The following is a 72089-nucleotide window of genomic DNA, read 5'->3' on the forward strand; positions in this document are numbered from 1 at the left end:
CAATATCATACCCCTCTTGCTCAGCTTCTTCTGTAGCTTTTTCTACTTCTGCTAGCTTTCTCTTTAGAGTCCCTATCTACTCTCTGGATATAGAAAGCTGGTCTTCAGTTTGGTGCAGCTGTTGGCACTGGGTCTCTGCCTATCTCTTAGCACCCTCCAAGACCGCCTCGGCACTCTTTTTCTCTCTAATAGCCTCGGTTAGCTTGGCATTAAGATCCTTAGCCCTCTACTCGCCCAGGGTAAAGGCCTCCGTGGCAGCTATGCGTCGTCCTTCCTCCTCCTTCATTTGTCGGTGAGAATTTTTTGTCAGTTCCTTGGCCATATGCAGCTTGAATTGCCTTTGTAAAAAATAAAAATGATAAATATAAAAAAAAAATAAAAAAAAAAAAAGAGAGAAAAGGAGAAAAAAGGAAAAACTTACCAACGCAAGATCCCTATTCAGAGTTAGAAAAGGAGAAAAAAGGAAAAACTTACCAACGCAAGATCCCTATTCAGAGTTAGAAACACTTCGTGTTCTTCATGGTTCTCAAGTTGGCCATGTCATCAAGTAGCAATAGTGGCTGCTTTAGGGCATTGGCCACATACCCTACCTTCCCCTTCTGGAAATCCTTGATAAAGGAATCCAGGGGAAGGGGAGATTCGTTCAGTGCCAAGGGAGGGTTCCGAGTTTGGACCCTAGGGCAACAATCAAGCCCCCTCTCTAGAATGGCCCCTTCACTCAAGGACCTCGTCTAGGCTACCCTTGCTATTTTAGCCCCTTTCTGGGGCTCTGGATCTTTTGAGGGGATGACCTCTCCCTCTTTGGCTACGTCTTTGCCTTTTCAGTCCCTCTTCCTCTTCTTATCCACAAGATCAGGTTGGGAGGTTTAGGCAAGAAGGGGAGTAGGAGGCTTGGTTTGGATGGCCACCTCAGGCATAGTGCCTCCTACGTGAGACTCAAGAAGCTCAAGAAGGCTTGTCTTGGCCTTGTGCTGTAGCACCATTGCGTCAGGAATACTGGGGGCCTCTTGGACATTACTTACCTATGTGAAGGGAAGGTGGCTGTCGTCAACGTCTAAAGGCTCTGGAGACTGAAGCTGGTTGAAAATTTCAAATTCTTCTTCGAAGTCTAAAACTTTAACTACTTTTGCTATTTCTTCAGGAGTTGGTTGGGAAGGGGTTGCTTCTTCCTCAGCAGTGCACTAAAAGGGCAGTTCCACCAGTTGTGTGCCTTCTAGAGCAGGACCAGTGAAAAAGCTTGGTACTGTGATGTTGATCTGGTTTAAGCGAGGGTCTTTCGCTTTTATAACATACTTAGGGGCTTAAAAGCTGGAGGAGATGGGATCGTAGCCGAAGATGATGTGGGCTACTTTCAACTGTCCATCAGTGTGGACAAAAATCTTGGCCTTCAGTATCCTTATCAGGTCGGGCTCGTTGACAAGACTGAAGTTGGGAATTGTAGAGTACTTATCTATAAATTCACCAAGAGTAAAAACATTGTTAGACTACAACACAGGTAAAATAAGAACCAATTTATTAATGAAAACATAAGAAGTAAGCACAAAAAATGCTAGTGAGAAAAGAGGTATTGTTAAAATAGTAAACCTAAACCTAAACACCCCACCTGGTGTCCCATCTCGTGTTGGGCAATGAAGTCCATCATGCCACTCCCCTAACACAATTAGAAAATCCTTATCCATACCCTTGTTAGTATTAGGGAGACACGATATCAGCCTGACTGAAAGGACCCTGGTTTTCAGATAATATCCCTGTCCTTTGAGGTGCTGATGATTGTATATCCAGTTAACGTCATGATGGGTGAGGTTCACACCCATCTTTTTGTTAAGGGCGTCTACGCTACCTAAAATTCTAAACACATTAGGGGTGCACTGGGTAGGAGAAAGTCTATGGGCAATAAGGTAGTCCCTAGTCACTCTACCCATGGGGATTCTTATCCCTCCCTCTATAAAGGCAATCATAGGGATTACTACTTCTCCTTCTTGCCTCAGGGTGTGTCACTCCCCTCAGTGACAATACCTAACGGAAAACCTAGGTGGAATACGATAACAGGCTTTAAAGCTTTTTATACCCTCTGGGGTGTCTACTAAACTATCGAATCTACCCATTTGAAAAATAATTGAAGGTATTAGGGTGATGAGGTGAAATTAGAGAGGCCGAAGAAGAAAAGATTCTAAATTTAAGAAGAGACACTAAAGGTAACTTACGAAAGTATAGAAGGGCTCCTTGGACTGGTTCTTGAGAGTTGAAGATGCAAAAAGTGGAACAGCCAGAATCTTCAAGCGATATATATAAGGAGGGGAAAAGTAAGTGGGAGATTTCCCACCCAAATCCCCATAAAATTTCTCCACCGCAAGATTTCCATCACACCACAAGACGTGGGGGTCAGAGCGCTGAATGAAATAATTGTTGGAGCATCCCAGATGCCGAAGAGTCAAGAGTGTGCCTCTCTACAGTTGAAAAGACACATGCATAGAAAGAAATGACATAAGAGTAAGGGGGCAATTGCCAGGAAATCGAAATCCCACTTTTTCCCAATGAGCAAAAGAGTGGAATTTCAAGGGGCTATTGTAGGGATGAAAGGCCCAAGTATGGGTATTGGGCCGTGTCCATGGACATCAAATAGTTCAAGGATAGGTAAATTCTATTGCAAGCCTACAAATTAAGGGTTTGTGGAAGAAGTCTGATCGTGAGGAACTGGAAGTGTTGTTTGAGGAAAAGCACCTCCTTGGCTAAGCAGAGTAGAGGTCATAGGTCCGACCTTACGTCAAGAACCAGGCAACAGGCAATCATGCTGGCAAGGGTAAACGTCAGATAAGGATAAGACAAAAGAGAGTTGGGAAATGTCTGAGAAGAAAGCTGCTACCACTGCATTGAATGCTCTGCAGATAACCCCCTGGCCGCATTAATGTGGAGGTGATACATGAACAGTAATCTTCAGCCTTACAGTTACCCACAAAGACTTCAAGAATGTGCTGATGGGACAAGTATCAAAACCAACAATTTGATCTACACGTAGAGGGCTGAGATGAAGTAAGGAAGGGGAATATAAAGAACAAAAACCCCATTACAATGGGATCATCAGAGAATCTGTAGAAAAATCACTGTATACTCAAGAACTGTAATTGTGGTTAAACCAAGAGAAATACATAAGAACAACCTTCCTCGGACTTTGCCGAGGAGGATTTTCATTGCCTAAAAACTATTTGTTTGTGCTTTCTAGTAACAATTAGCCTATTGTGATCATTGTCCACTTAACTCATTGAAAGTTCAATTTCAAGCCCACTCTCTACAAATTCATTGTTTTAGGCTCTTTGGGCCATTGACCATTTCATTTGGCCTTTGGGAGTGAAACGTGCCCTTACATACATACATATATATATATATATATATATATATAAATATATACACACACACTAGTCGCTAATCCGTGCTATGCACGGGAACCTACCTATTTGTGCGATGGACTAAAATAATTTTATAAAATCTTAAATTGATTAAGAAACTACACCATTACATGATTTGCTCTTGTATGACTTCAATTTGTGTTACAATTTGATAAAGAAACCATTGCTTGAACAAGAAATGGCTTACAAAAAATAACTCAAAAATTCAGATATTAAAACTTCTAAAAGACCAAAAATATCAAAGAATCAGATGATTTACTGTTTAGAAATTATTTTTTTTAAAACAAAATATATATGACTAAACAATTGAGAAATATAAGAAAAAGGTGGGTTACATTTAAAAGAATAATTTCAATTATTGCAAGCTTTTTTATCTTGTAAAAAACGGCTAAAGAGAGTTTGGTGGTTCATGTACGAAAATTACTTTTCAAAAAAATACATGAAAAACCATAAAATAAAATTTTTTTTTTTTAATCAAAGTAGAGGAGATGAAAATAACATAAGAAGAGCTCATACCTCTACTTTGCTTTAAAAAAAATATCGAGGTTTGCATTACTTTTATAGTGTTCATGATTAACCTCGCAAGTTTAGAGATAAATTATTAACGTTTGAGTTTGAGTTTAAGTTGAACTTGTTAGAGAGATAGAGTTTAACTCCTTGTTAAGTTTGGATTAAACAAAAATAATTTTTTTTTAAAAATGACAATGATGAGTTTGAGTTTAAGTTGAACTTGTTAAAAAGATAGAGTTTCAATCCTTGTTAACTTTAGACTAAACAAAAATAATTTTATTTAAATATTATGCTGAAGTGGAAAATCGTGAGAGTTTCAGATGCTTCGGTTATATATAAATAAATATATATATATTGAATTTTAATATATAATAACACTAACACTCACCATGACTGTTTTGTTGCAAGTGTTTTTGCATCTTTAGGTTGTTCAGAGACTATTAGATGGTCTTTTGGGTTATTACTTATTAGAGACTTTTTGTATCTTGTTATTTAAAATTTTTAAAATAGATAAATAAAGATAACAGTGAGGTGTAAAATTGTTGAGTTTTCGAAATTTATGTGGCTTATGAAGTCAATAATATATATATATATATATATATATATATATTATAGATATGATTTATATTACACCTGGCAACTCCAAAAACATAGGATTATCCACAATCCACTAAGTCCAGGTAACTATAAGTCAAGAGTCAACCTTATCTTAAAATGAATGTCAATAATTTTGTTTAAAAAAAATTGATAATGATGAGTTTGAGTTTAAGTTGGACTTATTAGAAAGATAGAAATAGAGTTTCACTCCTTGTTAAGTTTAGACTAAACAAAAATAATTTTATTTAAATAAAATGACAATTTTATTTAAATATTGTGCTGACGTGAAAAATTGTGAGAGCTTTAAAAGTTTCGGTTTTATATATTTCTCTATAGTTATAGATTAACACCATGACTTTAAGATGAGTGCTTTTTACAAAGTGTTTAGCTAGAACCAGCTCTAAAAACAGAAATATAAATTGCATAGCTATTTCATTTAAAAATGCAAGGTTTACATCACAAAGCAATAAGACAAGTTCATGAAGTAGAAACCTCTCAAAAGACAATAAACTTACATTTAAATCTGATATGAGGTTAAAAATCCTAAGAACTGTCGTCTTCTATTTTCAATCAATCTTAAATTTCTTAGACTAACACTTCTTTGATATAAACATTTTCGCCTAAGAAAGTTGGAACGGAACATAAACATCTTTAAGAAAATAACTATTCAAGCATATACCAGAAAACCCATTTGCCATTTAAACCAAAACCCCATAATAAAAATAAAAATAAATAAATAAATAACCCAAATGCAAAATCCTAAGAACCCCTACTATTTTATCAAAAAGCGAAAAATCTTAAGAACCATCATCTTCTATTTTCAATCTTAGATTTCGTTGACTAACACTTCTTTGATATAAACAGTTCAACCTAAGAAAATTGGAACATAAACAGTTTTTAAAAAATGATTATTCAAGCATATCCCAAAAAACCCATTTGCCATTTAAACCCAAACTCCATTATCAATCCTAAAGAGAGGACACCAACCTAGGATATGAAATACACAAAATCAACAAAACCCAAAAATATCACAAAATGATAAATGAGCAGACAGAGAATGAAGTGAAGGACCTTACAGCTAAGAGAGATAGAGTACACTAGCTTGTTCGACCAATGACAGAACCTTCCCAAAACATCAAACCCAGATACCCATAACACGAAACCAATAGAGCAGAAGTGGTGGTGACGATGAGAAGAGGCGAAGACTAGAGAGCTCTGAGAGAGAGAGAGAGTGAGTGAGTGACGGTGAGGCAAAGAGAAAGTGTGACGATGAGGACTGCCTATTAAGGAGAGGTAGAGAAAGAGAGTGTGAGTGACGTGAAAGATTTAGGGTTTTTTTTTTTATACGAGTCGGGTTTGGATAATATTCATACTCTACCCAAGCAATTCGGGTAATATCCATACCCTACCCGATTAGGCTCTACCCATGAAGAACCGGGTATTACCCAAAACAATTGTTCAGGGTAGGGTAGGATATCCATTACTCAATGGGTATGGCCATCCCTAGTTAAAACCATGCCTAAGATGAAAATGGTGCACCACATTAATCAAACATGGAATTCAATGCTCAGGCCTCACTATGCGTTTGTGCCTCTCCGGGATCCCCATTCAACATCACCCCTTTGCAGAGGAACATGTTTTAAGTCCTAATGGCCCAAAACTATATGACAAAAGGTACGTATCTCACCCACATAACCATACCTTGATTGATTTTGATATTTGAAGCACATCATGTAATCCCAAATAAAGGAACTCATCCTCATTAATAAAACCCAACCCATTCATAAAATACTCGTGCCCGTAACGCACAATGAGAACAACCAGCCTTTTGGATCTACTTTAAAGTCCAAAGCATTAAGGGTCCATTTGGTTGGAGCGTGGAGGGGTGGAAAAGTGGAAGGATAGAAAAATGGTAGGAGGATAGAAAAGATTTTAATTTCTCTCATTTCTATTTGGTTGGGAGTGAAAAAGTGGAGTAATGGAAAAAGTGAGTTTATATAAATTTACTCATATAACCTTATTAAAAATGATGCCCAATTAAAAAAAAAATGACAAACAACCAAGAAAAATACAATCACACAAATTTATTAAAAAAATAAAAATCATGTCCAAAAAAAAAAAATTCACATCTAAACCCAAAAAAAAAAAAAAAGGAAGAAGAAGAAGAAGATGCAACCTGCATCGTCCAGTGGAAAGCAAAAGAAAAAAAAATGAGAACAAAAAGTTTTCACTTGTTATAATTGGAGTTGAAAAAAAAAAAGCAACGTAGAAGCCCATATGGGCATTTTTTTTCATTCAACCCCTAGATTTTCTCTCCATTTTAGGGAGAAAATTTTTTGGTGGGCCTGTGGAGAAAACACCCTCATTTTTCCCTCTCCCCCTTCCAACCAAACACCCCCCAAAAAGTTTTCCCACCTCATTTTCTCTCCTCTTTTTTTTCCCATCATTCCTAAAATCCACTCTACCAAACGCACCCTAAAACTCCTAAAACTATGCAAAACTCCTACTTAAAAAAAAATAATAAAAAAATAAAAAAGAACTACAACCTCCAAGTAGAAAAAATAAAAGCTAGCAGATAGACTTAAGAGTCCAACTTTGAACTCCCAACAATATGCAACTAGGGGTGTCAAAACTGGTTTGGGTTGGGTATAAAATCATATGTTGAAGTGATCTATTAAATACCTACAAAAATTAAAGTTTGTGATAGGCCAAGAATGTATTGACTTCTTATGATGAATTAATCAATTAATTAGCCAAGTTGATTAATTAATCAGATTAACATACAATATGCATGGTAGCACAAATAAATCACCAACTAAGTAAAGATGCAGCAGAAAATAAATTGACACAGTGATTTGTTTACGAATAAGGAAAACCTACATGGCAAAAACCCCACCGGGTGATTTTAAGGCCACCACTCCCGAGAATTCACTATTATCACAATAAGCGGTTACAAGTAAAGGAATCTCAGTACCTTATACCAACCTACAGTTGAACCCTTACCCCAACACCCAATTGGACTTGTTTGTAGTGACAATCTCTCCTTTTAATGCACGGCTCCCAGTATGTGACTAACGAATTTGATGTGCGGATCCCAATACGCGACTTACTCACCAATTTGAGAAAGATGTTGGCTGCAAAATTCTTTAGTTCATCAACACAATGAAAATCATGAAACTCTTTGGTTACAAAACCCTACGGTGTACAAACACAATAACTTCTTCAAGAGAAAGATGAACTACGGCAAATTTTGTCTCTGGTCACAATTTGCATGAACAAAACTTTGCTTCACACTCGAGCAATTGTGCAACCTTTGATGGCCCTTAAAATAATTCTTATATATGTTCAGAGTTGTGAGAAAAGAAAGACTAAACACATACTCACAGATTGGAATGAAATCAGATCTGAAAAATTGATTTTCATAAATCTCAACAGATACTCTATCTATCGAGCAGCTGTCGAGCATCAGGCTAGAACAGTTTTTTAAGCCTCGATAGATACTAGCTGTCGAGCTAGCTGTCGAGTTTTAAAATCCAGCACTTCTTCACTTGATTCTTGGACAGATTTGCATGATTTTAACACTTGAACTTGAAACCTTGTTTCTTGAAGTATTAAACACATCCTAAATCTACCCAATTACAAGTGTGGGAACCAAGAATGAGGCTCTTGGGCCTTAACTCTCTTGGGCTCACAATTTATTTGTAGCCAAGGTTAGTGGTGAGATTACGATTTCAGCCTCTGTTAGTGCTATTGAAGGTCCAGTATTATCTGATTTAAGTGGATTTTTAGGTGAGAGTGGGGTGCAACAATTATGGCCTTGGAACTTGGTTCCAGCTTAGTTGATAGTGCTCGGTAATGCAGTTTACCGAGCATATCATGATTTACCTGGACACGGTTAATACGCTTGTTCGGGAAAGCTTATGCCGAGCACACATCAGATTTCAAGGCCCAAAATTGGTTTTTGCGCTAAGGAAGATCCAAGAAGGGCTTAGGGCAATGGGGCTGTTCCCGTTGGGCCTGGGCCCAAGGGCCTATATGGGTCTTGGGATCTCGGTGCCGTACATTAGTCCCCCCTTGATTCATACCCGGTTGCCAGGAAGAATCAAGGAGTTGGCCGAGCCTTTGGACCTCGGAGACTTTTATGGCCTGGGAATCGTGGTTATGGTTCCTAATTAATGCTCATCTCAAAAGACGTGCCGTTTCGCGGCGCCAGGTACAGTTGTCATTATTGTCTGACGCTTCGTGAACCGGAGCGGCGCGCGTACTGGTTACGTTTGGTATCCGCAGGGTCATTCATAAATCGTGCCCATTTACTGCTTGATTAAACGCTTCTTTGCCCCCCCCCCTTTCTGACTCTATAAATAGTCCCCCATAGAACATTCTCTCATTTTTCCTCCACCTCTGATATTTCGCGCTTACTCTCTGCCAACCAACTCTCTATGTGCTTACTCTCCTGCCCAGTGTTCTCTTCCTCCTTAGAACCCAAAGTAAGTTTTTCTTCCTTTTTCTATTCCTTCAGCTTATTTCTTTAAGTTCCCTTTCATAGCATTAGGTGTTATAGATGGGTTACTCTTACCTTCTAGATTCCTCGGATGCCTTGGCCACCTTTAGGAGCACATTTAGTATTCCCGATGACGTGGATGTGGCTTACTGCCACGAGAGTGATATTGCTCTCCACCGAGGATTTGGTACAGCCTTTTTTCCTCTGATGGTAATCTTAGAAAGCGGGGTTAGGTTCCCCGTGGATCCCCTTTTGACCGATACACTTAGGTACTACGGGCTGTGTCCCGATCAGCTGCCCCCCAACTTTTACCGGGTAGTTAGCTACGTCAGTAGGTTGAACCATACCTTCAATTTACAGTTAAATTACCATGACATTAACCATATGTATAGACTCTGTGGGAACAAAGCTACCAACTATTACCTAAAGGCACAAGATAATCGGGTACGGCTGATATCATGCCTGCCTGATTCGAACAGGAACTCTGTCAGGGAGTTCGTTCGGGTGCGCGGCAATTGGTTTGCCGGGGACGTCCCTTGCCCCCTTTCACGGCGTGAAGTGGGTTTGTATCAATCCCTTGATCTAACTGTTTTCCTCCACTTTTCCTTTTCTTTTAATGGAATAAATCTTTATAATCAGATACTGATATGACACATGTTCTTTTGCAAACGGCAAAGTGTTTGTTCTGGACATTAGAACTGTCCACGCCAAGGATTTGAACTTCATCCTTCGCTCTGAGATATACGTGCATTGGGACGGACAACTCCGAGCTTCGCACCTGATCCTCGGGATAGAGCCAGTTTACTCCACATGGCAGAATTTTAAGCAGGCACTTCTGGTTGACAATCCCCTGCTGTCATACAGAGACGTCTGGTACGCGAATTTCCTGCCGCCGAATCTTACAACCGGGGAGGCAAGAGATTTTGGACGGCGCTTCACCTGCTCGGTCGAGCTAGCCCCATTGCGAGACGAGTCCGCGGAACGGGTGTCTCGGCGCCTTAGGGAGTTAGCCCACGAAGCTGTCCAACAAGAGGGCCTTGTTCAAGAGCAGCTGCAGCCCGAAAATCCCCCGGCCGAGACTCAGCAACCAATGGTTGAAGCAGCTGCCCTGTCGGTTGAAGCTATCCATCCCGGCAGAAGGATGGTGTCAAGGAAGGTGATGACCATTAACCGTTTCGTGCCCGGTGCACGGCAACCCAACCAGCCCCCAGCTTCCCAGGGCCGGGGTCAGGGGCCTCAGCCTCCACCCTCTTCTTAGGCTGGACGGGCCCGTAAGAAACAGAAGGTAACCGATCAACCTTCCACGGGCCCGGGGGATGCCGCCGTCCAGACTCCTCCCCAACCAACAAGGGGAATCGCTATCCGTGAGCCGCCAACCCAGGCTGGTACGGGGGTTGCGTCCTCCTCCCAAGTGGCTCCAGCGTGGAAGCCCAAGTTCTTATTGGACGGCAAGTCACTGCCTTCAACCGCCTGTGTTCAGATGTGGGAGAAGGGCGAGGGTGGCCGTATTACCCAAACTTTGGCCGAAGGTCTTCTTCTTCCCAAGGATGTGCATGCCTTCGAGGAGGGATCTGAGGAGTATGTGAGGCGCCGGTTAGAGTGGCACGCCATTGCGGTAATTACTTAGTTTATTCGTTTTTTTTTTTTTTTTTTTTTTTTTTTTTTTTTTTTTTTTTTTTTTTTTTTCACTTCTGCTTCTTTATTAACTTTTGTGCTTGCTAGGCTGCCCAACTAGCTCACATAATAGCCAGCCGGACACGGGATCTCACCGAGGAAGTCGAGCGCGAAAAGGGAGCGTGGGAGTCAGCAGCCAAAACGGCGAAGGAAAAGCTCAAGGTAGCTGAGTCCGCTGAGAAGAAGGCTGCTGCCGCGGAGAAGAACAAGGCATTGGCCGAAAAGAGGTGTGCGGAGCTCTTGGCCAAGCAGAATGAGACGGAGGTCAAGTTAGCTGAAGCCATCAGCCTTACTACTGCCAACGCCGAGGAGTTAGCCGACCTTAAGGCAGCCCTGGCGGCCGCGGAGCAAAAATGGTATAACGAAGGCTTCGCTGATGCCGAGAAGTCTGCAGAGCCGGTAGTGGCTCAGGCTCGGAACCTGGGTTTTGAGGCCGGGTGGTTCGCCGCTCTCCAAGCACTGGGTGTTCCCGAGGATTCGCACCTGAGAGACCCCGACCAAATTCCCTTTCCAAGCCCTGTTGCTGCCGTCCAGGACACCCCGGCTGCTATTGACGAGGAAGAAACGGCAAGCATGAGGGAGCTAGTTAAACAAATTGACGCTCATGCCGAGCCAGAGGACATGGAAGCCACCAGCATCCCGACTGTGCAGGAGCTTCTCGGTGAAGACTCGCGTTTCTCCCTGACCGACCAGCCAGAAGCGACGGACCCGGCCCGACCCTCCAGCTGATTTTCTTTTTGCAGTCCCTTTAAGCTTTTCCTTATTTTTATCGCATTTTCAAACTATTGGTTTATTTGCCTATGTCACCGAGATGTGGTGAACGAACAATTACCTTTATTTGTTTGATTGGTAAACTGTTTTAACCTGTTGAATGAATTTCTATCTATCTGTATATTTTGCTTGGATCATGCTAGTGTTTTGGCCATTTAGTGGAATGATACCCCTAAAACCTATTGCGCGGTGCTTTGGAGAATCCGAGAGCGCCAATGGTTTTAGCGTTTGTAAAGGGTTAGGGTTCCCGTATGTTTGGTGATTGTGATTCTATCGAGGGTGATGTTCTGGTTTTCTTATCTTTTTATTCTTTGATGGTGATAAGGCTTTCACCCGCTCGGCGAATTGAGATTAACCGAGTGCCAGGTTTCTGTCCTTGGTGTTTTTAGTGATAAGGTTTCAACCTGCCCGGCGATTTTAGTCGAGCCGAGGGCCAGGTCCCTGTCCTTTAAGAGATTAGTTATAAGGTTTCCACCTGATTGGCGATTTTAATCGAGCCGAGGACCAAGTTTCTGTCCTTAGAGATTTTAGTTATAAGGTTTCCACCTGATCGGCGATTTTGATCGAGCCGAGGACCAGGTTTCTGTCCTTAGAGATATTAGTTATAAGGTTTCCACCTGATCGGCAATTTTGATCGAGCCGGGAACCAGGTTTCTGTCCTTAGAGATATTAGTTATAAGGTTTCCACCTGATCCGTGATTTTGATGGAGCCAAGGACCAGGTTTCTGTCCTTAGAGATTTTAGTTATAAGGTTTCCACCTGATCGGCGATTTTGATCGAGCCGAGGGCCAGATTTCTGTCCTTAGAGATATTAGTTATAAGGTTTCCACCTGATCGACGATTTTGATCGAGCCGAGGACCAGGTTTCTGTCCTTAGAGATTTTAGTTATAAGGTTTCCACCTGATCGGCGATTTTGATCGAGTCGAGGACCAGGTTTCTGTCCTTAGAGATTTTAGTTATAAGGTTTCCACCTGATCGGCGATTTTGATCAAGCCGAGGACCAGGTTTCTGTCCTTAGAGATTTTAGTTATAAGGTTTCCACCTGATCGACGATTTTAGTTGAGCCAAGGACCAGGTTTCTGTCCTTAGAGATTTTAGTTATAAGGTTTCCACCTGATCGGCAATTTTAGTCGAGCCGAGGACCAGGTTTCTGTCCTTTGAAATATTAGTTATAAGGTTTCCACCTGCTCGACGATTTTGATCGAGCCGAGGACCAGGTTTCTGTCCTTAGAGATTTTAGTTATAAGGTTTCCACCTGATCGGTGATTTTGATCGAGCCAAGGACCAGGTTTCTGTCCTTAGAGATTTTAGTTATAAGGTTTCCACCTGATCAGCGATTTTGATCAAGCCGAGGACCAGGTTTCTGTCCTTAAAGATTTTAGTTATAAGGTTTCCACCTGATCGACGATTTTAGTCGAGCCGAGGACCAGGTTTCTGTCCTTAGAGATTTTAGTTATAAGGTTTCCACCTGATCGGCGATTTTAGTCGAGCCGAGGACCAGGTTTCTGTCCTTTGAAATATTAGTTATAAGGTTTCCACCTGCTCGGCAATTTTGATTGAGCCAAGGACCAGGTTTCTGTCCTTACAGATATTATTTGCAATTCTCTTGGTGTGCAGTCACGGAACCAAAAACAACATATACAAATAAGTTCATCATAATCTTGATTTTAGCGAAATACAAGTTTTCGCTTACACGGATGATCATGCGTAGAATTTCTTTAAGTTGTTGGCGTTCCACGGCCGGGGAAGCGGCCTCTCGTCGAGGTCTTCCAAGTAGTAGGCCCCTGCACCCGCGATGGCTGTAACTCTGTATGGTCCCTCCCAGGTTTGAGCAACCTTCCCTGCAGCTATGTCTCGCATGTTTCCCACAACCTTTCTTAGCACTAGTTCTCCGGCACTGAATTCCCTCCCCTTTACATTTCGGTTGTATCTTTGGGCTAGTTTCTGCTGATATTCGGCGAGCCGTATGGTCGCGGCCTCCTTGCATTCTTCTAGCCAATCCAAACGCTCCATCATCAGGTCGGCGTTCTGGACGGGGTCAAACCCTGCGACCCATGCGCTACATAAGCTCACCTCGGTTGGTATCACTGCCTCTGCTCCGTACGTCAAAGAAAACGGGGTCTCCCCTGTGGAACTTCTGGGGGTCGTGCGGTAAGCCCACAATACACTGGGTAGCTCTTCTGCCCATCTTCCTTTCGCCCTGTCCAACCTTCTCTTGAGCCCGTTCAAAATAGTCTTGTTTACTGCCTCAGCTTGGCCGTTGCTTTGTGGGTAAGCCGGGGTTGAATACTTGTTCCTGATGCCGAGTTCGCTGCAGAAGGTCCGAAAAGCTTTGCTGTCGAACTGTAGCCCATTGTCCGTTACTAGCGAATTTAGCACCCCAAACCTTGTGATTATGTTTTTCCATACAAACTTTTTCACGTCAGTATCCCGGATATTGGCCAAGGCCTCAGCTTCCGCCCATTTTGTGAAGTAATCTACAACCACCAACACAAAACGGCGGTTCCCCGTTGCTCGGGGGAATGGTCCGAGGATGTCAAGCCCCCATTGTGCAAACGGCCACGAGCTGATCACGGGATTTAGACGACCCGCAGGCTGATGGATCAAAGGGGCGTGCTTTTGACACTGTTCGCAGCTCCGAACATATTCAGCGGCATCCCTCTGCATCTGCGGCCACCGAAACCCCTGGGTCATTGCTCTGTGTGCTAAAGATCGTCCCCCAACATGGCCGCCACACACCCCCTCATGTAGCTCAGTCAGAAGCTCTCTGACTTTCTTGGGATGTAAGCATAAAAGGTAAGGGTCTGCAAAGGACCTTCGGCACAATTTGTGGTCCGAAGACAGCCAGTACCGGGGAGCTACCCGACAAATCTTATTGGCCTCGTCTTCGTCCTCCGTCACTTTATCCTCGGCGAGGAAATCTATGATCGGGTTCATCCAACACGGATTAGCCACTGCTACCTGCGCTACCTCTACTCTGGCCTGGTCGGGGATACTCTTCACACTGATACTTGGCTCCCTTATAAGTTCTATTGTGACCAGTCGTGGCGTGTCTTCGGTAGCCGATGAGGCTAACGTGGCAAGTGAGTCGGCGTGTTTGTTTTGTGATCGAGCTACCTGGGACACCTTTACCGTTCCAAATTGACCAATAATCTGCTTGGCCGCACTCAGATAAGCTTTCATTCGAGAGTCCCGAGCCTCGAAGTCTCCCGTGATCTGATAAAAAACCAACCGAGAGTTCGAGTAAATCTCAACATCTTTCGCGTCCATATGCAATACGGCCCTCAGACCGGCCAGTAGGGCCTCATACTCGGCTTCATTGTTTGAGACTTTGAATCCCAATTTGAAGGAATGTTCCAGTCGTATGCCCTCAGGGGTGATTATGACAATACCAGCCCCGGCCCCCAGAGCGTTTGAAGCTCCGTCCACAAATACCCTCCACGAGCGAATTTCTACACTACAGATTACCTTGCCGTCGTTCTTGGGTGTGAATTCTACGATGAAATCCGCGAGAACCTGTCCCTTCACCGAGCTTCTAGGTCGGTATCTTATGTCAAACGATCCCAACCGAGTCCCCCATTTGGCAATTCGGCCTGTGAAGTCTGATCTCTTTAACAATGACTGTAATGGATACTCGGTGAGGACGAACACCGTATGTGCCTGGAAGTAATGTGGCAACTTCCTAGTGGCATGTACCAGGGCTAAAACTAACTTCTCCAAAGGCAGGTACCTTGTCTCGGCATCTACCAAGGTTTTGCTTACGTAATACACTGGCATTTGTACTCCTTGGTCCCTTAGTAATACAGCACTTATGGCATGCTCGATGACTGAGAGGTACATAAACAAATCCTCCCTGGGCTCCGGGGCCGTCAACCTTGGCGCCTTTGCCAAGTATTCCTTCAGCTCTCGAAAAGTCTCATCACATCCCTCGTCCCAACGAAACCCCTTCAACTTCTACAGAAGTTGATAAAACGGCCGGCAGCGATCGGCAAACTTGGAGATGAATCGGTTCAAGGCGGCTAACATTCCAGTGAGCACTTGCACCTCCTTAGGATTGCTTGGTGGTTTGAGGCGGTTCACGGCCTCTATTTGGTCGGGGTTAGCCTCTATTCCCCGAGTAGAGATCAGATAACCCAGGAACTTGCCAGCCCCCACTCCGAAAGTGCACTTCTCGGCATTCAGGCGCAATTTGTGCCGCCGTAGTATCTCGAATACTCCCCGGAGGTCTTCCGTATGCTATGACTCTTTTCTGCTTTTTACCACCATGTCGTCAATATAGACTTCAAACGTGCATCCAATTTTTTCTCGGAACATTCTCGTCATCATTTGCTGGTATGTGGCTCCGGCGTTCTTCAATCCAAACGGCATGACCTCGTAGTGATAGTTTGCATTCGGGGATATAAATGCTGTCTTTTCTCGGTCCTCGGGCGCCAAGGCAATCTGGTGGTAGCCCTGGAAGGCATCCAGGAAGCTCATCCTCGGGTGCCCATACGTGGCGTCTACTAGTTGATCAATCTTGGGCATTGGGAATGGGTCCTTGGGACACGCCCTATTCAAGTCTATGAAGTCCACACAAACTCTCCATTTGCCGTTCTTCTTCTTCACTACGACAGTGTTTGCTAGCCATTTCGGGAAGAATATTTCTTTTATGACTCCGGCCTCCTTCAGCCGCTGGACCTCCAGGTTTACTGCGTCGACGTGTTCTTTTGATGCTCTTCTCAGTTTCTGCTTCTTCGGGGGAAATGATGGGTCCACGTTGAGTTTGTGGACAATGAACTCGGGATCTACGCCGGGCACTTCATATGGGTTCCATGCGAAAACATCTACATTCTGCAAAAGGAACAACAACATCTCTACCCTTTCCCGGTCATTCATGCTTGTACCTATTTGGAAATACCTGTCAGTATCTGGAAGAATTCTAATCTTCAATACCTCCTCGGCCACGTCCGCCCCCGTTTCCCCTCGGGGCTTCTGTAATTGTTATGAAGTTTCTTTCTCGGCATGTTCAGCTTGCCCGAACTGTTCATTTTTCCATCTGACCGTGGCGACAAGACACTGCCTCACCACTTGTTGGTTCCCCCTCACCTCGGCAACTCCATACTCAGTGGGAAATTTTACCTTCACATGGAGGGTGGACGGAACAGCCTTCATGGCGTGAATCCACGGCCTTCCCAGAATTGCGGTGTACAGTGAGAATGATCAGACTACTATGAAGGTAACTATAACTCCCTTGCCTTCCATGTCCACCGTGAGAGAGATTTGTCCCTCGGGAATTACGACTCTCCCGTCAAATGAGACCAGCGGCGTGTCATATTTCACCAAATCCTGGGTCTTCAATCCGAGCCCTTCGAAGAGGTTCGGGTACATGACGTCAACCCCGCTCCCTTGGTCGATCATTACCCTCTTCACCAGGAACCCGCCTATCCGGGCCGTTACCACCAAAGTATCGTCATGAGGTTGGACCGTTCCTTCCAAATCGTCTTCTCCGAACGAGATGGTCAGCCGTTCAACTTTCTGCTTCTTCTCGGCTGAATCTCCTCCCGTGCAAGCCACTGTTAATACCCTTTTTACTGCTGCCATTCCTCTTGGTGCAGCATGGATGACTTCGATTACCCCCAGTGGAGGCGGGAGGGGGTTCCTTTTCTGTTGGACGCCCTGTCCGGCTTCTCGGTCATGGAGTCTACTACAAACTCTTTCAGGTACCCTGCCTTTACTAGCTGCCCGAGATGATCTTTTAATACCCGACACTGCTCGGTGGTGTGTCCTTTGTCTCTGTGATATGTGCAGTATAGGTTTTGGTTCCTCTAAGACGGGTCACCCCCCATTTTGTTTGGCCACCTGAAGAATGACTTGTTCTTGATCCGCTCCAAGATTTTATGCACGGGTTCTTTAAACGCCACATTAACCCCTTCGACTTGCACCTCTGATTCCTGCATTCTGAAGTCTTTTTTGGGTTTTATCGACACAATGACTTGCCGAGATCTCCCAATTAATGGAGCTTTCCCCCTGCTCTGCAGCCGGTCGTCCTCTAGGCGTTTGTACTCCTCTATGCGTCTCATCAGTTGCCTCATATCCTCGGGGGGTCTCTTCGTCAACGACTCCCATAATTCAAAGTCTTCGGGGAGCCCCATCCTGAAGGTGCTTGCCGCGATTTTTTCATTCCCTCCACCAATCTCGTTGTAGAGTTTCCAGTATCAGCTGGCATAACTCTGAAGGGCTTCTCCAACCCTCATCTTCATGGAAAGTAGCGCGTCAGCCGGCTGTTGCACTCGGCTGCATGTCACGAATCTACTGCCGAACTCTTGAATTAGCTCGGCGAAGCTATGTATGGAGCCTTTCCGTAACCCATTGAACCATCTCAGGGCCGTTGAGCCGAGGCTAGAGGGGAATACCTTACACATCAATGCATCATTGTGTGCATGCAAAGACATCATGTGGATGTAATGATTGACATGCTCCACGGGGTCTGTCTTCCCCTCGTAGGAATTGAATGGCGGTCGCGTGAATCTGCTCGGCATAGGGGCCTGTTCAATTTCATCGGAGAACGGCGACCGGGCAGCCATCCGTAAGGCTCGGCTCATGGCGTCCATGGCGGCATTGTGGTGCTGCCATTCCTCCGGCGATTCCGACCCTCGGTCACCGTATCCATGAGACCGTGAACGGTCCCGCTGACGACGTGGCTCCCGGGAGTGCCGGTGTGACTCTTGAAAGCGTGATCAGTCTCGGAATCGTTGCGTACCAGATCGGCTGGAGCCCTCTTCGCCCCGATTTCTCCTTTGCTGGGGGTTTCGATTCCTTTCTTGGCATCGACCCCTTGCTTCCAGCTCCAAATCCATTACTAATCTGCGCAGCCGCTCCAACTCCTGGTCTCTATGATCATACTGCCGATGCGCCGAGACGCCTGAAACCGTTCGATGTGTCTGGGCCAACCCTTCTCCCAATCCGGACCTTTCCTCTCCTTTGGGGTGCCCTCTATCTTCCCACCGTTTCTGCCTTCTCTCCCTCCACGTCGATCCCCGAGAAGATCCTATGGAACTGCTCGGTGCACGCCCTCCTGAACGCTCCTCGAACATTTCCCTTGTTTGAGTCTCAGTCGAACCACAGCTTCGTAGGAGGGCCCCACGGTGGGCGCCAATTGTGGGAACCAGGAATGAGGCTGTTGGGCCTTAACTCTCTTGGGCTCACAATTTATTTGTAGTGGGCTTGAGGATTTCCTATTCTGGGTCGTTCTCGGCAGAGAGACTCAAAGCAACACTCAGTTTCTTCTTCTCACTTGACTGTTTTCTCTCTATTTTTCTGAACCCCCCTCTTCCTTCCAAACTTCTGCTATTTATAGCCAAGGTTAGTGGTGAGATTACGATTTCAGCCTCTGTTAGTGCTATTGAAGGTCCAGTGTTATCTGATTTAAGTGGATTTTTAGGTGAGAGTGGGTTGCAACAATTATGGCCTTGGAACTTGGTTCCAGCTTAGTTGATAGTGCTCGGTAATGCAATTTACCGAGCATATCATGATTTACCCGGACACGGTTAATACGCTTGTTCGGGAAAGCTTATGCCGAGCACACATCAGATTTCAAGGCCCAAAATTGGTTTTTGCACTAAGGTAGATCCAAGAAGGGCTTAGGGCAATGGGGCTGTTCCCGTTGGGTCTGGGCCCAAGGGCCTATATGGGTCTTGGGATCTCGGTGCCGTACAACAAGTAAAATGTGTTTTGTCAAAGGATTAGCCAATTCCATAATGACATATGTTCCTAACATAATTCACGTATGTCCTAACAATTTGCCTCTCAAATTTTGAGTCATTTCAGAGATGCTCTTAAAAGAAAGAGAAATTATATTTAAAATCATATAATTTAAGAGGTTTAACAAATTAAATTATGTAATTTCAAAAACAACAAATTTAACCTTGATGCTTCAGAAAGTAGCAAATTAAACTTCAACCTATTATGTTTAAGATTTAATATAAGTTGAGGGTTTAATTTAATACTTCTTGAAACCTAAGAATTTAATTTATTACTTTTGAAACTATAAAAAGTTTAAATTTTTTACTTTAAAAACTATAGGGTTTAATTTGTTACATGCTTAAAATAAAAAAAAAAACAAACAAACAAAAAACAAACACTTGGTCTAGTAGTTATAGAGATAAGATACATTTTTTCTTACTTTCATTTTTTAGTATGCGTTAAAGCTTTGCATTATTCTTGAACTTGAAGACTTAGATGGAAAATTGAGTAATATAATAGAGAAGTAAAGGTTGTAAATATCGGTAGCGTGCTTTGAGTAGGCGATGGCATTGCCTCCCTTGAAATTTTGTTATTAACTTTGGTAGACAATTTAGTAATTTATGTTAAAAATGAAAATCTTCAAAATGTCATTATAGAGACAATAAAAGATTAATTTCATTATATAAAAGTTCATCATCAAACATTATTTTGATAAGAGATATTAAGTTATTATTTTACTATATATTTTTATACATGTCTAATACAAGAGAACTACACGACTTTTAAGCCTATCTACAAAAGAATTGATCAACTAATCCATATCTACTGCAAAAGTATGCCATATGCTGTGGCGAAGGAAGAAAAAAAAAAGTGGAAATATATAAATATATATATATATATATTTTTTTTTTTTTGAAAAGCTAAAAGTTGACAAATAATTTATCTCACATAATCATAAAAAAACCCTTTATGTTTTCCTTTTGTCCTCGTTCTCAAGTGTTGCTCGTGTTCCTCATGCTCCCCTTGCCAAGGCAGAATTTGGGATTCAGGCTTTGCAAAGATTCTCAAGACCTCATCTCTAAGGCCAGCGTCATAGACCTCACAAAACCGAGTAGACCAATCTTGGGGTTCAACAGCTCTAGTTCCCAAACCAGGGGCTCGATCCTTAGACCCTGCATTTTGGTCATTCTGCCAATCAGCCACATAAGTAGCCACTCTCCTATAGAATTTCTCCTTGAACACTTCCCACACTTGGTACTTATAGTGATTAATTATCAATACTCCCTTGTCCACATTCACATACTCAAAACCATGCCTAAGATGAAAATGGTGCACCACATTGATCAACGTAGAATTCAATGCCTCAGGCCTCACTATGCTCTTGTGCCTCTCCACCACCCCCACTCGACATGTGTACCCAACCGTCACCCCTTGCGGAGGAACACGTGTAAGCCCCGACGGCCCAAAACTATAACAAGAGGTACGCATCTCACCCACATAACCATACCTTGATTGATTTTGAAGCACATCATGTAATCCCAAAGTTGATGGCAAATAAAGGAACTCATCCACATCAATAAACCCAACCCATTCACAAAAGTCCCTTGCCCTTAACGCACAATGAGCAAAACCAGCCTCTTGGGTCTTGATCCAAGGCCAAATGTGCATTGTAATGTTGTAATTGGCATTGGACAACCACTCTAGCACTTCATCAATGTTGTCATCACTATTGTTATCATAGATAAACCAACGTTGTACCCCAATTGCAGCATGGTACATGACCCATTCTTTTAAGAACCTAGCCTGATTGCGCAACATGGTGCACACACACATCTCGTACTCTTTTCGGACGGGCGGGTCAGGTCGAACCGAACGGAGCCCCACCCGGGCTATAGAGTGGAATATTCCTCTACCTTTCACTCTAATTGAGACCTTCACAGAATTGTTGCCCATCATCCTACGTGGACTACTCAAAACACTGAGAGGGGTTTTGCACCGTACGATCTCCTGAGCAATCGATACGACGTTGGTCCTTAACAAATGCCTCGGTCTCGTGAAATCCCAGCCGTACACGCACTCGAACTTCGAAGAGTTTGAGATTTTCTCGGCCCGTAGATTAAGGCCTTTCACGAACACAATCGTGGTGTTGTCTCGGTCTATCATAGCCTCGTACACAAGCGAGTCCCAACTATGTGTTGGCCCGGCTGTGATATTCTCACCGTCAGATTTCAAGGCAAGGGAGACCGTGAAGCCACGTGGATGAAGCGGACACCGTACGATCTGGCTATCTCGATCATCACCGTCCACGTACAATGGCTCCTGCTTGAGCGATGAGTTGGCAGAGAAATAAACGCAGTCGAGGTCCTCTTTCGTAAATAACCGAGTTGATGGAGGGTAATTCAGGAAAAGAAGAGCCTGATCTGGAAGCAAAACTGTTTCTCGAATTGAAATGGAAGGAGTCACCGGAGCTTCGCCGGAGATGGACTCCCTCGACGGAACTTGCCATCTGAAGACAAATACTGGCTGAAACTTTTCTGTTCAAAAAATATATATATGATTAATTTATGGAAGAAGTCAAACAATTATTTGCAATTTTCACAAAGCTTAGTGTTAATTAAATTTGTCAAAATTTGCGTAACGACTATTGAATATGTAATCACGTTGAGTTGAATCATTGTATTTAATTCACTGCTAATAAAAAAATGGGACAAGTGCAACAATAGCATGTTCAAAACTAGATAAAGTAATATAAAATTGACACGACGGAATTGGATTTTTCCTATTTATATTAACGAATAAAACAGTAAGGAAACTCCAAAAAGGCCAAAAGACTAGTAGTTTAAATTGCACATTCTGATAAAAGCTATTAAAAATTAAAATCTTTATATCAAATTATTAAAAAAAAAAAGTGAGAATAATGAGCGTTTGTAAAAAAGATTACGAGAATGATTGCAGAAGGTGTTTTAGGTTTTAACAAATGCGTTTCCCAAATGGATTTGGATTCAAAAGACGTAGAAATTAAAGAGAGTAAAAAAAGAGTGTACCGTTACCGCCAAAGAGTAGATGAAAAGTGGAGAAGGTGAAACCGGTGAAGAGGACACAAGAGAAGACAACGATGAGGGTGCACCAGAAGAAGCCGCTCCACGAAACGACGTCGCGTTGTTTCTTACCGCGATCCTTCATGGCTGAGGCCGCTGTTGTAGCCAACGACCACTTCTTCCTTCTTGCTTTTCATTCATTACTATAGCTAGGAACTTAGATATATATTTATGGGATTCTATATTGTTTTTTACTATTTTTTTTGTTTTTTATTCTCTAGGATGATCGAAAACTAGGAGGAAAAGTTTCAGTTTGTGTAAGAGAGAAATTCGGGGAGTGTTGATTATGGGGGAGAGAAAGGGACGGCCACATCTGCTTATGGCTTAGCTGTTTCAACCTTTCATTTCGGTTTATATGCGGTCGTTAAAGCGTTCAGCTCGGAGATCATTGGGTGCGGACTGCTTTTCTTCTGAAAACTATGAGCCACCAACCAGGTGACGACATTCCATTACGTGACAAGGACTGTCAAGTCATTTTGATTGCTATGTAAAGGGTTAAAAAAAAAAAGTTTATTACTTGCTACTATTTGTTTATGATTATTGAGAAGAAGATTAGATTTGAGAATATTGACAGACTTAGAATTTTGGTGTGTTTCATTTAAATTTAAACTTTCAAACTATTTTCTTTGATTTTTAAAGTTTTTAAAAACGGGTTATTTAAACCTTATTATTTCCTATAGTTTTTGTAAGAACTCAATTTTTAACGATCCAAAATTGAGTATTGGGTTCGAATATTTAAAGGTCCAAACAATAAATTTGTAGAGCGTGGATGTCAAAGAACTAGGTTAACTCTAAAAGAAAAATAATTAAACTTAACGTTTATAGATGGATTAGTACTAATATAACGATCAGTTTCTCCTTGAAACAAGTTCAGTTCTTTATTTCATAAGGTTTTCTTCTAAGTTCCCTTTGTTTTAGAAGTTCTGATCCTTTATCCCAATGCATTTTTCTATGTTATATACTGCCCTCTTGGTGTCATCTTCACCACACACGTGTAGGTTAGGTTCGGGGAATCCCTTCCTGTCTCATCCAACACCTTATGGAACCTCCAACCAGCAGCTATAAGGCTGCCTTATCATTGTTCAGGCATCACCTCCACATTAATGCGACCAGAAAGTTGGTTGAGAAGCAATTAATGCGGAGGCAGCTGTCGTTAAAGATATTCGCTTACCTTTTCTTTCTTACCCTTGGTCCCATGTTCCACCTTTAGTGGTAATGTAGCTCTGAAGTGCATTTGTAACAACATGGAGTTTAGATCGTCCTCGGACTCATATTGCCGAGAAGGATTTTGTCCTCGGACAAATACTGAACTCACCTCACGTGATATCTACTAGGGATGACAATTTTGCCCCTCCCCGTTTGACCCGCCCCTCCCCGCTTCGCCCCGTGCGGGTTTTCCCCACCCCACAAAGGTGGTGGGGCGAGGATGGGGCGAGATTTTAGACCCGCACCACGGGGCGGGGCAGGGATGGGTTTACACTTTTTAGACCCACCCCGCCCCGCCCCGCATTAATAAGGGTTAAAAGGTAATTTTTTCATACCCTAAAACCCTACTATTTAAACAAAAATATTATCATCTTATTTTATTTAAGTGGAGATTCTTTTTGAAGAACTAGGCAATTTTTATTTTGCTATGTATTAGGAGTTTGGATTATTTTATTGTGTCATACTATGAGATTTTTGTTGTGATATTATCTTGTTAAATATTTAGATAATATTATTTAGTATTTGCTAAAAATTAGTTTGATTCGATAGAATAAATTTATTTATAATTTCAAGTATATTTTTATTATTGAAACATGTCATTTTATTTGAAAAAATGGTAATAGTTGTAGGGAAAATTAACAAGAAATAAAGTTTTACGGTGTAGGGCGAGGCTTCGCGGGTCTTCACGGGGCCTTAAGGGGCAGGGATGGGGCAAGAAATTTTCCCCGTCATACGGGACGGGGCGGGAATGGGGCAAGAAAAATCCATACGGGGCGGGGGCGAAGATCCCATCCTTCGGCCCCGCCCCGCCCCATTGCCATCCCTAATATCTACTCTTCCTTTTGTTTGGTTACCCTTATAACCTAATATGGGCCTTCTCGGACAATTTTACGTCCTCGGATGGACCACAGGCCCAATTAACACGATTTTAGTAATTTATTGATTAACCGGCCCCCACAGTTTTATTTAAGTTAAACCTTATAATTTTTTGTGAGTAGGGTTAACAAAAAAAATTATAAAAAAATGTTTAAAAATGAAACGTACTAGAAACTTTTAAATAATTCATTTTTTAAGTTTAAGGTATAATTGAAACGCACCTAAACACTAAACTCAAAGGTTTTAAAAGTAATTTATCATTACAATTTTTAAAGAACGAATATTAAAATTAAAATTACTATAAAGTTCACTTCTTTAAAAAAGGAAAAAGAAAATTAGAGAGTTCCAACTTATGGCATCTGTTGTGATAGTTTTTTATTATCAGACCAAGACACCAATCAATTTTAAGTATAGGTGAAGACTGAACCCTAAATCTTTTATTTGACAATGACTTTACCAGTTGAGTTAACTTTACCGGTCAAAGAAAAAGTTAAATGCATCTTTTTTTCTTTTTTTCTTTTTTTTTTTGAGAAGATTAAATGCATCCCATCTAAGTGAATAATTTCTAAAAATACTACAAGCTGAGAAATTATACCTGATTTTTTTCACTTATTTATTTGGGTAAGAAATTATTTTGTCAAAGTAATTATCGTAAAGCTTTCAAAAGGATGTAATGATCACAGATCAAAGACAGGATTTTAGATGAGTAATCAAAATTCAAAACCAACGACTAGGTTGAGCGCAGTATAACATTTTGGATACCATTCGTGTTAATTTTTTCGTTCCGCTTCGTGAGATAAGATTTGAAAATGGTACCTGAATCCTGAACGATCGAGGTCACTTTTGGGGACGTGGGGACCCACTAAAAGAATACATGGGTTCCTTAAAACAGTGCCACCTCATCTAGAAACAAGTGTCAAATTCTGATTTTAGGTGCTGAAAAAGACTTGGGCGGTTGGGCCGGTGTTTTGGTGTGTACCTGCGTGGGTAAGGTACGTATATACTGTCACACATCTTCACCAAATCTTGTGACAGCCCGAGCCTAATATCACCACAAGGTCCACAACTTGTATCTCAAAGAGTTTCATAAGGAAAATTAATAGTATATAACATATGTTTACGAAACATAATTAAGCATGATTTTTGATGTACCAATGGCATTTGAGATTAATCATATTTCCGTCCCTTGTAAGATTTTGAATTGCCAATAAGGTTTTGAGTTCTAAATCTGATTCTATCAAGTGTGTAACCAAATTATTACGGTAATGTAATAGTTGTATTACATTATTTCTCTCATATATTTTACCTTTTCAATCTCCATTTGATACTCCTTTTGGAGTTCAACTTCAACCTCCTCTTTGATGGAGGGACAAGTCACAAGAGTGCCAATCAACATAAAGTAGGAAGTCTGGTTCATGAGCTCATCTATAAACAAAGTATAATAACGTTAGATTAAATGAATAAATTCATCATCTCCTAATAATTTAAACTTTTGGAAGAATCAGTAATTTAACATATACATTTGTAAATTTATGTTGGCTCATGAGCTCAACATAAAAGAGCACCAGATTTGCAAAGTCAACTTCCAAACAAAGTATACATTTATTAAAATTTTCAAACCATATCATTTGCAAATTCATGAAATGAAAATGTATTTATGAGAAGTCTTTAATAACATGGAATGAAAATTTCTACCATTCGGTTATATTGAATCCTCCGAATTCCCCCTCTCAAAGTATGTGAAAAGTAGAAACTATAATCATGTGGAATTTACATGTGATTAGCCCTCTTATAACGTGTGGAAAGTGGAAATTACAATCCTGCGGAATTTACATGTGATTAGAGGAATGATGCATAAATGGGATGAATGAGATGCCTTCTCCTCAACATCTTTCTCAATACTAATAAATGGAAAATTCGCCTATTTTCCTCTTTCTGGTGCTTAAAAATCTTATAGGTGGCATGATACACATAATAAGAATTGCTCCAAGAATTCAACTAATCACCCACCTTCAATTTACATGTGATACTGTAATTTTGCCGGAAGATAACTCTAGATGAAGTGAATGATTGCCAAAATTGTCTTAGGAAATACTAACTTTGGTCACAAGACAAACTATCAACAAATGCAAATCTTCTGAATCGCCAAGCTAGCATTTCTTGGTTTTAAAAACCAAACCAGAACTGCAATCCAGCCACAAGTCCGGTTTTTTTCAAAACCCAAAAAACCTAGGAAAAACAAAAATACACCGCAAACTGGCCAATCCATCTCTCTTTTCCTTCAATTGTCTCAATAATCATCCAAAGTGGCCAAATCTGCAAGTCATGCTCCTTCGGGCATTTGTTAATGAACTATTTTAGGAAAGTTTTGAATCTTTTGATATCACTTTCATCTATATCTATACTACTATTTAAGAGGCTTCCCTATTTGAGATGAACATTTCGGTGGTTCAAAAATACTCTTTACATGTAACAACTTTAAGTAGTGGAATCAAATAAGTAAAACTAAGGGCAATAAAATATTTAAGCAAGTAATTTATTGGTTAAAGAAATTAATGTAATTGCATATTAATTAAGTTGAATTTCTCAATGCTTCAAAAAAGTTAATATAACCATACATTGATGGTCTAAATAAAGCTATATTGTAGTAGCTTCTACGCGTGCTCAAAAAGTCTTTTATTTTTTTAAAGTACTTTCCATTCATCATAATTTGGGATTGCTACATCTTTCAATCACAAAATTACCTATGGGTATGATGAGATTTATCGTATTATTTGTTTGTGTTTAATTTGGATTCTTTAATGTGGGTAGTGTATAGGAAAATGATTAGTATGAGATAGGATGATAGCCATTTGACTCTTTCGTGGTAGGGTCAGATAACTATTATCCTAATTCTAAACTTTTTTTAATAGGCACGAAGAAATGGGGAGAGAAAAGCCAAAATTAGGAAGAGAGAGAAAATAAAGTGTGTATATCTCAAAAACCAAAAAAAGGGTTGAACTCTAAACTAATCTATTTCTATTTTCTTCTCACAAATTATGAGGATGGATGAAAAGATGAGATCTTAAAATAACTCTAGCTTTGAATTCAATTGGTTTTTCTAATAAAGAAAAAAAAAATTGCAATTTGAAACTGTTTTATACGTTTTGTTAGTCATAGTTTCTTAGAGTTAAGCTCCATCAAAATATATATATATATATATATATATATATATATCTCTATCATGGTAGATGACTAAAAAAATAAAAAATAAAAATAAACTCCTTCGTGTTAAAAGAAAAAAAAAAATGTTTACATGAGTATAAATGGCAAGCTCAATTTGACCAGTATTTCAATGAGCAAACTGTGAAGAAAAAGTAGTTTTGATTTGTAGGAGTTCATCCATATTGCATTATAAAATCAAAATGGTATTGAAAAGTATAAACAATCTTTCAAACTTTTTCTTCTTCTAATTTTAGATATATAGTTAGATATATGATTGGGTTTCTTAATTTTTATGATTTATTTATATTGGACTTCTCATAATTAATTTGCATTGAATTAACTCATTTGACATAAAAATTTAAATTTTTATATGAGAGTTTAGATGAGACACATGACACAAAATTAGATTCTAATTGAAATCCAATTTTGATTCTAATTATATTTTTTCAGCCTTCTCTCTCTCTCTCTCTCTCTCTCTCTCTCTCTCTCTCTCTCTCTCTCTCTCTCTCTCTCTCTCTCTCTCTATATATATATATATATATATATGATTTGTATTTGTAAACATAATTATACAATATAAATCATTACAAGTCTTAAAATATAAATATTGTCAAGTCATTACTCATTATTACTAACTAGCATGTAACTCCATGCATATGCATAGATACACTTAAAAATATACAATAAGATGCATAATATAATTCCTAAATATATAATTTAAATACTGTTGATAATTATTTTTATGTTTTGTTAACTCTTTAAAAAATTTTGTAAGAATATTATTAGGTATAAAATTAGGAATGGCAACGGGTCGGGTTTGGGCCGGGTTTTTCCATACCCGGACCCGACCCGCGGGCCAAGACCCACGACCCGAACCCGGCCCGTTTACTAAACGGGTTTTTTCCTGGGACCCAGACCCGCCCCACCGGGCTCCACGGGCCCCGCGGGCCCCGTCCAGCTAGGCCAAATTTGGGCCTAATCCTCGGACCAAATCATGGCCCAATCACAATCAAATTTTTTTTATCGCCCAGATGCCAAAAATAGGCCCAACTAGCTTAAAATGTGAAGGGAAAAAAAAAATCTCACACCAAATCAACTTGTGTAAAGATCTTGAGTATAAGCATATGCATTATGCCATAGTGTAAGATTTTTTTTCCTTTTTTTTTTTAAAAAAAAAAAAAAAGAGGAAACAAATCAGTTCTTTTTTTTTTCTCTTCTTTGTTAATACAAATTTTTCACCATTAAAAAAAAAAAAAAAAATACAAATCACATCCCAAACATGAACAGAAACACAAATCAGCTTGATTTTTTGCTCTTCTTTGTTAATACATAATTTTTACTAAAAGAAAAAAAACACAAATCACAAACAGAAAAAAAAAAAAAAAAAATCCCTATTTTGATTCTTTCGTATCTGATACCGTCGTCGTCTCGTCGATGTAGCCGAGCGACATACGCGCCACGGCGGCGTGCGCAGCTGAGGCTAGGTTGTATAGATCGTCGAAGGAAGACATCACTGTTTTGATTGACACAGATGACTAGATGAGTCTTACAATCAGCCAACGAGGAAAAACATCTGCTGGGCTTTGAAGGATCTGGTGTGATCGGCTGTGCCTGGAGAGTGAGAGTGAGGCCGTGAGGGTGGGTGAGAGTGAGTCCGTGAGGGGGGCGACGACCATGCGTGAGACGGAGCGTGAGACGGAGAGTGAGGTGTGAGGCCGTGAGACGGAGCGTGGCTACGTGAGGTGTGAGGCCGTGTGCTGTGTAAGGCAGTGAGGGACGAGGGTGAGGACTGAAGAGGTTTGAGCAGAAATGAGGGAGTGAGGGTGAGGAGGCTGGAGGCGTGAGTTGAGAAATGAGGGAGTTAGGGTTTGTGTTCTGTTTAGCTATATATATATATATATATATAGGGGGGTTTTTTAGTAATTTTATGGTAATCGGGTCTTAACCAGATCTTATCCGGGTCGGGTTTCGGATTTTTTTAATAAAACCCGGACCCGACCCGAATCCGTTTCGGGTTTTTTTTTTTAAAACCCATACCCGACCCTATTCTTTATCGGACCGGGTAAAATCCGGCCCATTAGGGTCGGGCCGGACCGGGTATCCACGGATCGGATCTAAATTGCCATCCCTATATAAAATGTAAATTGTCCATATTTTTTTTAATTATTGTGAAACGTACTTTAATTTTATGATTTATTTATTCTAGACTCTTTAGTTTTTGTACTTAATAAATCATTTAGATGAATATTTATGATGTGGTCCCACATTTGATTCTAAAATTAAGAAATAAAACTTTTTAAGAATAAATAATTTAGGACACATGGTGCAAAATTAAAACACTAATTTAGAATTCTAATTTAAGTTTCTCTCAACTTCACCTACTATTATTATTATCTATACTACTATTTAAGGGGTTGCACCTGTTTGAACTGGATTTTTTTTTGTTCCAAAATACCCACACATTCCTATATTTAAGTAAAGATAAAACTAAAAGATAATTTGGTAAAACTATTTTTTTTTTGTTCCAAAATACCCACACATTTCTATGTTTAAGTAAAGACAAACAAAAGAATAATTTGGTAAAACTATGTCTTTTAACTCTTGCATAAATATTGCCTACAAAATAGGACCATTCTCTGTTCAAGTATTTGAAATGCTCCAACTACCCATGTTCCTTCAGTCAATAAACTCACGTTTGCAATTTTTTTTTTTTTTTTAACCTTTATCAAGGCTTAACCGTTTTAATATTAATAAAAAAATCCTTTTTTTTTTTAATTTGCAATTTCTTACTCTAATCTCACATTACATTTAAATTTTTTTATGAAAGAGAAAAAAAAACAAAACAAAATCTGCTCCCAGTTAATTGTTTATGTTCACGTTCATTCTCCTCCCTCACCCTCAAAAATAGGGCCTACAACTATCCAATCCTCAAGTCCTTTTTTTTTTTTTTTTAAATTTTATATATACCAAGAGCAACCACCATTTTTGCATTTTGGTAACAGGTGACAGCCACTCAAAACAAGATTCAAAAGGTATTTACTCAACACTCAAAGGGATTTCCCGCTGCGTCCACCACCATCACAACAACATGGACACTTAAAGAAATCTTGAAACGCCAGTCAGTGAGTCCTACCGAGAGGTTTGAAGGTGCAAGTCTCGCCACTGAATCGTGTTCCATTACTCTGCAAAAACAACAACAAAAATTTGTGTACCATTATATATTATATATTTGGTAGCTTTTCTTTTTAAATGTTTGGTTGAGGTTGTTCTTACTTTTTTAATACTTCTATTACATATTGATTTTTTTTTTAATATTATAAATTATTACTTTTGTAAATACTTATTTCCTTTGATTTAAGTTGTTCTTTATGCGTGTACTTTGAACTTATGTTTGGTTAAAGTTGTTTTTTAGGCCGTTCATGATGTTGTGTGGTGATTGATGAAATCTTTGGAAATTGCTGTCATTTGAAAAGATTTTGCATTTGTCTATGATATAGCACCCTGTACCACACAAGATGCTCAATATTACCAAGCAAATAATGCACATATAAATCTTTGGCTTTGGCATTATAAAATACATCCGTAACAAATTCAACTGAAAAAAATTTATATAATTATCATTCAACAAGCATCCATATTAAAGAAAAAAATTAAAAGTCTTCATGGTTTCGGTCCAGTATTGATCAATTTGTTTTGGAAGTTATTGAACACAAAGCATGTTTTGATAAACTATTCCTGTCATCAACTAAGCTTCTTAGATTGATTTTTTCAAGTTGGATTTTGTAGAATATAAGTGCACAACATCTCATTGGAATCTACAACAATTGAGTTTTGAGGAGATTTTCTTGCCATTGGTCCGTATTTTATATAACTGTAATTATCTAACCAAAATTAGTGTTAAAATTTGATGTCTAATTTTCTGGACTATTTACAGTTTTATCTTAGCTTCATTTGATCAATGTCTTTGGATGAAGGAGTATAAAGATCAGCGATCTGCAAATGACAACAACCATGTTTCTCCATCAAATTCCTTCCAAGGATATTCTCACCATTTCTTTTAGCTAGGCTTTTTTTAATTGATAGGAAAATTTTGTCTCCATCACATATGATATTAAAGTTCAATATTGTTGCTTACAATATATTTAAAACTAGCATCTGAGCACGCACTCACGATTACTATAATGAATGCAAATTATTAACGTTTACCCAAAAAAATATAAGAGTCTCTAAGCATACACTCACCCAAAAAATAGAAGAGCCTCTGAGCACGCGTGTGAGCGCGTGCTCAGAGGCTAGTTATTATTATTATTATATATAGAGAGATTTATTATATATATATATACATATATTAATTAATTATAAAATTATTACATTTTAAACCTCAAAACCTCCAACCTCTCATTTTTTTTTGGGTTCCGAGAACAAATTGGCTTTTAAATCCATGAATGCTAACTAAAACAGAACCTGCGACTGCCGACTACTTCGGATCGCTATTCTTCAAGCCAAACCATCATTCTCATTTCTTATCATACAAAGACATTCCCCAAAAAGTGGAAAACAAATTGCAAAACTGGAAGTCAAAGCCTCTATCATGTATCCTCTTTCCCAAGCAACTCGGTCCACTCTACTTAGAGCTGTGGTTTCAACAGTTTCATCATGCAGTATGTCCACCATTCTCATTTCTAAGAACATTTGTTTTGCTTATAACTTGATTATATGTTTAGAAATTTATGGTGGAGTACTAACAAGTAACAATACTAGTATCATAGTACTTTCATGAAAGCATGAGATTCGATTTATCTTCCCAAGAGCTTTGGTGGCTTTGGTTTTTTTTTTTTTTTTTTTTTTTTTTTTTTTTTTTTTGAATGGTATTGATTTTTGTTGAATGTGGGATATCAATGAAACATATGTGGCACAAAATCAAATAGGATAGTTATTTCTTAACTAAGGATAACAAACCTTGGATTTTGATTTTGTGCTCGATCGGAACCCTAAAAGTTTTAATACCTAAAACTTGTTCTATGTGTTAAATTACTGATTCTCCTAAAAGTTTAAACTCTCAAGAAATGATAAATTTATTCATTTAATCTAACACTATGTAATGGAAAATAATTCTAAAGATCAGCCATCTTTTCATGAAAATTGTTTGCATAAAGAAAAAAGATTACCAATGGAGAGAATGTTAAAACCTTGGGGGTTGCCTTCAGGCCCTATCAGATTTCAAAGCCAAAAGGCCCAAAACCAAAAAAAAAGTCTTTCATCTCATCATTGCTATGGGTTAAAGACTTTATAAGATCATATTCTCCCCAATGGGCCAGGGATAAAGTTTCCTCTCTTTTTGACCCTTATATGCTATTAATACAGGATTTCTTAACATCTTTAAAACAGAAATGGAGTATTCTCTAAATCTGCTTATTTAGCACACCAAAATGACAGGCTATCCTAAGAGTCAGTTCCTCGGTTTAAAAATATAATAAAACAATTAAAAAATTCACAATAATTTAACAAGCTCACAACATATAATATGAATTTTTTACTTATCATTTCAATGCTTTCATATTAATAATTACAGATCATATGTGAATAAATTTAAAATAGTAAAAATAATAAGATAAATATATCAATTTGGTTGAGTCACAACTATCTCACTTTTTTTAAGGTGTTTTGCTCCATCACAGGAGAAAATTCATCATACTGCTCAACTAATGCAGTAGATTCAATAGCGCGTTGACCCCATGATAAAACACCCTAACTACATATGTTGTAAGCGCCATTGGCCTACACCACACCATAGAGCAAAACCTCGATCCAAAATGACCCTTCTTTACCCACAAAATAACGTAACAAAATTCTCTTCATTTCACTGGAAGTTGAGAGAGTCCATTTCACGGTTGTTTTTATTAATTTTCAGGATCTAAAAATATACAACATGCCATATCATTTAAAATTTTAAATGATATAGCAATTGATATATATTTAGATTTATAATTTTAATTTGAGTCATAATATGGACTCATTTTAATTAAAGATTCTAATACCAAAAGAAATATATATATATATATATAAATGTTTGTTCTATACTCGCAAGAATTTCTAAGTAGGAATCTTAAGGGTGGTGATACTTTTTTTTTTAGTGTTAGAATACATATGATTCAATCAGAATAAAAATAAATAAATTATAAAGATAATGGGGTTGGTGGGATATAAAATTTTTGATGAGGGTATTCATAATACTTTTGTAATAAACAAATTTTGAACCTATTTACTTTTTTATATATATTAAAATACACAAACACCAACCTAGCTAGCTCTCTTTCTTTCATATCTTGAGTGGAAAAAGCTATGGAAGTGGTCTAAAAATATTTTGGGACATTCTTCCCACCAGAAGTGGTCTAAAAAACTTTAAATGCCATATTCCCAATAGATGATACCTCTTACACTCTTTGCCAAGAAGTAGATGAATCTAGCTTGCATATATTCATTTTCTGCCCCTTTGCTAGGATTGTTTGGCCATATTCCCCCATGGCAGCTAAGAATTGACTCTACCTCTCGACTTACCCTTCTAATTCAGGTCTTGCTAAATGCAAATAATTCTTTGGGAATTGACAAAGAAGATGAAAAAGCTTTCATCTTGTTTGTTGCAATTTGTTGTGATATTGGACATGGAGACTCACCAAAATCCCCCATAGAGGTGTCCAACGAAATTTCCAAATCTTTTTCTTTCTCACAAACAAGCATGGGAAGCCAAATTACTCACAACGTATGATCCCATCTACCTCCTTGCTTTACTAAAATTAATTTTAATGCAGGCATAAGAGATAAGACCTTCTAATGTAAGTTTAGCTGCTGTTGCTTGCAGACCACATTGGCAACATTATCTCTGCATGAAAGGCTAAGGAGCTCCCGGGTGACGTGTTATGTATTGAAGCCAAAGCAGCTGCACTAGCTATCACCAAAACCAATATCATTTTGGACATTGGATGCCCTAAATGTTCTTAACTTAACCCTATCCATTGCTATATATATATGTTCCTCTTTCTAATCTTCAAGGAAGGAGAAAAAGCTTATAGGTGTGTGCAAATTCATAACGTGATTTTTGGCATTTCTTAAAACACGTTTCCATTATAAACACAATGTCAACACACGTGAATTTCGCGATATTAGAGTTCTAATTATCGTGGGCATAGTTGTCAAAACGTGAATCGTATCATGAATCGATTTTTAATTTTTTCGTATCGTATCGTGTATCGTAAGATACATAAACACTTAATAAAATTTATAAAAAATTATAAATATACATATATAAATGGTAAATTCATTATAAATTTTGAATATATTTAACTAATTTATTCATCACTTATGTAATAATATTTAACAAGCTAACTAAATAAATCAAACTGGCATTTGTTCATAACATACACATTCAAATTACTTAAATTTAAAAGTGATAATATATTACAAATGACCCAAAAATAATAATTTATTTTCATCATATTTATCAAATTACCTAGTCAACCCCATCTAAGTCAACTCTATCATCATGTTTATAATTTTGCAAATTTATTTCTTTATTAAAATTTTCTTTATCGTCATTCGTTATTAACATTTACTATCTCTTCTTGTTCTTTTTATTTTAATAATTTTTTATAGTTTTTTTTTTTTGGCATTCTAGTTTCTTGGACTTGTAACAATAATGATAAAAAAATTTAAAATAAAATTTTAAATATTAAAGTAAAAGATAAGTGTGTACTGTCTAGTCCAATTATAGGAGAGAGGGGAAAAAACTTATAAATATGTTATTTTAATAGGCAAAATTAAGTAAACTAATAATTGTGTGTTAAAAACAAGTCTAACAACTTATTAGATTCAAATTCAAATAAAAGTACAAATTTTAACAAAAAATCTTATTTTAAAGCATTTGTCTATGTATTGTACGATACGTATGATTTTACAATACGATACGATTCATATGATACGCATACTGTATCGTACGATTCATGAGCACTTATGATACGTCGATACGATACGGAACTTTTTATACACGATACGATACGTATCGCGTATCGTACGATACTAACAACTATGATCGTGGGGACAAAAGAATTCAAAGAGATGGCACTTTTGTTCTCTTTCTCATAAGGCAAAGCACCATAAATATTCGATACACCATTTCAAATCTTAAGAATGGACTTTTACATCGCTTTCTAGTTTCTAAGGACCACTTTTGCAGATTAGGATTTTTTTTTCTTTACCAAAACAAAAGTAGTCACTGATTTTGTAGCATAACATCATTAACTTCGTAATAGCGTACGGCTTACGAAAAAGTAGTAGAATGGCTTTAGAATTAATACAAACACAATTGTATGTTGAGTTGATAAATTGTGATTATTATAACATTACTTTTGCTGAAACAATCACTAATATTGTTTTTAATTTACTGGAATCACAATATGCTAATTTAATAGTTGTCAAAAACATTGTGAAATTTATTATGTATTTAAACTTGTAAGGGACGGATTTTGGGGCCCAAGCCCAGCGAGCGATTCTGGCCCAAAAGACCCTCAACAATGAATTTGTAGAGAGTGGGACGTAGAACTAGGTCTTGACAGAGTAAACGTAATTGTTAGTAAGCCATGCAACCATTTGAACGTGGGAATACTTCATTAGGTTTCCTGGGATAACAGTTCGTAAGGCTGTATCCCAAAGTTTCGTTTACAGAATTCCTTTCTTTCTCTCTCTTCCTTTCCTTACTTTTTGCTCTCCAGCCTCCGATCCCCTGATCATGGGGGTTTTCTTCTCTTATATAGCATCCTTCGAATGATAATGACCCTATACTTGTTGATCATCTGGGCCTCTACTTGAGTGCCTGTCCCATTGGACATCCTCCCCCTTTTCTGTGAGTTGCACTTGCCAAGATAATACTGTTCTCCTGTCCACTCCACATTACTGCGGCTGGAAAAGTAGCTTCCTTGCATTTAATGCGGCAGTTGTGGTTGCCCCCTGAATGTCAAGCATTTTCCTTTGATTTTAGATGACCTTTCACCATGTAAAGGGTGTGAATTGGACTCCCGTTTGGTGCGTCCGAGGAGGCACTCCTCCTCGGACGCCCCTTAAACAAGCCCGGCCCAACATGGTTGGGTTGGGGGTCCTCTGTCTGTGTTTTCGCTTCCTATTATGGTTGGGCTTTGTATGGGTACCACGGCCCACAGTTTACTGGCGAACTTTACCCCCCACAATAGCCCCTCAAAATTCCGGCTCTTCCTTCTTGGTCCGAGGAGGAAAGGCGGGATTTTGATACCCACTGGACAGTTCGTTGTGGGTTCCTGCTTTACACGTGCGGGGGCGTGCCCTCACATGCCTCATTAATGTTGCAGGCATTTATTGTCCCTAGGGGAAGTAATTGCAGCTTTTGGAGTTTTACGTTCTTTCAATCCAACGGTTGGAGACCGGATCAACGGTGGACAACATTTCATTTGCTCTAGGCGGGAGCGTGTCTGTCCAACTCCCTCTGAGTATATAAGGTTTTGAAGGCGTTCCTTCCTCGCTTTTGACGAACACTCCAGTATTCAGAACATCTTAGAGCCTTCTCCTTCAGCGCATTCTTACCTTCGCCGCCGTTCTCTTGAAGATTCCGTAGAGCTTCTTACCCGTAAATGTGCGCTTCTTCTTCGTTACTCTTTATTAGACAAACTGCCTTCACGTTGTCTAGGATTAGAGGGGATGGGTAGGCTTGAAAAAATGGTAGACTCTCCGGCCGGTATGGCGGGCTTCAGGGCGAAGTATCGTATTCCACCGGAGGTAGGTTTAGAGTATTGCCACCAGGAGGAAATTTTGTTCAAGAGAAGAACGGGGGAAGTCGCAATTCCAATGATAGCCTTCGTGGAAGGAGGAATGACGATTCCAATGGAGAGAATAACTAGGGACTACCTACGTGGTCATAGATTGGCCCCACACCAGTGCACCGCGAACCTGTTCCGGATCCTGGGGTGCGCCGACGCCTTAAACGACCAGATGAACCTCGGCCTTTCATGGCACGACGTGGTTCATCTTTATGAATGCCATAAGCTCGGCGACTCATACTCCCTAAAGTCCAGGACTGACGAAGTGAGGTTGATATCCTGTCTTCCCAAGTCCAGCAAAGGCTTGAAGGACGACCATCTGATCGTCTCCGGACCATGGCATGACAGCCTTCACTGTCCGACTAGGTCAGGAACGCCAGGTGGGGTGTCATAGAATTAGACTCCGTGAGGAGGACCTTAGTTTTGAGCTCTCCCCCCCCCCCCTTTTTTCTTTCTTTCTTTCTTTTTCTTTTTATTTTGAACTTGTTGGTTTGGTTGTACGCCTCTTCGGACTAACGTAAACCCTTTAACGGCCTTTGCAGACAAGGAGCGAACATCCCCTCGGCTGAGCTTGGTCAACGTCCAGGCTCTAAATTACCTCCTGAGATCTGAGATTTTCGTAAGCGAGGACAAACAATTACGGTCGGCTCCTTTGATTTTGGACTACGTTCCCCTCACTCGATCCTTGGTAGACCCCGGCCAAGCTATAAGGGCTGCCAGTCCAAGCTTGGCACGTATTGACGTATCCATACCGGGGTTCCTTGCTTCAAGAGACTTACCTCCTATCCAGCTGCCTCCCCAACGTGCCTTTCCCGCAGTGGTTATCCCAGAGGAGGAGGCTGGTTCTTCGCATTCATCCTTAGAGGAACAAATAGACCAGTTCTATTTTACCGAGGAAGGAAAGGTGTCGGCCAGGGTAGTAGAGCTCTCGGACTCCGACGCTGATTTAGACCGTGCCTCAGCGGCTCCTGATACTGGTTTAATCATCGCACAAGTTGATATCAGCGAGGAGACTGAAGAAGAAGAAGGAATGGATTTGAAGCCAAGGACTGGCCTCAGGGGCCTTCTATCTAACAGGAGCAAGGGGCAGTCCTCTAAGGACATCTCGAAGGAACAAACTGCCCCTAAGACTCCTGCTCCTCCTCTCCCTCCCTCCTCGGACGCGACGCTGCAGCCTATGCCTAACTTAAGGCGAAAAAGGCCTATAGAAGAAACAGAGGAGGGAGAGATTGGCCGTGAAAAGGCCAGGCCTCAGAAGAAAGGCAAGGAGGCGAATAAGCCCCGAAAGAGGAGGACCAGGTCCACTGACAGCCGAGACGAGGTGGCCATTCGTAGGGAACACCGAACATGGTCGCCGCGGATCGAATTAGACGGCGCCCCGATCGCCTGGGATGCGATTCTATGGGAATCCAAACGGGAGCAGGCATCATTCTTGGCCGAGGCCCTGCAGCAGCCTCTTCTCTTGCCTCGTGATATGGAGGGGCTCAGAAAGACTCGTTAGCCAGAACTTTTCATGTCATTGAAGAGGGACATGGCCATGTTAAGTGGAATCTTCTATCTCGTCTCTATAACGTGTACCCTTTTATCGTCATGTTTTCATAGGGTTTTTATTTACTTCCAAGCGCAGGTCACTCAACAAATTTTTGTTGCGGAGGAATGGGCCAAGAAGGCTCGTGAAGACTTGCATAGGGAGGCTCAATCCCGCTTTGCCGCCGAGAAGGCCGCTGGCGATCTCAAACAGGATTTTGAGCGTCAGGATAAAGAAATAAAGGAGGTGAAGAAGGCTCATGCGAGCGCGGAAGCCGGCCTTAAGAATGTCGAAAAGCAAGCTGACGATTTGCGTATAAAGCTCCGCCAATCTGAGGAGAAGCTTACGGCGGAGCAGCAGGCGGTCTCAACGCTCAAGGTTGAACTTGCAAGGACCAAGGAGGAGGCCTGCTTGGCCAGGGAAGCTGCTGAGAAGGCTGTGGCGGCCTCATATGAACGTGGAGTCCATGATACTGAGGCTAGGCTGGCCGAGGAAGTTGCCATTGTCTGCAGGGAATACATCACCACGTCCCGGGGTGTAGCCCTGGATCGGGCAACTGTCCCAGTGGATTCTGATCCCAGGAAGGCTGAGAACATCTTTTTCCCAGAGGACATACGCGAGATTCCTGACGAGGTTGCCTCCAAAGAGCCTCTTCCAACAGACTCCTCTATTCCTGAGGCTCGGGGCAATGAGCAGGCCGCGCAGGACAAGCTACCCGAGGACAGCCTTTCCATCAACGAGATCGTCGCACAGGCCAAGGAGGTTGCCCCAGGGACCCAAGCAGCTGATGATCAGCCCACTCCTGCTCAGGGCTCTTAGGACACTAGTGTAGGATTTATTTGTCTTATCTTTTATATTTCGTTTTGTTTTGCCTCGCCAGTGTCTGTAAACAGAACTGCTTTTGGATTTTAATGATAAATGTTATTTTCTTTCAAATATTATTATCTTCTTCTTTTCCCTTTTTTCTCTCTTTTTTTGTTTTCATCATGAATGGATGTCTATTCCATCACTAACTGTTGATAACTGAGCGTAAGCGAATGAATACGTGAATAGAACGGTGGTTAATAATTAGGCGAACTGGCTGCGAACCTTATTTTCCCCAAGTCCCTGATCCGAAGAGCCAGACAGGATTTGGGCCCTATTTAACACTTAGGGAGAATTGCGCTGCGGTTAATTTCCCCCGAGTCTGTGGCCGAAGAGCCATGCAGGACTTGGGTTCTGTTTAACTCTTGGTAAGAATAGCTTAATTGTTAATTTCCCCCAAGTCTGTGGCCGAGGAGCCATGCAGGACTTGGGTTCTGTTTAACACTTAATAAGAATCGTTTCGCGGTTAATTTCCCCCAAGTCTGTGGCCGAGGAGCCATGCAGGACTTGGGTTCTGTTTAACTCTTGGTAAGAATAGCTTAATTGTTAATTTCCCCCAAGTCTGTGGTCCAGAGAGCCATGCAGGACTTGGGTTCTGTTTAACACTTAATAAGAATCGCTTCGCGGTTAATTTCCCCCAAATCTGTGGCCGAGGAGCTATGCAGGACTTGAGTTCTGTTTAACACTTAATAAGAATCGTTTCGCGGTTAATTTCCCCCAAGTCTGTGGCCGAGGAGCCATGCAGAACTTGGGTTCTGTTTAATACTTAATAAGAATTGCACAGTAATACGGCAGTTAGAAATTATATCTTTCATTAATAACAGTACCTTTTCAGGTTGTTTACATTCCAAAGGCGTGGCACTACACGTTCGTCCAAGTCTTCCAAAAAGTAGGCTCCTATGCCGGCTACAAAAGTGATGCGGTACGGTCCCTCCCAATTTGGTCCGAGCTTTCCCCATGCGGGGTTCCTCGTAGTGCCTAAGACCTTCCTCAGTACTAGATCCCCAGGCGCTAATGGTCTAGACTTCACCTTGGCGTCGTAACCTTGCTTGAGCTTCTACTAATAGTTAGCTAGGTGGACCATCGCGCCCTCCCTTCTTTCGTCGATGAGGTCCAAGCTCTTCTCCAGAAGTTTGTTGTTGGTAACGGGGCAGAAGGTGGTGGTCCTCTGGGTTGGGAAGTTTACCTCCAGCGGAATGACAGCCTCGGCCCCATAGGTCATTGAAAAAGGGGTTTCCCCTGTGGACCTACGAGGCATGGTACGGTATGTCCACAAGACATGGGCTAACTCCTCTACCCATCTTCCCTTCGCGTCATCTAGTCTCTTTTTCAGTCCATTCATTATGGTTTTATTGACGGCTTCCGCTTGTCCATTACTCTGGGGGTAAGCTGGCGTGGAGTACCGGTTAACAATTCCTAGCTCACTGCAGTACCTTCTGAAGGCTTTACTGTCAAACTAGAGCCCGTTGTCCGACACAAGGGTGTGCGGGGTGCCGAACCTGGTGACTATGTTTTTCCAGAGAAACTTCTTGACATCGACGTCCCTAATGTTTGCCAGCGCCTCAGCCTCCACCCATTTGGTGAAGTAGTCGGTGCCGACGAGAAGAAATTTTATGTTCCCTGTTGCCTTGGGGAATGGACCAAGTATATCTAGGCCCCATTGCGCAAATGGCCAAGGACTGGACAAGGGGTTTAGCTTTCCACCAGGCTGGTGTATGCTTGGAGCGAATCTCTGGCATTGGTCGCACTTCTTCACATAATCCAGGGCTTCCTTATGCATGCTCGGCCACCAATAACCCAGCGTTAAGGCTCTGTGAGACAAAGACCTACCCCCCATGTGACTTCCGCAAATTCCTTCATGTAACTCTTCCAGGATGAGTTCTGCAGCCTCTGGGTGCACACAGAGCAAATACGGCCTCGAGAACGAACGTCTGTAAAGTTTAGAGTCCTCCGACAACCAGAATCGAGTAGCTTTTCTCCTGATTTTGCCAGCCTCAACCTTATCATCTGGTAAGGTGTCATGCTTTAGGTACAGAACGATAGGGTCCATCCAGCTCGGTCCAGCCCTGATGTTATGTATTCCAATCCCATTGGCCTTCTCTGTTAATGGACGGAGGATCTCTTCTACCAGTATGACTCAAGGTAGGGGTTGAGCCGAGGAGGTAGCCAACATCGCGAGAGAATCAGCATGAGTGTTCCCACTTCTAGGTACGTGCGTCAAGCGGAAGTGATGAAATTGGGTCTGCAGGTGCTTAACCTGAACTAGATACTCTTGCATTCTTTCATCCTTTGCCTCCATGTCTCCGTTTACCTGCCCCACAATAAGTCTTGAATCCGAGAACATGTCTACAGACTTCCCCCTCATTTTCCGGATCATTCCCATTCCCTCCAATAGCGCCTCATATTCGGCTTCGTTATTCATGGCTGAAAAACCTAGTCTCAATGACTTCTCTATGGTTATCCCTTCGGGTGAAAGCAGGACAAGTCCTAACCCTAAGCCCCTTTGGTTCGATGCACCATCAATGTATGCTTTCCACCAAGTGAGTCCACGTGGGGAAACTGGGCTGCTCACCCGCTCAACAGCCCCCAGTAAGACCGACACCTCCTTTCCTTCTGCTGCAGGCTCCGCAAATTCTGCCACTAGGTCGGCGAGGACCTGGCCCTTTACAGCGGTGCGAGGCATGTATCTAATGTCAAAGGCGCCCAAAATCATTCCCCATTTTGCAATTCTACTTGTGTAATCGGTGCTGCGCAGGACGGATTTTAAGGGGAGTTGAGTTAACACCACAACAGTGTGTGCTTGAAAGTAGTGGGGCAGTTTTCTTGTGGCATGTACAATGGCCAAGATAGCCTTTTCGAGGGGGAGGTAACGGGTTTCTGCCTCCTGCAGGGATTTGCTAACGTAATAGACTAGTCGCTGTGTGCAGTTGTCTTCTCGGATTAGCACCAAGCTTACTGCGTGCGGGGCCACAGCTATGTAGGCAAACAAAACCTCATCGGCCTCGGGGCTGGACATAATCGGCGGTTGGGCGAGGTAGTCCTTTAGCTGTTGGAAAGCTATAGCGCATTCCTCATTCCACTCAAATCCTTTCCACTTGTGTAATAGGAGAAAAAATGGCCTGCATCTATCTGCTAAGCGCGAGATGAAACGGTTTAAAGCTGCTATCATACCAGTAAGCTTCTGGACTTCCTTAGGGTTCCGAGGAGGCTGCAAGTTATGGATGGCTCTTATTTGGTCAGGGTTAGCCTCAATGCCTCTGTGAGTCACCATATAGCCCAAGAACTTTCCAGATCCCACTCCAAATGAACATTTGGTTGCGTTCAGCCGTAGTTTATACTTTCTTAGTATTTGAAAAACGTTGTCGAGATCATTAATATGGTTGGGAGCCAGCTTACTTTTAACCACCATGTCGTCTATGTACACTTCAATGTTTTTTCTCATCTGCTGTTCAAACATCCTGGTCATCATCCTTTGGTAGGTTGACCCGGCATTTTTTAGGCCGAAGGGCATCACTTTATAATGATAATTTCCAACTGGGGTGACAAAAGCAGTCTTCTCCTAGTCTTCGGCGGCCAAGGGTATCTGGTGGTAGCCCTGAAAAGCGTCTAGAAAACTCATTCTAGGATGTCCGACAGTCGAATCTACCAACCGGTCTATCCGAGCATAGGGAAGGGATCCTTTGGGCACGCCTTGTTTAGGTCGGTGAAGTCTATGCAGACCCGCCATTTCCCGCTCTTCTTCCTTACCACTACCGTGTTGGCTAACCACTCGGGATAGAAGACCTCTTTGATAGCCCCTGCTTTCTTCAATCTTGTGACCTCTTCTATCACGACGTCGGTATGTTTTTTCGACGGTCGTCGAGGAGCTTGCCTCTTAGGTGTTATGGCCGGGTTCACATTAAGGCAGTGGCATATGAAATCTGGGTCGACCCTGGGGGCCTCATAGGGGTCCCAAGCAAACACGTCTAAATTCTGTCGGAGGAAAGCAGTCAGTGCCGACTTCTCTTGGGGCTGCAATTCCAAGCCAATTTGAAAAAACCTCTCAGGGTCAGATCCGACAAGTACTTTCTCCAACTCCTCACAGTTCACCTCCATGGCTGGTCCTCCACTGGCCGCAGTTGGGACCGTAGTCATTAATTGCTATAAACCGTTCTCGGCCGAAGTGGAAGTTATACGATCCTGCTGCCGCAAGATTGCCGACACCATGCATTGCCTAGCTCCTCCCTGGTTCCCTATTATCTCTTTGATCTAACCTCCTGATGGATACTTCACCTTTTGGTGCAAGGTTGACGACACAGCCCCTAGTGCATGAAGCCATGGCCGAGCCACGATGGCTGTGTAAGGGGAGTATGCATCTACGACAATGAAGTTCACTTCTACCACATCTGAGTCTGTTTGCACAGGTAACCTAATCATGCCTCTCGGGATGACTACCTTTCCTTCAAAGCTAACCAGGGGGGAATCGTATGGCAACAGGTCTTCCTGCTTCAAGTTCAATCCCTTATACAAATCAGGGTACATTATCTCCACTGCGCTGCCTTGATTAACTAACACCTTTTTCACGTCATAACCTCCTATCCTGAGCGTCATGACTAAGGCATCATCGTGGGATTGGATAGTTCCTTGTTTGTCTTCCTCCGTGAACCCGATTAATGGCGTGGCGCTCATTTTAGCCCTCTTGGATTCCCTGTCATCTGGCTTAGTCGGGAAACTGCTCACTGACATTACCCTGAAAGGGACAGAGCCTGTCCTTCCAGGTGCGGCGAGAATGACATTAATTGTGCCAATGGGTGGCCTCAACGTACTTTGTCTGGTTTCATTGTTTGATGGTTCTTGCCATCCTTCAGAGCGATGCAACAGATGTCTCAACTTCCCTTCTCGGACGAGCCGGTCTAAATAGTTCTTCAGGTTCCTGCAATCATCAATAGTGTGACCTGGCTCCTGATGGTACGCGCAATACAGGTTCTGATTACGCTTTAATGGGTCGCCAGCCATCTTGTTCGGCCACTGAAAGAAAGGCTCATACTTCACCTTCTCTAGGATTTTGTGAAGAGGTTCTCAGAACACAGCATGGACTGCCTGAGCCCTAGTAGATCCGGACTGCTCTACATAGTCCCTTCTCGGCCTGTTACTGTTGTTAAACGTTCCGACCTGAAGTCCCTCCTCTCCTGAGGGACGACCTTCACTTTACCCTTCCTCATCTGCTGGTCCTCCTCGACCCTTTTGTACTTGTCAATTCGGTCCATGAGTTGGCGCACGCTGGTGACGGGCTTTCCAGTGAGGGACTTTCTTAAGTCATGTTCTGTCGGCAAGCCCCTTTTGAACATACTGATGGCGACGTCATCATATTTCCCTTCGATCTCGTTATACATTTCCCAGTATCTATCCGAGTAGGCCTTCAGCGTCTCTCCTTCCCGCATGGACAAGGATAGGAGGGAATCGAGGGGTCGAGGGACTCTAGTGCTGGTGATGAAACGGGAACCAAAAGCCTGCATCAGCTGTTTAAAGGAATCTATGGAATTCGGCTGGAGGGAATCGAACCATCTCATCGCCATGGGTCCCAAGCTAGATGGGAATATCCTACACATTAACGCCTCATCCTGGTGTGGACGGCCATCTTCTGATTGAACTGGCTCACATGCTCCACTGGGTCGGTCCGACCATTGTATATAGCAAATGTTGGTTGATGGAACCACCGAGGAAGCACTGCCCTCTCTATTCTACGTGTAAACGGCGACTGGGAGATGCGATCCAGGGCCTTACTCATGGCATCGTTGGCCAGGCCTTGGTAAGATGGGCTTTTGTGGCTGCATTTACGAGGCCTCTCTTCCTCGTAGGAAAAGGTCTCGCTTGGAGGAGTTCTTGATCTTCGCCGATATTCATTATCCTCGTCATTGCTAGAGCCCGAGCCGGGTGAAGGACATTTCTGCTGTGCTCGGCGCAGCTTTTTCTTCAAGTCATCAATCTCTTTTCGTAAAGCCTTTCGATCGTTCTGCTCATGGGATGCATGATCCTTCCCCTTTGAACGGCTTTTACTCGTGTAAGAGGTATTCACTCTTCCCTCTCGTTGGTTATCTTGGTCGTTCCCTCGTTCGACATTTAAAAAATTGTCCTGCCGTTAAGAATCTGCACGTCCGGTTTGGCGCGGGCCTGATCCTTCCATTTCTTACTGTTCACTTGTCGAGACACAAATTCTCCCCACAGACGGCGCCAATTGTAAGGGACGGATTTTGGGGCCCAAGCCCAGCGAGCGATTCTGGCCCAAAAGACCCTCAACAATGAATTTGTAGAGAGTGGGACGTAGAACTAGGTCTTGACAGAGTAAACGTAATTGTTAGTAAGCCATGCAACCATTTGAACGTGGGAATACTTCATTAGGTTTCCTGGGATAACAGTTCGTAAGGCTGTACCCCAAAGTTTCGTTTACAGAATTCCTTTCTTTCTCTCTCTTCCTTTCCTTACTTTTTGCCCTCCAGCCTCTGATCCCCTGATCATAGGGGTTTTTTTCTCTTATATGGCATCCTTCAAATGATAATGACCCTACACTTGTTGATCATCTGGGCCTCTACTTGAGTGCCTGTCCCATTGGACATCCTCCCCCTTTTCTGTGAGTTGCACTTGCCAAGATAATACTGTTCTCCTGTCCTCTCCACATTAATGCGGCTGGAAAAGTAGCTTCCTTGCATTTAATGCGGCAGTTGTGGTTGCCCCCTGAACGTCTAGCATTTTCCTTTGATTTTAGATGACCTTTCACCATGTAAAGGGTGTGAATTGGACTCCCGTTTGGTGCGTCCGAGGAGGCACTCCTCCTCGGACGCCCCTTAAACAAGCCCGGCCCAACATGGTTGGGTTGGGGGTCCTCTGTCCGTGTTTTCGCTTCCTATTATGGTTGGGCTTTGTATGGGTACCACAGCCCACAGTTTACTGGCGAACTTTACCCCCCACAAAACTCATTATTAAGATTAGTCCTAAGGAGGTTGTTTGCTTTCATACAAATAAAATGTATTTAGTAGCCAATGGCCTTAATGTTTAATAGGATTACTTGTTCTCCTTTATCATGGGAACCAAAATTTGAATTCTGCCTCATTGATGTAACACGCGCACGCGCACACATATACAAAAAAAAAAACCAACAATAACGTGTTTAGTATTTCTAACTCAGTAGATCATGTAATAAGTGAAATAGCATCTAAATATCCCATTTGATTTTAGTTTATTTGATTATTTGAGCCCAAAACTATGTTCTTTTAGAGTTTTAAAGATCTATATTAAGATTAAGAGAGATAATTTTTTGGTGATTAATCTTTAAATGATCTAAAATATTCTCACACGTTAATCACAATAATTTGAAAAAGAAAAACTTTAAATATAAAAATAATGTATTCAAAATTTAAAACACAATATAAAGCTATAAACTAAATAACTATTAAAAGAACTAGCTATATAGTATGTTCAAGAACTCACATTTTTTACCACCGCACACCCTTGGTGCGATGGTCACTCCACAAGAATAAGTACTTGTGGGGTGTGAGGGGTGTGAGGAGTAAGGGTCAGGGTTCAAGTCTTCAGAAGGGAGCTTCACACACATATACACTTAGATTAGGTTAAAGTAAATATTGGTCTAGCCTAATCTAAGTGTATATGTATGTAAAGCTCCCTTCTAGAGACTTGAACCCCGGCCCTTTCCCCCCACACCCCACAAGCATTCATACTTGTGGAGTGACCACTGCACCAAGGGTGCGCGGTGGTCTTCTAAACCTATCTCTAAACCCAGAAAAAGTTTGACTTCTCTCTCTCTCTCTCTCTCTCTCTCTCTCTCTCTCTCTCTCTCTCTCTCTCTCTCTCTCTCTCTCTCGGGGGTTGCCAGCAAAAAAAAAAAAGAAAAAACCAAGATGGCGTACAAAGATGCTGTTGCTGGCGTACAACCATATCCAAGGAATAATTGCGGCTTCATAGTCCTTAATAATAAGTAAATAACAATAAGTTGTACACCACAATCAATCAAATATAATGATGATGACTAACTAATTGCTACTACTTGCTTGCTTAATTATTAGGGTCTTCTAGGGTCTGAGGCAATAGAAGCTATTCAAAACTTATTACCCCTTCACGTCAATGGCGACCTGTCGGCCCTTTGTACATGGCCTGACCAAATCCCGCATTGGCATAAATATCGGTGGACAAGCCCACTTCATTTCATTGACACACCCGATGATGAGTGCAGTTTCAATTATCAAAGTAAGCCAAATATTTTCTTCTTTTTGGTGATATAAGTATATTTGCAATTAATATTTTTTTTTATTAAAAAAAAAAATGTTTACATGGCATGGGGTTAGGGGACTGTCATGATCCGCATGGAGTGGAGGACGTGTGTTACATGTGTGTTGCAGTAAATATTTTCTGTCGGCAACCGGTGGAGGAAAGAGAGAGAGAGAGAGAGAGAAACATAAATGAGAGAAAGAGTCAGAAGTCAAATTTTTTTTGGGTTTAGAGATAGGTTTAGAAGGTAATAAATGAGGGTAATTAATTAAATTTTAATAAGAATATTTATAATAACTATAGTCTTTTTTTAACTGTTAGATTTATTTTAATCTAATTTTAAAAAAAATGTGTAACTCTTTAGAGTTACATAAAGTGTAACTTAAACCTATTTTATTTTTCAAATAGTGTGAGTTTGTTCAAGTTACTTGGATTGAAAAATTTTGTCAACCCAACCCAATCCGAACTTCAAAAAAATAAAACTAAAAGCTACTTCAATCCATGAACCTTCAAAAATCCAACACAATATGACGGGCGGGTTGAGTCAGATTTTGGAGGGTTAAATTCACACCCATAAATGTAAATAACAATTAAGTGGACCATGAACCGTTCTAATTAACCTTGCCTTACATAATGGATCATGGATATATCCTTTTTACGGTAGGAATATTATATTTTCATCTAGCAATTGGAGCTGTTTGTTGACTTCTAAATGAGCAGCTCGAAGAAATGTACTCTGAAAAGTACTTTAAAAATTCCAAAGATGAAAGTGAGTTGTGTCGACCTATGTATGCAGTCAATGTCATACTTCATCTTCTCAGCCTCTAAATCTTGTTTCTTCCATTACACATATTAGTCTTTCCATGCGAATCATACAAGAAAGTTGTCTATGTTATTTGGCTATTAGCTAGGTCAGGTGTGAGTCGCTATGTGTAACAATTGGAGCATCTGAAGCTGATATTGGATTGACAGTATAGTGTGTGTTTGGAACTAGTTTGAAAGCTAGTTTTTTTATTTTTTTAGATTTTGGTTGCGTTTGGATACCGGTTATTTTACTGAAAACTAAAAATTGAAAACAATAAAAATAATAATAAAAAGTTACTGTTCATGCTGAAAATACTGTTTATTTGCCTGTTTGCACAGTTCATGTCCCATGAATAGTACATGAACTGTGCAAGAGGCGCTGGTCAGTAAAAAAACAAAAAAACAAAAAACGCAACCGCAGGAAATTTCATCAGTATCCAAACGTTTTCTTTATGTATAACTTTTTAAAATCTCATTTTTTTTTCTTACTATTTTTCACTTTTTTTATATGCAAGTATATTTTAACACACTTTTAGCAAAACGTTTTTAGCAAAAGTAAAAAATTCTTCTTAAATCAAGTTCTAAACTTTTGGCTGAATAATCCTACTAGTCTCCATTAATGCGTTTAGTTTGGCTCTTTTGATGGAGTTTTATTAGCTTATTTATTTATATGCAACTTATAACTTCTTTTTTTTTTTTCAGAGATACGATTGTACTTTTATCCGCTTTCCAAGCAGGTTCACTAAATTATTTTTTTATTTCTGGTCCTTTTTGTTGTATTATCGGTTTGTGATATAATAGTTTTAAAGTAACGTTACATACACAAACTAATTTACAATATTTTTATAAACTACTGATGTGACTTTAGTATTATTTTAAATAATTATTGGTAAACATAAATGTGATGTTAGTGGTGGACCAATATTAGAACTAATAAGAATATGTCACATTAATAGTTTGTAAAAATGTTATAAAATAGTTTGTAACTGTAACATTATTCATAGTTTTAATCCTGATGCCTATTTCGACAGGTACAATATTTGCATTCCAGATAAATCATTTTCTGTTGAAAGTGATGGAACCCAAAAATCCCTATGTGCATGGAAGATGCTGATTGTGAACTTCAAACTACTGTAAAACCTGCTACTTTTGGAAAAAGTTTAGGACCACAAAATGGTAAATCAACTTTTTGCCACAACTGTAATGTGGTAGAGTGTGATTAGTGGAGAAAAAAATGGTAAATCTATGCGTAAATAATGGTTAACCCCTCACATTTTGCCACATCAGAGTTATGGTAAATTAAAAAAGTTGTAGAATAATTTGTGATCTTATAACTCCTTATTACTTTCATCTATTTTGTCAGCACCTTCAGTTCATAAGCATCTTTCCTAATTCATTAGCAATTTCCTTTTTGTCTTCCTTGTATTTGGTACGAATTATTGACAAATTATAAGAACTTGTTGCTATAATTTAGGAGTCGTTATTTAGGTAGGATGGTTCTGGCACTGACAGATCATATATTTGATGCTCATAATTCTGGGGAAGCTAGCAACTTGCCCAAAGAAAATGATGTCTAGGGGAGGTTTTGTCACCATCTAGTAAATCTTTGTTCTTGACTCCTTGCACCATGACCTCATTGATTGGGATTGGTCCAATATTCCTAATAGAGAAATAGACTAAAAGGGAGACTAATGGTTCTTTTGTTTGTTTTTTAATATATATACAAACAAATAGAATGGTAGAGTTGGAAGGGAATCAAAATCAAAATTAGCAGAAAATTGGAGAGTCATTGACTTATTTGCTATTTCATGCGTATAAGTTTGTTATTAGTCCAAGTTTTTCAATCTAATGCCAAATTTTTTTGATTATTGGATCACATTCACATTCAACAAATTAAATAGGCCAACCAAGGGAAGGTTGAAATTTTCTTGGACGACGACATCCATGACGTGGGGTATTGCTATACAGGCATTCAATCACTTGAGCAAATCCTTTGTATATTAGTCTACAATGCAAATGAAAATGATTAACAAAGATAGTCATCTTAGGCATATCTATAATTGTTGTACACCTTCATCTCAAATATTGGCCCACACAAAAAAAATTATATGAATATTCTTATGCATTCACCAAACTAAAGGCAATGATTGCTTATTTATTCTGAAATATGAACTATATTATAATCTGAAGGGATGTATCAAATGTTGCTAGGAAATGAAATTCTCTATTACATGGTACTGACTATTGATATGGGTCAATCACCTTCGAATATCCCAAAAATATATATAATGTTTCAATTTCTTTTTGATGTTGCATAAAATGTTACTAGGAAATGAAATCCTCTATTACATGGTACTGACTATTGATATGGGTCATCTTTGAATACCCAAAAAATATATATAAGGTTTTAATTTCTTTTTGATGTTGTATCAAATGTTATTAGGAAATGAAATTCTCTATTACATGGTACTGAGTACTGACTATTGATATGGGTCATCTTTGAATACCCCAAAAAATATATATAATGTTTCAATTTCTTTTTGATGGCTTGCTTTGGTTTATCTTGTTAAGATAATTAGGTTGTAATTCGTGGTTTCCATAGTAGTGGCCGGTGATACTTAAGTGAGTAAGTTGGTCATCTTAGCTTTTACATCATATCATATCTATTTATATTAAAGTAAAAGTTGAGAGAAAAGTTCAATAAAAAATAAAATTAGATTCTAATTACACAACAATTTTGCACCAATTGTCCCTCTAATTGTCCACTAATTTGATGCCAAGTATCTTTTACTTTTAAATTGAATTCATTTGTGCCAAGTGTCATTCTATCTCTAATTTCTTGCCAAATGTCTTTACATGTAGGAAAATGCTCAATTAAAAATGTATTATATTTTTATGTAAAACTTTTGAATGCATAATACTTCTAACTTATTTAATATTATTTTAATCCATCTAAATTTACTTCTAACCCATTATAATTAAATCTCATTTCAAATCCATTTAAAACTAATCTAGATTTTCATACAAAATATTATTTATTAGCTCAAATATAAATTTCAATGAAAAAGTATACCATATTTTAAAATTTGGTTAAAATATAATTTGAAAAAACACATGAAAAAAAATTATTTTATCAAAATAACAAAAATTAAGTTAATAAGTAATATTTTTCAATAAAAATTTTAGGGTTAAGAACCCAAATCATGTATTGGGCCTTGAGCCTTGACCGAGAACGTGAGCAATCCGAGGACAAGTGAATGGTAATGAATGGTTCAAACACAGGACTCAATGAGCAAAATACAGATAGGAGGTCCGAGGAGGAATATCTCCTTGGATATGATAAGTACGTCTCAAATACGTTTTCCAACAATCACGATGACCTTCTAGGAAGCTCCAATGATAAAGATGTGTATTATGAACGTCCAAGAACGATGGGACCTCAGAAATATCTTAGAGAAAGTTGCTACCACGTATTGAATGCACTGCAGCTACTTTCCTGACTGCATTTATGTTGAAGAGACCCCTGAACAATGTTGTCTTGACTACCACAACTCACAGAAAACCAAAGAGGGTGTCTAATGAAACAAGCACTCAAGTGAAGGCTCAAATGATCAACAAGTGTAGGGTCAAGATGGTCCAAGGAAAGCTATATAATGTAAAAGACCCTCTGTGAGGTAGGGATTGGAAAAAATAGAAAGAGAACACTATAGCAATCTAAATTGTACTTAGACCCAATTGTAATCAATTTATAAAAGTGAAACCTCCTCGGACTATAAATCCATTAATATCAAAATCTCTTATTTGTGTTTGATTGTCATTTAATCTAGTACTAACCGTTGTCCAACTCGCTAAGGCCTAGTTTTTTTATCCACTCTCTACAAATTCATTTTACTGGGCTCACTGAGCCAGGATCATACATCTTGGGCTTAGGCTGCGAAACAGGTCCTTACAAAAATAATTAAAACATTAGAAAAAGAACATTAAATATTCTACCAAATAATATCCTAAAGAGTTTTTTTTTAAGTGTTGACAAAAATATACAAATTAATACGATTTAGATCCTGATTGTACTACCGCTATAATATATATTATATATGATTCTTTTTATCACGATTCCTTTTTAGGTTTGAGATGCTTCTTCTTTTTTAGTTTTTAGGTAGGCATTGCACCAAACCATACAAACCGTAAAAACTGTACCAAAACCGCCCGTAAAATAGCATAATCACACCACCTCGCAAGTAATAGTGCACTTCACCGCATTGTATCGCATGGTGCAGTGTGGTTTGCAGTTTTATAATAAGAAAATTGCACAAACCACACCGCACCCTCTCTATATATTAATATATTTATTTATTTTTAATATTAAATATATTATTAATAGTTTAATAACTCTAGTTTTTAAAAAATAAAAAAAAGTTTGATAACTTTGGCAAGTGTTGACTAGGAAAGCTAGCCCAAAATAAAGAAAAAACTAGTTAAATAATTTAAAACTTGACCCAAAATAAATGGAAAAATAAGTTTTGGGCTGGATAGGAAAAGCTCAAAGTTTGAAAAATATACTGACTTTAAATCGTTCAAACCGCATCTTTTACACTGCACTGCATGTGACCACAAAAATGAAGTGTGGTGCGGTTATGATTTTGGCTAAATTCCAAACCGTACCACATCGCACATGTGACCACAAAAATAAGGTGCAGTGTAGTTATGGTTTTGGCTAAACCACACCACAAAGTGCAGTGCTAAAAAAAGGCCCAAAATCGCACTGCACAGCACCGCAAACACTCCTAATTGTCATATGTGATGTTGTTCTCTTAAACTTGGAATTTTTTTTTACGTGTGTGTGTGTGTGTGTGTGTGTGTGTGTGTGTGTGTGTGTGTGTGTGTCTCTCTCTCTCTCTCTCTCTCTCTCTCTCTCTCTCTCTCTCTCTCTCTATATATATATATATATATATATATATATTGTTACCCAATAACTTGTTATTGAATTCATTTTGAAAATTCTACCATTGGATTGCATATTCTATATGTTCTTAACATACATACCAACTTTCATGTCAATTAGATATTATCTACTATTCGATTCATAAACTTATTTTTTATGCATTATTTTAAACTACAAAAACTCGAATTTAAACAATTAATTGATAACATGATTATTAATCTTTGATCACCTTAAAATTTTGTATGCATTATATATATATGGTTTGAGTTCAAGTTACACCTTGTGTAATTTTAAGCAATGTTACACCACACAATATTTTTTAATTGGATATGAATTTTGACAAATCCACTATTAGATTATGTGAGACCCAAATAATTTATGGGCCAGGCCCATTTACCCGTGGGGAGTCCAAAGGCCCAAGCCGAGGAGGGATATGGTCCAAGCTCAATAATATAAAACACAAGATGGCCTTGGGGTACAGCCGAGGACAGTTCAGTCCTCGGCAGACCCAAAGTCCCACCGGAAAGAGGGGCAAAAACGGTATAGGACTAAGCTTGAAAGAAAATCTAAAATATTCAGGGAAAGCTGTCCTTACTGCCATTCAATACTCTGCACCTGACAGAGCCGTATTCTTCAGCTTTTACAACCACCCCCAACGACTTTGGGTATAGACTGATGGGACAAGTATCAACCTTGGAAAGATTGATCCTATACGTGGACGAAGGACAGTGAATGCAGGCCAGTATAAAAGGAAAAAGGAGTAATCTAGAACAGGGGCTGGGAAAAATGGCCAAAAACCAGAGCCTCCCAGCACGCCTCCAGGAGAAAGACTCCTAAGGCGAAGACGACCTAACCATGTATGCATATCACGTAAAACCCACCGTCTAGCGACCAAGACCTAACCTTTCAAACCCACGCTCTACAAATGATATTGTTTGGGCCTTTTTACGTGCGAACCCAACACTGTTACAGTCCGCCACGAATCGTGTCCTTACAATTGGCGCCGTCTGTGGGGAAGGCTTGTGTGTTGGCATAGGCGGTAAGTCGAGAGAGTTCCTTTGTCATTTCTAACATCTGGTTATAGAGTTTTAGTGTAAAGTTCCGCTAGGGGCTACGCTTCTTGACTAGGGGCTACGCCAGGTGGCGTTAATCGCATGGATAACTCTAGGGGCTTGGCCGAGGAGCTAACTCCCCTAAAGCCAAGGTCCCACGCAAAGAGAAAACTGGGTTTTGGACAGAACCAAGGCATTGCATGATCCTCAGACTCAAGCCTATGGGGAAACCAACTACTTGGATGAGAAAACTGAGTTTTGGACAGAACCAAGGCATTGCATGGTCCTCGGACTCAAGCCTATGGGGAACCCAACTACTTGGATGAGAAAACTGAGTTTTGAACAGAACCAAGGCATTGCATGGTCCTCGGACTCAAGCCTATGGGGAAACCAACTACTTGGATGAGAAAACTGAGTTTTGGACAGAACCAAGGCTTTGCATGGTCCTCGGACTCAAGCCTATGGGGAAACCAACTACTTAAATGAGAAAAAGATTGAGTTTTGTAAGGTTGTCTACTTAATAATAATTCTAAGTTACTCAATCCTCGGCTCAAATATTGTAAAAGGTTAGTGCCAATAGGAGTGTTAAGAAGATGGTGAAACACCCCACTATTCAGTGGCATAGGGGGGCAGTTCATTTTGCGGGTGATATGTTCTCGGATGGTTACTTCCTACACTGCATCGAGCATTGAGCTATCATCTCGGCTAGTTTTGGGGTAAGTATCGTTTTTCACAGGTCGGCATTGTTGTGCCAAACAACTCTATTAAAGTTGTGGTGGTATCTTTTTCTTAGCAAGCATTTTGGCCCTAGGTGTCATTGATTCAAATGCTATATTATTGTGCCGAACAGCACTTGCAAATTCATAATAGCGCCTTTCTCTTTGATAAAGGATTAGGGCCCCAAGTATTGAACTCTAAGGTCGGCGGTATTGCGCCAGGCCGACTCAGTAAGCTCATCATAATGTTCTTTCTTTTCCTGCCTAATGGGAGTTTCACCCCTAAGTATCACTTGTTCAATTCATTATTATTAAGCCGGATTGTTTTTATAAACACAGAGCGAGATCTTTTTATTAACTGGGACTTTGGTCCTAGACGTCAACCACGATTTAAAAATGAAAAGAATTCACAAGATTGTATGTCTATGCATTGCGCTATCATTTCAAAAATATAGAGAAAGAACATGTGAAGTAAGGTGATAACAATTTTTATTAATATAAAGATGTATTACAACGTACAAAGAAGGGCTTAGACAAGCCTATACAAAAAGTAGACTGCCAAAACAATTAAAAAAAAAAAAGCAATACATTAAGTAAACAGTCAGATCTCTTTTTAAACTCGTCTCCGAAATCCTTCCAAACTCTGCCTCAGTAGCGCCCATATCGAGAGAAGGGCCTTCTTCGGAAGAAGATGGAGGAGATGAATGAAGGAAGAAGATGGAGGAGATGAATGAAAAGAAGGAGGAGAAGAAGAGGGAAGAGATGAAAAGAAAGAAAAATGAGCAAAAGAGGGAGAAGGAAAAGCACCAGGATGGATCTTGTGGTGGAAAGAAGAAGAAAAAGAGGTAAAAGGAGGTACCAGTGAACGAAGAGAGAAAGAAGCAGGGGCACTTGGCCTCTGCCTCAGTCCTGACTCCTAACACACTGGTGCCATGTTAGGTATGCTCATGAGAGAGCGGTTGGTACTGATGATGAGTGTCCTCGACTCAGTCACGCCGAAAGTTTGATGTGACGAGTCCCTGCTTCGGATTTTGGCTGAAAGGAAGGTGAGATAGATTTTGAGTCTTCACCATCCCTGCCCTGACCGAGCCATTACGAGCTTTATTGGAATGTGGTGTTTACGGGGGGGGGTATGGTTCCTTCATTACTCGTTGTTATGGTGAACGTATTATGATTTAGTGTATAACTAGTGGGTAAAGTAAACGCTAAGGGAGGCTAAGGATTTCAAATCTCAGAAGGGTAAAAAGGATCTCTGTACGGAAGGTATTAAATTTGTCCAGGTTTCCAGAAGAACCTGTAAACAAAGATGTATCCGTTCCACTTCCCCACCTCTTCAAAAAAACCGTCGAATTTAAATAGTCTCGTAAATAGAAGTCATTAAAAACGCGTTTTGGATAACCAAACGGCGAAAACACGTCAGGAATAAGATCAAAAGAATGTCTCGTAGTTCGGTACATTTCCTGGGCAGATGGAGAACCGCCAGCATTAGTAAAAGGTCAAATTAAATGAGCCATAATAAAGGCTCGGTATTACCAAAACCCCCCTTTCCAACCAGGAGGTTGGACAGCAGGGTTTTGAGGGGCTATTGTGGGGCCCAAATAATTTATGGGCCAGGCCCATTTACCCGTGGGGAGTCCAAAGGCCCAAGCCGAGGAGGGATATGGTCCAAGCTCGATAATATAAAACACAAGATGGCCTTGGGGTACAGCCGAGGACAGTTCAGTTCTCGGCAGACCCAAAGTCCCACCGGAAAAAGGAGCAAAAACGGTATAGGACTAAGCTTGAAAGAAAATCTAAAATATCCAAGGAAAGCTGTCCTTACTGCCATTCAATACTCTGCACCTGACAGAGCTGTATTCTTCAGCTTTTACAACCACTCCCAACGACTTTGGGTATGGGCTGATGGGACAAGTATCAGCCTTGGAAAGGTTGACCCTATACGTGGACGAAGGACAGTGAACGCAGGCCAGTATAAAAGGAAAAATGAGTAATCTAGAACAAGGGCTGGGAAAAATGGCCAAAAACCAGAACCTCCCAACCCGCCTCCAGGAGAAAGACTCCTAAGGCGAAGACGACCTAACCATGTATGCATATCACGTAAAACCCACCGTCTAGCGACCAAGACCTAACCTTTCAAACCCACGCTCTACAAATGATATTGTTTGGGCCTTTTTACGTACGAACCCAACACTGTTACGGTCCGCCACGAATCGTGTCCTTACAGATTACATTATCTTTCTATATTCTCCATACTTGCAAAATTTCAAGGTGATCAAAGATTAATAGTCATGTCATCAATCAATTGTTTAAATTTAAATTTTTGTAATTTAAAATAATGCATAAAAAAAGGTTTATGAATCGAATGGTAAACAACATCCAATTGACATGAAAATTGGCATGCATGTTAAGAACATATAGAACATGTGATTCAATGATAAGATTTTCAAAATATGAAATTTATAACAAGTTATTGGGTGGTGTATTATAACTCTAAGCAATATTACACAACTCAATAACTTATCATCTTCCTAAATTTTTTTTCTTTATGAATATTATAAACTCTAATTAGTATATAAAAATGTCTAGTTTTCTATAGATATGTGCGAAAAATAATTCAGCATCTCTCATTAAATTTATGCTTGATGATGATTTTTTATAAAATAAAAATCATAAAATCATCCATTATCATATGCTAAGGAAGTTTTCATCAATTTTAATTTAATATTTTTAAATTTCCCATATTCAAAATACTAACAAACAAAATCACCTGCATTTTAAGATAAGTTTTAAAAATCTCTCTTATTCTTCTAGCCATATTATGTGCAACATTATATCTGTTCCATTTAATTATTCCTTTTAAGTACTACAACGAATTTTGAAGTTTGAACTCGTTTAATTTAGAAGTCTCAATCAAATGTAGACAAATAATTGAAAATTTTATATATATATATATATATATATATATATATATATTACAATTCTTTATGTTACAGATCCATAGCTTGAACTCATTACTCGTACTGGTTTCAAACGATGCACTAGTACATAGTTTGAAACCAGTTCTTTTTTATTTAAAAAAAAGTAGACAATGTTTGTTTTTTAAAAAAATTAAAAATGGAGACCAACTAGGCCAGTTTGTAGTGTCAAAGCTCAAAATTTTAAAAGATTTAAAATATATATATATATATATATATATATATAAAATAAGAAAATACTCAAAATTATGGGGAACTAAGCTGATCCATAATGAGGCATATCATGCTTCAATTTATTATTTTACCTCTCACAATGTATGAATCCCAAACATGGTGTGAAAGAGAGTGCATATAATGTGTGCATGAGATAATTGTGCAAGAGGTCTTTTTTTTTTTTTTTTTTCCCTATTTTTGATAGATAATCATATGCAAGAAATACGTGTAAACGGAAGTTCTCATCAATACATACATAAAAGAATGAAAAGACCTTGTTATCTTCCTAAACTCAATTAAATTTTTTTTTTTTATGAATATCCTAAACTCTGATTAGTATATAAAAATGTCTAGTTTTCTATGATATGTGCAAAAAAATCCAAATAAATAAATATCTCCCATTAAAGTTATGCTCGATGATGATTTTTTATAAAATAAAATTCTTCCATCATCATGTGCAAATTAAGTTTTCATCAATTTTAATTTAATTTTTTAAAATTTCCCAATTTTAAAATTCTAACAAACAAAATCACCATTATTTAAAGTTAGTGTTTTAAAAAATCTCCCTTCTACTTCTATTGGTATTATATAACATTATATCTCTCATATTTAATTATTCCTTTAGGCTCTGTTTGGGAGTTCATAAACAAATGGAATGGAATGATCATAAGGGAATGGGAAAAAAATGGAATGGAATGAAATGTATTTAAGTAAAGGAAATGAATAGAATTAAAGGGCATAGAATTAAGTAACCTTGATTAGATGTCTTAAAATAAATGAATGGAAAGGAATGAAAATGAATGGAATGTAAATAATCTTGTTTGGGAGTAATATGGAGGGAATGGAATGGAATCATTTTATAACAATATTACTATTAGACCCCCTATTTTAAAATAAAGAGTTGAATATATAGAGGTATTTTGGGAGTTTTAGTAAAAAAATCATTAAATATAATTTCATTCCCTCTCATTCCTCCCAATTTCGAGGGGAATGAAAATTTGAGATTTTAAGGGAATAGAAAGGAATGAGTGTTCCCCCTACCCATTTCATTCCCTTCCACTTAAACTCCTAAACAAGGGAATGAGTTTTTCATTCCCTCCATTAAAACTCCCAAACAAGGGAAGGGAAGAATATTATAAAATTATTCTTTTCATTCCTTTCCATTCCATTCTATTCCCTCCTCCCAAACGAAGCCTTAAACACTACAAAGAATTTAGCAGTTTCAGTCTCAATCAAAGGTTGACAAACAATTAAAAAAGAACTATATATATATATATATATAATAAAATTTATTATGTTACACATCCATAAATGAACTCATTGCTCATAAACAAATAGACAAGAAGCATATCATTCAGAACCAATTTCTCTTTCCTTAGATTTTAATTCGTAAAAATATATATATATATATATATATAGTTTTTTTTTTTTTTTTTTTTTTTTTTTTTTTTTAAGGGATGCCAGTTCATAGGGTAAAAGCTCAAAACTTTTAAAAAATATATATATAATAAAAAATTTATTCAAAATTATGGGGAACACCCCATCTTAAGATGAGTTATCTCATTTTTTAGGATTTATCATCTAACCTCTCATAACGTATGCAACCTACATACGGTGTGAAAAATGATGTATCTAATGTATGCGTGAGATATTTATGCCCATATGCCAAATTTGTCTTTTTATTTTTTCTTTCTTTGATAGGTAACGATGTGCCATAGAGTTTTGTAATCATCTAAAGTAAGTGATGCCATTGACTATTGTCTCCTAGTGAAGACATGATTTGCCTTCTGAAGCTTTTCTAACCTTTCTTACCTTTTTAACCCTTCAACAATCTTTGACCTCTCATAACATATGCATCCCATGCACAGTGTAAAAAATGGTGCATATAATGTATGCTTGAGATAATTATGCATGATATGCCATAGAGGTCTTTTTCTTTTTCTTTTTGTGATTAGTCAATATATGCCATAGAGTTTGTAATCATCTAAACTAAGTGATACTACTATCTCCTATTGAAAACATGATTTGCCTTCTAATGCTTTTGTAACCTTTCTTAAGGTCCCTTTCTTATCGTTTTAACCCATCAACAACCTCTGACCTCTTATAACGTATGCAACCCGCATGCGGTGTGAAAAATGGTGTATATACTGTATGCGTGAGACATCTATGCACCATATGCCAAATAGGTCTTTTTCTTTTTCTTTTTTTGATAGGTAATGATGTGTCATAGAGTTTTGTAATCATCTAAAGTAAGTGACGCCCTAGTGAAGACATGATGTATGCTTGAGATATATAATTATGCACGATATGCGATAGAGGTCTTTTTCTTTTTCTTTTTGTGACAGGTCACCATATGTCATAGAGTTTTGTAATTATCTAAAGTAAGTGACACTACTATCTCCTAGTGAAGACGTTATTTTCCTTCTAATACTTTTCTAACATTTCTTAAGGTTCGTTTCTTACCATTTTAACCTGTCAACAACCTCTAACCTCTCATAATATTTGCAGCCCACACGTGATGTGAGAAAGGTTGTATATAATGTATGCATGAGATAATTATGCACGATACGCCATAGAGGCCTTTTTCTTCTTTTCTTTTTTTTGATAGGTAACAATATGCCATGCATAGAGTTGTAATCATCTAAAGGAAGTGACACTATTGTTTCCTAGTGAAGGCATGATTTTCCTTCTAATATTTTTCTGACCTTTCTTCTTCCTTTCTTACCTTTTTAACCCTTATATGTTGATTAATGAGCTCACTCAGTTGTATTGGACAAAGTACAAAGTTCTGGTGGTTGTGGATCAAATACCACCTGGGTTTAACCCTACTTTTCTAATTGAACTGGCCCGATTGCGTGGATTTTGTTGACACCCCCATATTTGTTGTCAATTAAATCAAGCATCTGAGTTTTTTAATAGATAATGTGTGACTTGAAAAATACAGTTGGATGAGTAATGCAGCTGATTTACCCCTTTAATGTTTATCAATTTCTTATTACAAAATTTTAAGGACCTAAAATGTTGGGAAATAGAAATGTTAGCACAAGAACGAGAAAGAATTGGATCTTTTGATAATTAGGTAAAAATCAGAAGCAACACTGGTTGTTTCCTTTCGTACTTCTTATTAATTAACACCAACTCCCAAGTTAACTATGTCGTCTTGCTAGTTTAGTTATTTATTAAGGTTCCAAATACCAAATGAATCCATGGTAGGAATTTTATAGCACTTCCATGTTTTTGGTGAAGGCATCTATTTCTTTAAACAAAGAGATGAGAAAGAGTTACCCTCAAGGACAAAAGTGGCCAGCTCTTAAGGGGTCAAGGAATCCTTTAAAACTTTTATTTTCATAGACTCTTTTGGCTTACATAAAAATAAAAATAAAAAACCCAATAAGAGATGACTTTGGCTGCAAAAAAATTTGAAAAACAGAAGGCATAAAAGCAATTTTGTCAACAAGTTTGCCCCACGTCTGGTTCTTTCCTGTGATGTTTCTCAAAGACCTGACCTTTTCCATTGTCTCAACAAGAGAGCTGGCCAATTTATAATTACAACCTTCCATGTTATTTTAGTGATCAACTCAAAATGCTTTCCATCCAATCATTTATCTCCCCCCATGAACAACATCCTCCTCTTTTTAAATGTCTGAATGACCTGGCAGCATCTTTGCCTGGACTATAAGCTCCTTTTTAAGCAACACTTTTATTGCTGACTCGCAAAGGTTCGAGGGTGTTCCTAACTTTTTTTTTCTTGGTAAGTAAAGCTTGTAAAATGGGGAGGCAACCTTGTTGTGATAAGGTTGGATTGAAGAGAGGTCCATGGACAATTGAAGAAGATCACAAGCTCATGAACTTCATCCTCAACAATGGTATCCATTGCTGGCGAATGGTTCCGAAGCTTGCAGGTATCCTTGGAATTATGACACCTCTCTTATAGTCTTCCCTCTCCTCTCACTCTCAAACCTTTAGTTTATTTGTGTTTATTGTTTTATTAACACAATGCAATATGTACGGTAATGAAGGTTTACTCAGATGTGGGAAAAGTTGCAGATTAAGATGGATTAATTATCTAAGGCCTGATCTTAAGAGAGGTGGTTTTACAGAAACGGAAGAGAACCAAATAATTCAACTCCATTCACGTCTTGGTAACAGGTATAACATGCCTTTCTTTTTTTGCTTTCGTTCAAAACAAGATTGCCAGATATATAGTAGCGTTGTTAAGGCTAAAATGTGATGGTCAAATATCAATTTGAAAGCGATGTTATAGGATGCTGAGTTGCTATAAGCTGGTTAATTCTTCTCCTAACACAATCAACAACTTTTGCAGGTGGTCTAAGATTGCTGCACACTTTCCTGGACGCACAGACAATGAAATCAAGAACCACTGGAATACGCGAATTAAGAAGAGGTTAAAGCTCCTTGGCTTAGACCCTGTGACACACAAGCCTCTTGAGCAAAATGAAAATAGTGGTGATGATAAAGATGAGATAACATTAGAGTCAAATTCATCAAAGGGACAAGAGGAAAGACAGCCGGAGGTTAAGTCCATAGACGAGGACAATGATGCCAAGCAAGATTTTGTATCAACAGAGGAGATAAGCAATGAGGTTGAATTAACCTTGGATGAAACAAATGATCTTTTAAACAATTATGATATCTGGTGTGGAAGTTTGGATTTGGGATCATGGATGAACCAAGAAACCAACACCAATACATCCTACAGTTCTACTTCATTTTCTCTGGAAAACTCAAGTAACCCTTCCATGGGTGAATCCCCCTCTCTACAATGGGTTGAAAGTGTGGATTCCATGCTTTCATGGGATGGCTTTAATCATCTGGAACAAGACCTTTTTTTCTTGGAAAATAGCCAATGAACATACTCTCATCTGTCTCCCAAGTTTCTTTGGTTTCTTTTTGAATGAAAAGTGTCTTTTAGTTTAATTAACACTGGAGCAATAAATTTGTTTAAAAAGTTGGTGTGAAAACGATTGTGATTGACAAGAAACTCCCTAGTCCTTCCCATTTCTTCCTTGGCCTTCTTGTTGTGTTCAATACTTGGAACTAATTATAATTTATTATGATGGTGTCATTTTCATCCATATTTGATCATTGTAATTTCTTGCTTTAACTGTTGGGATTGGTCAGCTCGTCTACACCAAAACCAGTGGGGCTTAAAGCCCTGATCAATGACCCCTCGTGTTGATGGAGTAGCTCTTTTTTTGTTTCCTTTGTAATTGTAAAATTTTCCCCTGGTCTCATACATCATTATGAAGTGTCCAAGGTTACTTCTTGATATTCTTCATATGTGCAGTCCTTTTATTCTCCTTTTAAATATGACATCATAATAAGGACAGCCAAAGGAAACCATAAATTGCTAGATGACCATGAGTGTCTGCCAAGCTCAAGCTTCTTTTAATCATTCTAGGATATATTATTTAAGCTTTCTGATTTTTATTGAGCTTTGTGTTGGGACTGATTGCAATAAAATATATGGAACTGTTAAAGCTTTTTTGAAATTTTATATTCATTTGGACCAGGGTTATTGGAGGTAGGTCGTGCTAAGCACTGAAAATGAAGTGGAACCTTATTAGCACTTGTTTATTTAGTGCATGCACCTGTAGATAAATATATAGGGCAAAGAATCCGACATGGAATCCCATATATGATCTCCTCCTACCAAATTTTGTGTCTCATTCCGGAACTACCGAAGGCATGGTCTCCTAAAACCAATCTTTGAGACTAAACTAGGGCCAGTTCATTGATTTTGTGGTTGAGATGGCCATTAAGCCCAACTCATTAGAAAATGGTTCAAGAAATTAAGTAAATAGGGTTATTTGTAGCTTAAACTATACCTTAAAATAAATAAATAAAGGTCGTAATCAATGCACAAAACTCTCACTTTTACAGAGTCTGTAGAAAGTTACGGTAAACAGTCTTATCCTAATTTACTTGTCTCTAATTTATTGGAAAGACTGATTTCTAGAGTTAAACCGTGGTTTATCGTTTTTTTTAGTAAAAGATATTTGCCATCACGTCAAGTCTTGACCTCTATAAAGTCATTAATTTGTAATGTCCAGCCTAATGCAATATTGATTTGCATTATGCATCTCAACATTCAAAATAGTGTAAAATTAGAAAAGTGGGATGGGATGGCCATTACAAATTAACATATACTATGTTAAGTTTGACAAATTAGTGCATCCTACTATGTGACTTGCACGTTAATTTGATAATCTTGACACTAATTTGAACGTTGAAAGACTTCATAAATTAAAGTATTGAATGAAAAAATTTATAGTTTAGAATAGATATTACAAAAGACTTCATAATTTAAGGCAAAAAACTGAAATTGATTCAAATAAATAAATAACTAAAGAGAAGGGGCAAGCAATCAAAAACAGGTTAAATTCCAGCATGTTCGATGGACTGTCCTCCACATTAGCTGAGAAAATCGCACCCCAACTAATAAACACCAACTTGGTGATTAGAGTAATTTTTATTAGATGGTCCAAGCAGGTGCATTGCGTCATCGCACTCCTCACTATCGTTAATATCAAAACCATCATCATCATTGCTTAGTAGTATTAAATTCATAAGAATAATTGTGTATACTTTGAGGTCATTTAATATAAGAGAAATTGATGTTAAATAATTAATGCTCATTAGTCATTATTTTCAAATATATCATCATTATTGCTTAGTAGTATAAAATTCATAAAGATACTTAGCAATATTAAAATTCATAAGGATAATGATAGATACCTGGAGGTCGTTTTATATTATTTGATGTTAACTAATGCTCATTACTTTCAAGCAAGTTGTGTCCTATTTTGTCCATTGCTATTTCAGTATTAGTTTGATAGAATGCATAAACTAGAAAGATAATGACTGAGAATATGAAGTTAGTTATGATGAGAGAGGATCAAGGTTATAGGTGGGAGGAAAAAACAAGACTTATTTATGGTCATCTTTTATGTTATCTTCCTTTACTAAAATGATGCCTCCCCGAAAGAAAGTTATCTTAAAAGACATGAGACCTCATATATTAGGTGGCGGAAAAAAAAGACTTATTTATGGAGTCATCTTTTATGTCTAAGTTATGTTTTCGTTTACTAAAATGATGCCTCCCCTAAAAAAGAGTGATCTTAAATTACACTCATAAGATCTCTTTCTCAAAGTATGCGTGGGTCCCTTACTCGAGAAATTGGTCTCATCAAACAGTCTCATAAGATAACCTCTCGTTCTTCTCCAAAAATAAATAAATAAATAAGATAACCTCTCGTGTATCTCCTCCCCTAGGGCAGGAATTTGAAGCACCTAGACGGAAAAGCAAATTTTGATGCAGAAGTTACCCACTTCTGCCGAAGATCATCCAGGGTCCATGACAAAACTGAAAAACGTTGGAACCCAAAAAAGATGGCCATACTTGTGCCAAGTGATGATTCTTTGTCATAACTAGAGGCCTCAGACCAAGACAATGAATGTGTTGGTGGCATCCCTCCAGCATCTTTACAGAAAATGGGAGAGGATCATCCTCAGTCAATGATTCTTCCTGTTATACATTTCTACCCTTGTTAAAAACAAAAAGCATAAGCTTTCTGAGATTGTGCAAGGCTAATAGCAGAAAAATTCCAAGCCATGGCAACCCTTTTTACCAATAGGTAGCAGGAAAGTAGCTCTTATAAAGTGAATTTAGCTATTTAAAATGCATTCACGCATATCCTTCTAAGCAGAAGTAACACAAACAGCTTTATACAAGGAGGGGATCAAAGAAATCTTTATCAAGTTAATCAAATTACCCGACAGTTGCATTGTTACAAATCTTGCTTCTCTACATGCAGACTACTCAAAATTCAAAAATGCAGATAATGTAACTAGAAATATCAATTGATTTTTAAATTGTAACGATACAATACATCTCCTCTCACTCTCTCTCTCTCTCACAGAAACCAATAGAAAAAGAATCAGGTATCATGGTTAATGGAAAAATTACCAACTACGAGGGCTTTTTCTTTTGCACACTTTTTGAGATGCGCTTCAGCTGTACCGTTTTCCCTTTCATTCCCCTGCAAAGTTAAATAACAAACATTGTGAATCCATTTGAAAAGCTGCCATAAATAGGGAAACAAAGAAAATAGAGAGTAAATACCTCCGGTGCATATAAATGAAGATGTAGAAAAGCAGCAACAGCATCAAAGTCAAAATGGAAACAATAAGGTAGAACACATTTCTAGTCTTCTGCACATATGAAGCAGCATGGATATAAATAAATAAGAAAGAACCAACAAAACTTCCCAAGTTTTAAATTTAAGGATAGCTTATATACAGTTTAGCTGGAATCAGCCTCCTAAAAAATAAAAAAGGGGTAAGGGCGTAAGGCTGCTAAACAATCACCTCCCAAACTCCGCAAAAGTGGGAACAATGTGCATTGGGTACAACCTTTTTTTCTATACACAGTTTAGGTTTATCAAATGTAAAAAATGTGTAGGATTCCAAATGTAGCATGAGCATGCTTGAAGCTAACTGCAGTCTGATTGTAAGGGGTGTGTATCACAGAGAGCTCCCTTTAGGTAGATGAATTAATCTGATTTACTTCAATCATCTGGTTTTGATTTTTTTTTTTTTTTTTTTTTTTTTTTTTTTTTTTTTGCCAGAGTTTCCTAAAATCTAAAATCCGTAGTGGCAGAGGAGTGTAGAAAAAAAGAACGATATCCATTTTCCTTCTATCAGACTTTAAAGATCAATTACAAAATGTAGAGCTATATGGTTTGGTACTTGTTTGCATGCTTGGAAAGTATAATTGATCATAAAACAAAGCACATGTGATGGTGAACTTTACCCTGTGCCCCCTAGAGAAGGGTTTCTGACCACCTTTACAAGTGTGGGCATCACAGAATTGCCGTAGGAAGAATTCTGTCATAATTGGATAACATCAAAATGCAATATCACTATCTGGTAGGACTATATATGAGATCATAAAGTTGCTATTATGACAAAGTCACAATTACCATGAAGGCGGCTTGCTGAAGGACCCTCATTGACTGGAAAACAACTGTCAGCTAGGCTCTGCACAGAATAGTTAAAATATGAATACAAGGAATGCTAGAATCAACAATTTATAAGATATCAATCATAGGCCACCTCACACAGATGTTGATTCCTTGAAGCAGCAGCAGGATTGCACTTAGTTTTGCGAGGAGTGGAGTCCATCACAAGGTCACAATGCAATGCACCACATACATCTGCCAAGCACCTGCTGTGACTCTGGATTCAGCACAAGTATCCCATGGTTCAATTACCAATGTACCATTTAAACTTAAGACAATGGAAGGACTATGTTTGCCAAAGTCCCGGAAGAATTTTGATTACCAAGCAAATAAGAAGAAATGCAATCTAAACGTGAAACCATGAACCAAAGATGTGGGATATTAAATCAAATAGACAGGCCAAAGACATCAACAGAAGAGAGAATGGTAGGTGAAAAAAGATGCAGCTCCATAGAAGTGTTTAGTTATTAAGACATTAAAAATGAGATGACAATGATTGTAAAGTGAAATTTGAGGCACAAACAAAAATGAAGAATTATCAAGATAACCCAAAAGTACTAGGTTAAAATAAAACAGATATAAACTTTGGCCAATGAAAATTGGAGTCTCTATATTTTGTGTGTCATACTTGTGATGATGGTAGTATAGTCTGTTCATAAAAAATACCCTGCATTTATTATGTTTTCTTTGTCATGCAATTGTCTAAAATAGATCACTGATCTAATAGTTGTCTTGTTTAAGGAATGTCAATGAATATAGGCCTTTTAGAGAGAACATTCAAAATGACTTTTAGGTTAAAAGCTTTGCATAGGCATGCAAGTTAATCTCTCTTTCTTTTTTTGGTTTTCTTTGGGTCCTAGGGATCACTTTTATGAATAGTCTTCTACAATCAAAATCATATATACACCTCCTGCTACAAAAATTTAAGTAAAATTCACCTGTAGGACGCTACAAGGCTTATAATGTGTACCAGAAATTCCTGCTTTTTGCGGTTTGCATTTCACTGGATTGTCCAACAAATGAATTAAAAAAACATAGATCAAGTCCCCTTATCACAACCACTCCTACGTCATGTAAATGTTTTAAAATGAGGTACCCATGTCAAGCACACCATGTTATACAGAAACTTCATATTACCTTGAGATGATTGATTGGAAAAATCTAAAACATCACAAAATCGGCCATGTTCCTCATCCTAAATTCCATGGATTGACAAATCCAACACCTCCACAAATTCATCTAATACATACTGTAGGTTATGCCATAGAAGAGTATGAGAGGTATCATTTCTCTTACCAGAGAGACCAAGTATAACTAACATCATCATCAGAATCACTATGAATAATCTCAACTACTAGGGTCAGTATTACAATTCCTAAGCCTCTTAATCTTATTTTTCCAATGCAAGAAAATGAAGACCCCCAAAATAACCAAATGGGACATTACCTGTATGATTTGTAATTTACAACCCAACTAAACAAAAAATAGATCAATTACCATCAATTCTAGGAAAAATAGCTCCACATACATACCACATTCAGCAAATCATAATGTCTATTGTCAAAATGCTGATCGAGGTGTTTCTCTTCATAAAACCTTTTTCTACAGTATCCACATTTCCATTCATTTACATCTACACGGATCTTGTGTTGTTCCTGATCTCTGTAAAGGTCATTGTCTGAGTGAAGCCTACACCTTCTTGACATTTGATATTGTTCTTTCTCCACAAAGGGCATTAGATACTGCACCCATCACAAGATAATGTTATCAAATTATGTACCACGGATACTGTCTTTTAGAAATTTTAATCAGAATCTTCTGATACCTCCTCAATTATCTTCTGTGCAGCCCTACTCCTTTCTCTTGAACAATGTACCTCATGAGCAGCATTCCCCTGCTCCAGCTTTAGAGTTCTGAACATCAAACTTAAATATTACTTATAAACATTGACAAATTGACCAAGGCAGATAACATATGCCACCAAAACACAATCATTTAATACTTTTTTGCAGTTATAAAATTTAGGGTGTTATTAATGCCACATTTTTCAAGTGGCATTCACAATTTAGGTTCCCCTTAATTAAAGAACCTGTGTCAGGAAAATAGGTAACACTAAGACAGAGACACCAAAAATTGCTAGCCTAATCCAATTTTTCAAATCCAACAATCTAAACCACTAACCTTGCAGTTTCAGATTCTTTATAACCCTGGGGAAGCAAACAATAATGGACGGCGTCAGTAATATTGCAGTATAAAAGGCACATTCATTACACCAAGAAAAATGATAATGTTGTTCTAAAATATTGCAGAAGAGGTTCAAGAAAGAACCAAAAAATAAAAAAAAAGGCTAAATACAAATTACACTTTTTATGCTAGAGTGAATTGTCAATTTCATCCCTAAAGTTTATTTTTTATCATTTTAGTGCTTTAACTTTAACATTCCTGTCAAGTTGGTCCTTCAGTCCATTGACGCTTATAAAATTGACACTATTCACATATGTGATGTGACATCATTTTACTGGTCTTAACAGTAATTTTCTAGACGGTAATGGATGGAATGACCAATTTGACAGAAATATTAAAGTTTAGGACTAAGTAACAAAAACTAAACTTTAGGGATGATAAAATAATGGCAATTCATTCAAACTTAAATGGTGTAACTTGGATCTTAGCCCCTCCAAAAAATTATTTGTTTTATAAACACAATCCATCTAAAAGCACAACTTCTGATACAGAACTAAATCAATAAACAAGTAAAATTGAGCTACAATTGAGATTATCCAACCTAAAGAAAATTTAAAAAAGGGCCACTGGAGAATATCAGTTTACTCCATAGAAAAAAAAACCAAATCAATTCATAAGTAAACATAAATTCATAAAAAAAATTTCAGTGTAGATTTAGCTAAGAGCAAGACATTTACTTCAATGTAGTACGCTCTGCACTAACTTGAGTAGAACACGTGTTCATGAATTCTATCCAGTGTCCAAACCCACAGTGACTTTATTTTCATCCCCCTATAATCTAGATCAAAATATTTTGCACACACAAAACATTACATTTTGGAACTTATCTTGAATGTTGGTATACAAAACAAACATGGGTTTTTGTTATAAAAACAGTAAATTTAACAAAGAAGTAACTAACCCAAGGTTTACATGGAACCCACTACAATATCGAATTGAAGGGGTTTTTGAGATTTCTCATAGAAAGATTGATATGGGTTTTGCATATACATATACATATACATATACATATAAATATCAGAAAAGATACCTGAATAATCTGCAGAGAAAGCAAGAGGCAAAAGCAAAGCGAGACCCATTTGGAATTGGAGAACCTCATTTCTGAATTCTTGAGTTTCCTTGCCTCAAAGAAGAGAAGACTATTAATAGTATACTGCCACGCCTCTGCTAAGGCAAATGAGAAGTTGCCACATGGGATCTCTCGGCCTCTTTGACTTGCCATTTGACATTTGACTTTTCTTGACGTGGCTAAATTATACCACTTTTTATATATATATATATATATATATATTTTTTTTTTTAAATCTAAAACTAGCCCATATGAATATGATAATCAATTAAATATTAGATTTTCAAAATAAACAAAAACAATAAATTAAGCCTCAACCCTCTAAGATTTTGTAAGGTTTAATTTTTTTTTTTTCCTCTTATTGTAAGGGAGGAGGAGACTTGATATTTCTATTGAACCACAAATCTAATGATAATCCTTGAAACAAAGACTTACTAAGGTCACCTACCAAACCATTAATATGTTGCCTATGAAGAGTCAAAGTTGCTTATTAAACCTCCTTTTTTTTTGGTTGCCTATGAAGAGTCATGGGCTAAACCTTGCAATTAAGCATCAATGTCATTGAGGTGCTCATGGGTTAAAGTTTTAAATTATATTTAAACCCCATAACTTAAGGGTGGTTTCAAAGAATAATGTACACTTTCAAAATATTCAAATTAAACCTTACACTTTAAAAATCATTTCAATTCAAACCAGAGGCCAATTATATGTGATGTTGTTAGTAGAAAATGTTCAAACAAAATGATGCCATTTGCCTTGGAGTAAAATAATGTCCATATATATTAGACACATGTATAGAAACAAATAACCACATAACATCATTCTATTTAAGTATTTTGTGTTAACGTCACCATAATGGGCGTGGTTTGAATTGAATTACTTTTTAAAGTGTAAGGTTCGTCTTGAAACTTTAGAAAGTTCGAAGTTTAATTTAAATCCAATAAATGAATGAAAATAAACTCTCCCAAATACAGGG

The 72089-nt window shown here is 38.9% G+C and overlaps 4 protein-coding genes across 6 annotated transcripts; 1 reads left to right on the forward strand and 3 right to left on the reverse strand.

The window, feature by feature from the left end:
• Positions 1 to 20096: 20096 nt before the first annotated feature.
• LOC115976517 (glycosyltransferase family 92 protein RCOM_0530710-like) lies at positions 20097 to 22599 on the reverse strand. 2 transcript variants are annotated; one of them, XM_031097832.1, is made up of 2 exons: positions 22231 to 22599; positions 20097 to 21714 (listed from the first exon to the last, which is right to left on the reverse strand). In XM_031097832.1, exons 1-2 carry the CDS (start codon positions 22361 to 22363, stop codon positions 20120 to 20122), a joined length of 1728 nt encoding a protein of 575 aa, XP_030953692.1. In that variant the 5' UTR covers positions 22364 to 22599; the 3' UTR covers positions 20097 to 20119. The 2 variants fall into 2 exon arrangements, with proteins under 2 accessions (XP_030953692.1, XP_030953691.1); XM_031097831.1 differs by having other exon boundaries at positions 22225 to 22599.
• Positions 22600 to 44043: 21444 nt separating this feature from the next.
• Positions 44044 to 44790, reverse strand: LOC115970280. The gene has a single exon (XM_031089938.1). The coding sequence runs from the start codon at positions 44788 to 44790 to the stop codon at positions 44044 to 44046; it is 747 nt and encodes a 248-aa protein (XP_030945798.1).
• Positions 44791 to 62381: 17591 nt separating this feature from the next.
• LOC115956731 (myb-related protein 315) lies at positions 62382 to 63695 on the forward strand. The gene is made up of 3 exons (XM_031075035.1): positions 62382 to 62658; positions 62776 to 62905; positions 63081 to 63695. Exons 1-3 carry the CDS (start codon positions 62526 to 62528, stop codon positions 63625 to 63627), a joined length of 810 nt encoding a protein of 269 aa, XP_030930895.1. The 5' UTR covers positions 62382 to 62525; the 3' UTR covers positions 63628 to 63695.
• Positions 63696 to 66515: 2820 nt separating this feature from the next.
• Positions 66516 to 71176, reverse strand: LOC115976521. 2 transcript variants are annotated; one of them, XM_031097837.1, is made up of 9 exons: positions 71075 to 71175; positions 69982 to 70007; positions 69626 to 69713; positions 69333 to 69542; positions 67895 to 68017; positions 67762 to 67819; positions 67593 to 67666; positions 66903 to 66991; positions 66516 to 66819 (listed from the first exon to the last, which is right to left on the reverse strand). In XM_031097837.1, the coding sequence occupies exons 1-9, from the start codon at positions 71141 to 71143 to the stop codon at positions 66750 to 66752; spliced, it is 807 nt and encodes a 268-aa protein (XP_030953697.1). In that variant the 5' UTR covers positions 71144 to 71175; the 3' UTR covers positions 66516 to 66749. The 2 variants fall into 2 exon arrangements, with proteins under 2 accessions (XP_030953697.1, XP_030953698.1); XM_031097838.1 differs by lacking the exon at positions 66903 to 66991 and having other exon boundaries at positions 71075 to 71176.
• Positions 71177 to 72089: the final 913 nt, after the last annotated feature.

This window comes from Quercus lobata, chromosome 2, assembly GCF_001633185.2.
Source record: "Quercus lobata isolate SW786 chromosome 2, ValleyOak3.0 Primary Assembly, whole genome shotgun sequence".
In the NCBI taxonomy this organism is placed as follows: Eukaryota; Viridiplantae; Streptophyta; class Magnoliopsida; order Fagales; family Fagaceae; genus Quercus; species Quercus lobata.

Bases quoted from the DNA above. Each gene is read 5' to 3' on its own strand.
- LOC115976517 (XM_031097831.1), bottom strand. From the start codon at position 22,363: ATGAAGGATCGCGGTAAGAAACAACGCGACGTCGTTTCGTGGAGCGGC. The intron at 21,715-22,224 runs GTACACTCTTTT...TTTTTTGAACAG, and splicing joins TCTACTCTTTGGCGGTAACG to AAAAGTTTCAGCCAGTATTT.
- LOC115970280 (XM_031089938.1), bottom strand. From the start codon at position 44,790: ATGGCTGGCGACCCATTAAAGCGTAATCAGAACCTGTATTGCGCGTAC.
- LOC115956731 (XM_031075035.1), top strand. From the start codon at position 62,526: ATGGGGAGGCAACCTTGTTGTGATAAGGTTGGATTGAAGAGAGGTCCA. The intron at 62,659-62,775 runs GTATCCTTGGAA...ACGGTAATGAAG, and splicing joins AATGGTTCCGAAGCTTGCAG to GTTTACTCAGATGTGGGAAA. The intron at 62,906-63,080 runs GTATAACATGCC...CAACTTTTGCAG, and splicing joins CATTCACGTCTTGGTAACAG to GTGGTCTAAGATTGCTGCAC.
- LOC115976521 (XM_031097837.1), bottom strand. From the start codon at position 71,143: ATGAGGTTCTCCAATTCCAAATGGGTCTCGCTTTGCTTTTGCCTCTTG. The intron at 68,018-69,332 runs GTATGTATGTGG...TGCTGAATCCAG, and splicing joins ATTATGATTTGCTGAATGTG to AGTCACAGCAGGTGCTTGGC. The intron at 66,992-67,592 runs GTAAAGTTCACC...TCATATGTGCAG, and splicing joins CCTTCTCTAGGGGGCACAGG to AAGACTAGAAATGTGTTCTA.